At 37.2% G+C, this 72,089-nt stretch overlaps 1 protein-coding gene across 1 annotated transcript; it reads left to right on the forward strand.

Moving 5' to 3' along the window:
• The first annotated feature begins 17,689 nt into the window (after positions 1-17,689).
• On the forward strand, positions 17,690-30,044 carry LOC127429366 (protein YIPF5-like). The gene is made up of 6 exons (XM_051678358.1): positions 17,690-17,779; positions 18,082-18,201; positions 19,614-19,789; positions 26,881-27,026; positions 27,265-27,446; positions 28,780-30,044. The coding sequence occupies exons 2-6, from the start codon at positions 18,092-18,094 to the stop codon at positions 28,940-28,942; spliced, it is 777 nt and encodes a 258-aa protein (XP_051534318.1). The 5' UTR covers positions 17,690-17,779; positions 18,082-18,091; the 3' UTR covers positions 28,943-30,044.
• The last annotated feature ends 42,045 nt before the right edge of the window (positions 30,045-72,089 follow it).

Raw genomic sequence — 72,089 nt, forward strand, 5'->3', positions numbered from 1 at the left:
ATTTTATTTTGGGGCGAAATATGATTTGGACATGTTTTCATGAAATTCACCCATCTAATTATGCACCAAGCAACTTTCCTTCTTTCACTTTGTCTTCAAGAGTATCTAAAAGAGAAAGTGTGAGTGTGTGACTTGAAGAAACATTAAGTTATGTAATAAAACTATGATGAAAGTTTTATGATCTCACACTGAAGAAGATGGCACAGAGGAAAATGAATGTAGGAAATCTTCAGTTTAGTGCTGAAATGACACAGTATGGACTCATTTCATTTACCCCAACACATTGCTTTTGTATAGCAGCAGCACTGGTTTCAGGTTTTCTTAACCCCGCCCCACAACTGTTGCAAACACACATACAGCTAAACTAGGTCTGTAAGATCTTCAGGAGACCAACTGCCTCACTGAACATTAAGGGCAGAAGCTAAAGTTTGTCCCAAGTAAGAGCCACTGGGTGATGAGAGGGTAAAACATTTTGTTTGGGTGTTGATCCCAAACATTTGGCCATGTAGTGTACTGTACACTGTAAAAAGCGGTAACCTGTAATTACCTTGAGCTTCTCACTTGATCTGACCTTTAAAATTGATTTTTGTTTGTGTAACCCTAATGTAGTTGAAGCTGACTGAGACATAGTAGATAATATTTCTGACTTGCATCAAACCATTTAATTTAAATCTTACCACATGCAGCACATTTTTAGGTTGACATTATTTTTCAGTGTAGCATCACTGGGCAGAAATGCAAAACAGCAAAGATTCCTCAAGGCAATGAAGCACATTCACACGAGATCAAAGGGGATGTGGTTAATGAAGTACAAGACCACAAATGCCCTTTGTTTGTTTAATCTTTAATTTATCACAATTAATTTTTAAAAGGACCGCACAAACTGAGGTTTCCTTACATGGGATCAGACAGAAGCATAAGCACAGGAGGGACATCACTGCAATAACAACAAAGAGAGTATGTTGAGTACAAAAAAGGGAAAATAACTGATTTTGATTAAGGACATTTGCAGGTGTCAGTTGTGTTTCGCACAAATTAAGTTGAGCTCACTTTGTGGGCAGTTCACTAAGATGAGGTGTTGCTAAGCAGCGGCTTGGCTCGGGAGAGGGGGCGCCACTTTCCTTCCAAGCACCAGAGGGATTTTCAGTAATCAGCATGAGGCTTGTTTTTATTTTCCTCCATGTGTGATTTTTTTCTTTACCAGTCAAGGTTAAAGTAACCTTCTGAAGTTCTGTTTTCTGCTTTTATCAACAACAGAGGAAAATAAGTTTTGCTCAGATGTTGCTCTTTCAAAACTCTGGGTACTTAATGGGGTTCTTAGTTATGTTTAATTTAAGTATCATCTTAAATCCAGCATGATCACATGGGAAATCAATATGTTCATGTACCCTGTAATTAACCACATACTGCCAAATTACTGCACTCTATATTATGCTGGGTTATTTTTGCATCAGTTCAAGTGTGAACACCTTTCCCTGTGGTGCAACTGATCAAACTGATCTCACTGTGAAGGAGGTTGAAAGTTTTGCTGCTGAAATCGGTCTGTGCCTATAGATATTCAAACTAATGCCCCCAGTGGCCAAAGCAGGAAGTGTTGTTGAGGTGAAATGTCCACATGGTGGTGCCAAAACTAGTTGTATTTTTAGTTGTAAACAATGCAATATAGTCAACAGGAATGCATATTTTATTAACTGTACCCCCAAACCCCAACCCTAAACCTAACCGTCAGTGGAGTAAACATTTTAGAGCAAAACTTCAACCTCTAAATCACAATCATCATTATTTATGTGAACACATTTACTTCCTGGTTTGGGTTGTGGTCAGAGACCCTCCCCCAGGGGAAGCCGTCAAGGTTAGTGAAACAAATCATAACGTGACGGTTAACTGATGAGGAGACCAGAGGCCTTTCTTTTTAAATAGATGTCAATGGAGGAGATGCTTCAGTGTGCTGAATAAACTACTTTTTGTGAATAAACAGTTCATCATTTAATGAACTGACCACTTCATGACCACTGCTAATCTTCAACATGTTTTAAAGTTGTGCTCAAAAGTTTGCATACCTTGGCAGACATTGTGAAATTTTGGCATTGATTTTGAAAATATGACTGATCATGCAAAAAACCTGTCTTTTATTTAAGGATGGTGATCATATGAAGCCATTTTTTATTACATAGTTGTTTGGCTCCTTTTTAAATCATAATGATAACAGAAATCACCCAAATAGCCCTGATCAAAAGTTTACATACCCTTGAATGTTTGGCCTTGTTACAGACACACAAGGTGACACACACAGGTTTAAATGGCAATTAAAAATAAATTTTTAAATTGCAATTATTGTCTGTGTATAAAGAGTCAATGAGTTTGTTAGCTCTCACGTGGATGCACTGAGCAGGCTAGATACTGAGCCATGGGGAGCAGAAAAGAACTGTCAGAAGACCTGCGTAACAAGGTAATGGAACTTTATAAAGATGGAAAAGGATATAAAAAGATATCCAAAGCCTTGAAAATGCCAGTCAGTACTGTTCAATCACTTATTAAGAAGTGGAAAATTCGGGGATCTCTTGATACCAATCCAAGGTCAGGTAGACCAAGAAAGATTTCAGCCACAACTGCCAGAAGAATTGTTCGGGATACAAAGAAAAACCCACAGGTAACCTCAGGAGAAATAAAGGTTGCTCTGGAAAAAGATGGTGTGGTTGTTTCAAGGAGCACAATACGACGATACTTGAACAAAAATTAGCTGCATGGTAGAGTTGCCAGAAAGAAGCCTTTACTGCCCTAATGCCACAAAAAAGCCCGGTTACAATATGCCCGACAACACCTTGACATGCCTCACGGATTCTGGCACATTGTAATTTGGAGTGACGAGACCAAAATAGAGCTTTATGGTCACAACCATAAGCGCTATGTTTGGAGAGGGGCCAACAAGGCCTATAGTGAAAAGAATACCATCCCCACTGTGAAGCATGGTGGTGGCTCACTGATGTTTTGGGGGTGTGTGAGCTCTAAAGGCACGGAGAATCTTGTGAAAATTGATGGCAGATGAATGCAGCATGTTATCAGAAAATACTGGCAGACAATTTGCATTCTTTTGCATGAAAGCTGCACATGGGACGCTCTTGGACTTTTCAGCATGACAATGACCCTAAGCACAAGGCCAAGTTGACTCTCCAGTGGTTACAGCAGAAAAAGGTGAAGGTTCTGGAGTGTCCATCACAGTCTCCTGACCTTAATATCATCGAGCCACTCTAATGTGCGGTTCATGCAAGACGACCAAAGACTTTGCATGACCTGGAGGCATTTTGCCAAGACGAATGGGCAGCTATACCACCTGCAAGAATTTGGGGCCTCATAGAAAACTATTACAAAAGACTGCATGCTGTCATTGATGCTAAAGGGGGCAATACACAGTATTAAGAACTAAGGGTATACAGACTTTTGGGACTTTTTTCAGGGGTCATTTCATTTTTTTCATTGTTGCCATGATTGTGCCATTCTGTTATAACCTACAGCTGAATATGAATCCCATAAGAAATAAAAGAAATGTATTTTGCCTGCTCACTCATGTTTTCTTTAAAAATGGTACATATATTTCCAATTCTCCAAGGGTATGCAAACATTTGAGCACAACTGTACATTAAACCGGCAGACCAGTTTATGCAGCGCTGCAAGTAATCTATTCCAGTACAGATTACAAAATACACGCTGTAAAATGTCATTTGTAACATATTCCGTTAGATTACTCAAGGTCAGTAACGTAATCTAAATACTTTGGATTACTTCTTCAGCACTGGCAGATTTTTTTTTTTTTCACTTGTTTTGACTATAAACAAGTTAATAACAAGTTTTAATAATTTTTACAATATTAATTGTGGAACTACATGTTGTTCTGCAAAATTCTCACAAGATTCACATTTGCTACTGAGGTTGATATATGGTAGGTTGAGAAGTAGATGTAAGTTTGCATTTAGGGTTAGAGTTTAGGGTTGGCTGAAGGCAATTTTTATTAAAAATTTTTTTGGAATATCAAATTTCCTTTATCAGATTCTGGCTACATGATCGTTCAAAAGTAATCTCCTTAAATTAAACTATATGTGTCCACCCTGGGAATCAAACCCTGGTCTCACTTATAATGAGTGACTTTCTCATCCCTTTAGGCCACCATGGTCATGGGTATGGGACAGGTTCAGAAGGCCAGTCAGATGGAAAGAGTTGTGGGTGGGCCTTGTAAATAATAGTTAAAGACACCTAATATAAAGTGGGTCACCATTGACTGTATTATGTAATTTACAACTAAAAATACAATGTACTTTTGGAACCACTGTGTGGACATTTCACCTCAACAGTACTTCCAAATTCGGCCACTGGTTGCAGTGGTTAAAATTTTGATAAGCACAGACTGATTTCAGCAGTAGAGCTTTTGACCTGCTGTCACCGAATTCACAGTCTGGTCAGTCTGATTTTTGACTTTTGAATGCAAACTTTAGAATCCTGGCAAATCTGGGCACAGTGTGAGACATTGGTGAGATCTCTTCTAAACTCTAAAAAAGATACTTGTGAGATTACTGGGGTGTCTTTCTCAGGAAACAATCTGAAGCAGATGTCACAATTTGCTCTCCATTTAATCTCATTGTGGTCTAGGGGAAACAATTGAGATATTAAAGCAATAACATTTGTGACAGTGCTCTAAATTTGTTAAAAATGACAAAAACAGGGGGCCTGGGTAGCTCAGCGAGTATTGACGCTGACTACCACTCCTGGAGTCGCAAGTTTGAATCCAGGGTATGCTGAGTGACTCCAGCCAGGTCTCCCAGTTACTACGGAGGGTAGAGTCACATGGGGTAACCTCCTCGTGGTCGCAATTAGTGGTTATCGCTCTCAATGGGCCGTGTGGTAAGTTGTACATGGATCATGGAGGGTAGCATGAGCCTCCACGTGCTGTGAGTGTCCGCAGTGTCATGCACAACAAGCCACGTGATAAGATGCGTGGACTGATGGTCTCAGATGCAGAGGCAACTGAGACTTGTCCTCCACCACCCAGATTGTGGTGAGTAACCACGCCACCACAAGGACCTAGTAAGTAGTGGGAATTGGGCATTCCAAATTGGGGAGAAAAATAGAAATAAAAAATAAATAAAAATTACAAAAACAAAGAATATGAAGAGCACACACACACATATATATATATATATATATATATATATATTTGACTGCTCTTATATATCTATATCTGCTCTTATATATACACTACCAGTCAAAAGTTTTGAAACACTTGACTGAAATGTTTCTCATGTTCTTAAAAATCTTTTGATCTGAAGGTGTATGCTTAAATGTTTGAAATTAGTTTTGTAGACAAAAATATAATTGTGCCACTTTATTATTTTATTTCATTATAAAACTAAAATGTAATAAAAAAAAAATATAAAAAAGTTTTTGAAATTGATGACTTGAAAAGCAGCCAATAAGTGCCCAACATAGATGGGAACTCCTTCAATACTGTTTAAAAAGCATCCCAGGGTGATACCTCAAGAAGTTGGTTGAGAAAATGTCAAGAGTACATTTCTGTAAATTCTAGGCAAAGGGTGACTACTCTGAAGATGCTAAAATATAACATAATCACAACATAATTCCTATAGTTCCATTTATGTTATTCCATAGTTTTGATGACTTTACTATTATTCTAAATATGAAAAAAAATAAAATGATAATAATTATAATAAAGAATGAGTAAGTGTTTCAAAACCTTTGACCGGAAGTGTATATCATGCAAATGTTATCTAGGCTCATATCTCCATAGGTCGGACATACATTAAAGATTTATGACCATAAATTAATTAATATAAAATTATGCAGTGGAGCTGCACGCTCACAATTTTTCTATAATAAATGTGTAGCAGTTATTTCAATGCAGAGTTGTTCGAATCATTAAAATTGAAATTAGACTTTGCCTGCTGATTTTGCTTATTGTGGTTTCAAATCCTCAGTAGCAATCTCATTAAACCCGGGCATAGTTTGCCTTTCCTCGCTTTCGCTATTTTTAGAGCCTTGGAGGGAATTGCATGCTTCATCCTCTTGATCCGAAACTAACTTTTGACAGCCTGCAGGTCTCAAGAAAGAAGCATTTGATGATGAATTATTTGTTCAAGGAGGTTTAAAGGAGGCCTGCTTGCTGCATGGGGTGAGTCTATAACTGAGACAGAGTTGCAGTCGCTGAGAGACTCTGCCACTGCCAGCTGTGATTCCATAAGGTGTTGCCATACCCTCACAATTTGCAGCGTAACATCAGATTGCGTACCACAGATTTATCTTGAAGAACATGATGGGGTGCTGACATACTATATGCCCTTGGCTAATGGATTTTTGCATCTGGCTTTATGTGGGAGATAATTATTTAGGGTAGTGAGGGAGTGTGCGTGGATGTACGTTAATGAACACACATACCCTACTATCTTAAGCCCGTTCAACAATTATTCACGTGCAGGATATGAAATATAGATATCAACAATTCAGTATTCAGTAGTTAAATTTATCATTCTTGATATCAAAAATGGAATTTTAACTAGTATAAAATGCCATTTTTTGATACCTATAACTACATTTTCACTAGTAGAATCACAGTGATCTGTGATCTTGATTCCGATTTTACATATCAGCATAAGTGATAATTTTTTATATAAATTATTACATTGTTACTAGAGCAAATGCCATTCCTGACATCAACAATTGAATTACAACCAGTAAAAACACTCATTTTTTTATATCTGTAATTTGGTTTACACTAGTGGCAATGTTAATTTCAGATATCTATAATGTTATTGTAAAAGCCTTTCAAGACATCTTTAAACCAGGGCAGTCTTATGATCAAAACGTCACCGTACTGACTTTTTGCCTGCATCATCAAAATTTCTTTGTCATGCTGTTTTCACCTCAGTTCGGGCTCGGCAATCTTCGGATTTATCGCATGTTTAATATAAGTTTAGTTACATTATATAAAGATATTAATATTTAAGATCCCCTAATCAAACCCAACCCCATCCATAAACCTAACCACTAATATAACAAGAACATAACCAACCAACAATACAAAGGACATAACAAACAGATACAAGTATACAATAACTTACCAAATGACTCATTTGCTGCATTTAAAGTCTTTGATGGTTTAATTGCTGAAAATGTTCCTCTCCAAGAAAATTCATCCAAACATTACATTGTCGCAATTGGTCACATGACACGCATGAGCCAATGGCATTTGAGTGATGACTTGAATATACGATATCAGAGTGACATTTCAGTAGTGCAGGCAAAAAGTCCCCACAGTGACATTCGGTCATGAGAGTGTGTAGCAGCTTTAATTACTCTTCCATTTATTGATATCTAAAAAATCTATGAAAAATACATTTACAGGTATCAAAAAATTTCATTTTCACTAGTTGTAATCCAGTTGAATATCAGAAATGGAGTACAATTCATGTTCAGTAAAAATGCAATTATTTTTATAAAACAAATACAATTTTTACTAGTAAGAAGTACATAACAAATATATGAAATTGGAATTTTAACTACTATATGTAATTAGGCTAATTATAGATATCTGCAATCTGTAATTGCATTTTAAAAAGGAGTGACTGATGGATAAATGTGAAAATCAACTATTGAAAATGCAGTTACAGATATCAGAAATTATGTTTTTTACTAGTTGAAATTCCATTTTTTATACCAGGAATTAATGTTTTTACTAGTGCAATTGTTATTAGGCTACTGATATCAAAAATGTGCATTTTCACTAGTAAAAATTCCATTGCTGACATCAAGAATTAGCATTTTAACTACTCAAAATTTAATTGTGGATGTGCAATTCATATCCTGTACCTGATTAAATGTCAAAAGGGCTTTCGATACAGCACTCAAAAGGCTCGAAAAGGCTTCCACACAGAGTCTAATGACTAATTTAAAGCTATGCATGTGTTATTTTGCTATTCATTTATCAGACTGCATGTGTACTGTAAGTTCTCTGTGCGTAATTTGCAAATTCTGCTCTCACAAACAGACCTGAAAGTAAACGATGTCTTTGGAAACATGCCCTATTTCCACAGGTCTCTGATGCATTCAGTCAGAGCGTGGAATCAGAGTGAAAGTGATGAGATGGGGTGGGGGTGTGTGTGTGTGTGTGTGTGTGTGTGTTGGTTTATGTGAGCTGAAAAAAGCATGTTGTAATCTGTGCATACATCCAGGCAATAGCGCAGGATTACAGAAAACACATTAGCAGAAGGTAATTACGCCAGAATGGCGATTCGTTGACCTAGATTTGCGTGCGCACCCACAGATGCTTTTCAATTGTCTTTTATTAAAGCCAATAAAGGTGTATAGTCATGTTGTGGAACTTTTAAAATCTTAAATTTACATCTAATTTTAATCACAGGGAGGATTAGTTATGGGTCTTTGAAAAGGTTTCATGACAGTGTGTCAAATGTACTAGTACTACTACTAGCATATTGTTACTTATTTACAGTTATGTAATACAGTTCTACTTCTAGATTTTGCCACTTACCACTAAGTGCCTCAAACAAAAAGATTTGATACCACTACAGGCTGGATTAGACTACACAACTTGAACATCGATTTTAGTCCCGACTGGGTCAAGTTGGTGCTAGTCGGCTACAGTTTGCAGATTTTTGGCCAGTCGGAGTTGACAGATTACATAGAAAAATTTGTATAGTATATGATGGGTCATGAATCTGATTTTTTATCCTCCAACTATGATTCCATTTAGTCAGAGGATTTCAGAAAGTTATTTTTTAGAGCCAACTAACCATGACTATAGCAGAAATTTCGTAGTGTATGATGCTCCTTAACTCCATTCTAAAGTCATACGGTGAGCAGCCAATGGAAATCGAGCACGCGAGGTGATGAAACTCAAGAAATGGAGATGGAAACAAGCACTCAAGTGGAGTTAAACATTTGAAGCCACTTATCTCCTACTCGCATTGCAGTCTGTAGAGGCCTTACTGGCTGCGACTTTCCACCAAAGACCACACACAAATGCGCTCGGCCCGTTTCTTTGGCATCTCGGAAGACAGAGTAGCAACAACAACAACAACAGCAGTTCATATATGCATGTTTGTTTACATCAGTCATGCTTCTCATAGAATGGGAGGGTGTGTGTTTCCACTTCAGTTTGTGATTGGATTAGGTCGAATTTACAGTCGAGTAGTGTGTGATGCCCAGTTTTTGTCTGTAACGATTTTCAAAGTCAGTAAGTGTGTGATGCCTACTATTTTAAAATCTGTTCAGATTTAAAAATGTATAAAGTGAAATTCAGCCTTAACCTGACAAACTTTAAACTTCCTTTCCATTTGGACTGGTAAAGAATCCTGTGTGCCCTTTCTCCAGGAAGTGAAGTCAGCCAATCAGATTAGAATTTGCTACAAAGAAAGTTCTCTAAAGTTTTGTATGCTATATGTATCAGATGTACAACAAACAAACCATCAAAATTCTCTCAAACTTGTAAGCCTCAAAGAGAAAATTGACTGTAGAGGAAAACCATACCAGAGACTATTTAGCAGAGACGGGTCAGTTCTATTAAAATGAATGGGAGAAATTGGAACGCCCAACGGTCAGCGGATGTAGAAAGGAAATCCCGCCATACAGGAAAAGTGCCAATCACATTTTAGATACATACATCGCCTGTCAATCAATCTGAGAACGCACATGCGCATTAGCTATTCAAGCCGGGGAAATTGCATTTTTTTTTTTTTTTTTTGCATAATCTGAGGTAAAGAAGCATAATTTATGATTCTTGTGTTTTTTTTTTGCTGATTTGAAATATGTCCTTTGATCGTAATCTTGGAGATTTCAGTCTTTCCCCATTCAAGTAGATTGGAGCTGCACTGTAATGACTGGAAATAGCCTCCCAAGAGCATTCCAAAAATGGCAGACAGTGGACTAACTTGGTAGAAAGACTTAGACCATACTCGCGTTTTGACACATTTGCGACCATACTTGTGTTCTGACACAACACATACTGTCACATGGAGACAAAGAGACCCAAGAGCAGAGGAACAGTTCAAAGGATTTATTTACAATAAATTATAACTTCAACTGGGCTGGTGAAACGTGGAGAAACCGACACCGGCTGCAGTATGAAGGTGATGGGAGTTCGTCGATCTATGCACGCTGTGTCCGCACAGTGAGCAGATCCGTGAGGAATCCTCCGTTGAAGCCTAGTGGGTGTAGAGAACAAGCGCACAGCAAGCTGGAAGGTAACCACACTCCCGACACGTGGACAGAGACGGGCAACCAACTAGAAACACGAGACAGGACCAATTAGGCAGAGAAAGGGAGGTGAGTTACTTTAACACCAAACAACAATCTAGCAAAGCTACCAACACAACGAAGGAATTAATTAGGCAGTGAATTAATGGAGAAACAGGTGCTGACAGCATGCTACTTAGTGTCATGATCAGCGTTCCCATAGGAACAATCAGTGTTCCCATGGAAACACTGATCATACGTGCCGGCAGCGCCTGAGACACATGAGGGAGAGAAATAACAAAACAAACAGAACAAACCGACGAACTCACCGGGACCGGGACACATACTTAATTTATGACACGTTTCAGCATGAATCAACATTTGAAATCTAGCTAGTGTTACTAGAAGTGATTGCATTCAGGTACCTGATAAGAGTAGCTATGTTTTCGGCATAAATATACTTTGGTCAGACGCGAACAGGACGTGTGACGCAAATCTTGTCATCAGCAGAGTGCGCGAGCACTGAACGCATGCAGCCCATTTTTCCAAAAAGAAGATCAAATCAAATCAAATCACTTTAACTCCAGATGCATGCGCCTAGAGTTATTTGCACTCATTTTTGGGTCCACAAGGTGACAACACTTACATTTTGAGCCGCCGCTGTCATGAAGAAGTGCTATAAGAAGATGTAATCGCTACTAAATAACAGGAGACGAATGTGGAAACAACAACAGTGGATGAGCACGTGTGTGAGGAGGTCTGGAGATACCTGCATTTGTATAACTCGAGTCTGAAGGAATATAAAGACATCTTTATGAGTCTAAACTCCTGAAGAGAAAGTCCGGTGTCTCATAGCAGTCGTAGCGCGCATGCGCCAATCGCCTGTGTATATGCGCGCACAGTTATATGGAGTATACTTTGACAGGTTTGCGTTCGACTGTACGCAGACGCTAAGCGTTCGCATTAAAATGGAAGTATAACTAGGGCATAAGACCCCAGGAGAGATCAGGACCACTTCAATTCAGATAAAACCCATATAACATAAATATGATTAAAATAGTCAAAACAGATGCTATAGCCTAATTTGAGTCATGCTGGTGTTAACATGCACAAATCATCTCCTTGCAACCAACTTAACAAAGTCATTACACGGACAATGTTGGAAACTCTGTTACCTTAAAGAGATAGTTCAACCAAAAATATAAATCATCTACATTATTTACTCACCTTCATGTTATTCCAAACCCACATTATGGTTAACTAAAAATACTCACTTTTGGCGCCACCATGTGGGCATTTTACCCAGAAACTGGAGCTCACAAGTGATCATAAGTTCAACAACACTTCCAGCTTTGCCCACTGGGGAAGTGGGGGAATTTTGGTAAACACAGACGGATTTTAACAGCAGAAATTTCAATCTATTGTTGCCAAATTTGCTGCAAGATCAGTCTGCAAGATTGGGTGGGACCAAAGAAAAATCTGCCTTTTTAATAAAATTAATAAACTGATAAACCAATAATCTGAACATTTGGGGGAACATGCCCTCTCACTCTCAACGGTTTTTCTCTTTGAATCTCAAAATGAACATTTCTGCAGTGCTGTCACTGCATTTGGTTTCTCTGTCTCAACCCGCTGAATATTTCTTCTGCATCCTACACTTAAATATACTAACATGCACATGCAGCCCCAGTCACACACTCTTTAAAGAATTAAATGAAAGAATCATGAAAATGACGTTTGTTTTCCTTTCCCAGAAAGGACTCGCACAGTACTGCATGTTCTGGACTTGGGTATTTATACACCTACTGACATGTTTAAAAGCATTTTATTACTAATTATAGAAATAGAAAGAAAGTTATATGGGTTTGAAACAGCATGTAAGTAAATAACAATGGCATTTTAATTTTTGGGTGAACTATCCCTTTAAACAATTACTTTTCCCATTAAACATTAGTTAAATGCATAACAATGGATCATATGACATGTAAAGCCTTCAGGTATCAAAAAGCTCTATTTGGACCTTTCTTAAGGTTCTAGAATAATACCTCTGAATCTTCGTTGTGTCAGACTGCAGACTGCTCATCTTGTGGTGAAGGCAAAATGTCACACAGCTCACCTCACACAGAGCCTACAATCTCTCTCTCCCCCACCCTGATTCATTTAGATTTGTCCAGTACAATCGACACAGCGAACCACTGGCAAAGTGTCTGCGCTCTCTTTGCAACACATCTAATGGACTGCTTTCTCTCTCTCTTACTGGCCATGATGCGTTTAAGGCTTGACCTGTGCTCTCAGCTCCGTCTCAATGACTTAAACTGAGCATGGAGAAAACAAAAGAAAATGGATACTATATATTAGGTGTCTTTAATGTACTTATCTTAAAATGCATTACAATGTACATATTGTGTACATGCGTGCTGTTACACTGTACTTACATTTAAATCAATTGAATGCAATCACATAAGTATTCACATATCTTTGTCTTGCAGTTGAATCAGATGTTATTTTGGTACACTGATGTTATGGTTAGAAAGTCTAAATTTAAAAGTGCTGATTCTTCTGCTGATCATCTGTTTTGTGCTTATTTTTCTTTTTAGCAGATGTTTTTTATACGAAGGGACTTATAAACTACAGGGACAGTCTCCCTGGAGTAACTTGGTACGAGTGTTGGGTGTAATCTGATTACAAAGTAATTAATTAGTAATTAAAAAGTCCTTTTTTAGTCAGATTTATTTTAAATTTACATATTAAATTCTTGTAATCAGATTGCAGTTACTTTCAATTAAGGTAAATATTTTTAAGAACATTACTTGTGTTACGCATATTTCTTAAATCATATTTATGTATAATGTATTTAAAATATTAATTCAAATGTTCATGTGTAACTCTGTTTGTAAACAAGGAGGAAATTCAAGTCCTATCTCTCAGGTAGGTCTTTCAAGTTAGTGGGGTACCTCAGGGCTCAGTGTTTGGACCACTTCTCTTCTCTATACATACGACATCACTGGGACCCATCATTCAGCACACAGGTTTTCTTACCACTGCTATGCCGATGACACACAGCTCTACCTGTCTTTCTAGCCTGACAACCCCACAGTGACTGCTCGGATCTCTGCCTGCCTGGCAGACATCTCGGCCTGGATGAAGGAACACTACCTTCAACTCAACCTGGTGAAGATCGAGCTCCTCATTTTCCCAGCCAACCCTGCTGCTGAGCACAACATCACCGTTCAGCTGGGTTTATCTATAATAACACCTTACAAAACGGTCAGAAATCTAGGGGTAACCATCATCAACCAACTCAATTTCACCGACCCGATCTCAAAAACAGCCAGATCATGTAAATTTGCACCCTACAACATTAGGAAGATAAGACCCTTCCTGTCTGATCACGGGACACATCTCCTTGTTCAATCTCTTGTCATATCTAGACTGGACTACTATAATGCTCATTTAGCCAGCCTTCCTTCATCCACAATTAGGCCTCTGCAAATTGTACAGAATGGAGCAGTACGGGTGGTTTTCAATGAACCCAAGGGAGCGTATGTTACACCCCTCTTGGTCTTTCTACACTGGCTGCCAATTGCTGCACTTATTAAGTTCAAGGCTCTGATGATGGCATACAGAGCAGTCACTGGGTCTGCGGCAGCTTATCTAAAATCATTCATGCAAAGCTACGTTCCCACCAGAAGGCTGCAGTCTACAAATGAGCAGTGCCTTGTGGTACTAATACAAAGAGGCACCAAATCACTTTTCCTGACCTTCCGCTTCACTGTACCCCTGTGCTGGAACAACCTTCCCAACTAAACCTTGAAGCAGACTCCCTCTCTGTCTTCAAAAAACAGTTAAAGACACAACTTTTTCGTGAGCACTCGACAATGCAAAAATAATACTAATAAAAAATTGCACTGATGCAGTTGAAACTTTGTAATGCAGCACTTTTCGTACTGACTACTACCTCCTTAAGATAAATTGCTTATGTTGTATCCTTCCTCATTTTGTAAGTCGCTTTCGATAAAAGCATCTACTAAATGAATAAATGGAAATTAATAATTATGAAATATTTTGAATTAGTTGAGCAGAAAAAAAAATCTTTCTGTGAAAAGTGTTTTAGACAGTTAGCTTAACTTAAAGTATATTAAAAGTAATTAGTTATGTGATTTCTTTTTTAATGGGGTAATCAATAAAGTAATGGGATTACAATTTTAGAGAAGTAATTAGTCCTTTGTAGTGGATAACTTTTTTTATATATAACTTACCCAACACTGCTTAGTGCGTAAAATAATTAAGTGATGAGTGCCCCATAACTATGATAAATGTGAGCTATCCTTTTAAGAACCTTAAAGGGAGAGTTCACCCAAAGAATAAAAATGTGATCATAATTTATTCACCCTCAAGTCGACTTTTTTTTCCATTTAGAACACAAAAGGCAGCTGAACATTCCACTGGAATGATATTTTGTCAAATAAAACAAGCACCCCTAACATATAACCCTAATAAAATAACTTGACAAAATAATAAGAATGATTTCCCAGCAGAGATATATTTTTAGTGCCTCTTGACACCAAAACATCCGCGTCTTCTTTGTGTAACTGCCGTCACATTGTATGCAGCAGCAGATGATTAATGATTCATAAACACAACACTTTTTACATCATGCTCATATGAATATTTGACAGACAAACAAGAAATCAGGCCAGAAAAGAGGCTAACAGTAAAAATCAAACATAATATAAAGGATCAAGTAGAAAAGAGATGTGAGACCTTACTTTTTATGATGGATTTATTTTTGGATGAGGGAATTAGCTTCAGGAGCCCACCAGGACAAAATTATAAACTTAGCTCGTCCCCTTATTACAGGGATAGGTCACCCAGGAAAAGACAATTCTGTCATCATTTACTCACCCTCATGTTGTTCCAAATCTCTATGACTTTTTCCCTACTCAGGTACCCAGGCTTCACTCCAAAAATTTTAAGACAACGTTTAGCTGCTATGCCACCCGCATCTGAAACCAACTTACAGAAAATCGCTTATGTGTCCCAACATTAAGTACAAACTGAAAACACATCTGTTTATCTGCATTCTCTGACCAAGCACTGTGCTTCACTTTATTGCAATGCATTAGACCTATCTAATTTTTTGGTCATTTTATTCATTCCATTTCTTTCCTTTTAGCTAATTAATTTTAACTCTTAAATACATTTTTCTTTCTGACATTACTTATTTTAAAAAATTGTCATTTGTCTGATATAAACTCGCAAATCCGAGGAATAAATGTAAAAAAAATCTGACTTTTCACAATTGCAACTTTATATCATGCAATTACAACTTTATATCTCAAAATTGTGAATTATAAAGCCCAAATGCAAGAAAAAAGTCGCAGTTGCGAAATATAAAATCGTAATTGTAAAATTCAAACTCACAACTGTGACTTTATTTCTTGCAATTGTAACTATTTTTCGGAACTGCGAGTTTATATCTCACAAATGTGGACTATATAATAAGACGCAGATGCTGGAATAACCGGAGAAGAACCTCAATATTAAATTGTTCTTGGTCCAGCCTTTTTGCACGTTGCGAAGGTAATTTTGCCAAACCCACTTGCTCCTAGACTTAGCGCATGCTTGCACGAAAATAGCAAATATTCATGGTCATGCCCACTGACTTTGCGCTTATGAATTAAAGCGTAGCACTGCGCTTAATGCTTGTGCCCTTAAAATAATGCCCTGTGACTGTTTTTTGGAATGGTAACTTTATATCTTGCTATTGCAACTTTATAGCTTGAAAGTGTGATTTTATATCTCACAATTGCCATTTTTTCTCTGAATTGTGATTATATCTTGCAGTTGTGACTTTATATCTCAGAATTACGAATTTATATCACACAATTGTGAGTTTTCTCAGTGGTAAGATATAAATATATTTATATCTAGGGCTTTCAATCAATTAAAAATTTTAATCGAATTACAAGATGTACTGATTGATTAATCAAATTAATCGCAATAAATCTCATATATCAATGAAAGTCGCAATTGCAAGATATACAGTCACAATTGCAAGATTTAAACTCACAATTGTGACTTTATATCTTGGAATTGAGAGTTTATGTCTCGCAATTTTGATTCTGTACCAAGTAATGGTGTATATCTCGCAATTGCGACTTTTATCATGCAGTTGCAACTTTATGACTCAGAATTACACGTTACAAAGCCGCAGTTGCAAGAAATAGTCACAACTGCAAGATTTGAAATTACAATTGTGACTTTATTTCTCACAGTTGAGACTATTTCTCGGAATTGCCATTTTTTTATCTTAAACTTGCAATTCCGAGAAATAAATAAAAAATTAATTAGATTTTATATGTTACAATTATGACTTTATTTCATGCTATTATGACTTTGTATCTCGAAATTGCTAAATATAAAGTCACAATTGCAAAAACTCATAATAGTGACTTTATTTCTCGCAATTGTAACTATGTCTCGGAATTGCGAGTTTATATCTTGCAATTGTGACTTTGTTTCTGGGAACTGTAACTTTATATTTTGCAGTTGTGTGATATAAACTCGCAATTCCAAGAAATAAATAAAAGAGGCAATTCTGACTTTATATCTTGTAAGTGTGACTTTCTATCATGCAGCTGCAACTTAAAAGCTTTAAAGTGCGAGTTTATGTCTCTTAATTGCCATTTTATTTTTCTGAATTGTAACTTTAAAACTCACAATTGCGACTTCATATCATGTAATTGCGAATTCATAAAGTTATAAAGTTGCAATTGTGAGATATAAAGTCAGAATTACCTCTTTTTATTTTATTTTTATCTAGCTTCCATAGAAATCTGTCTAGATGGAATTAAATATAAATAATATAATTTATAAAGTCATGTTATAAAGTCACAATTGCTCGAAAATAATCAAAACATTTTTTTTTATTATTCCATGGCAACATCAAGGCACCACATAATTCCATTTTTTAATTATAAAACAGAGTTCAGACTATATATTCCTATTGGATGAGTCAAAGGTTTAAACCATTTGTAAAATATGTGATAAACACACATCTGTGATCGCACATTCTACATTAATGCGCCAAGATGTTACCTTGCCTGGCTACTGTAAATAGCCTACAGTTAGGCCAATGAAATATATTGCTTGCTGGAAGATTTGTTTATTTTGATTATTAAAATGTACATTTGTCCATTGTCTCATAATGTTGTGTCCCCTGTTTTATAAAAGCAATATTATGATTAACTTACTAAACTTAAATTTTTGGTATTTTTACATTTGTATGTATATTTCTTTTTTTCTTTATCATAATGTCTAAACCTCTTGAACATCATAGCTAGTATTCTTGACTCGTCTAAATAAATAATGTGTAGTAATGATAGAGTACATCCTCTAGAGGACGCACGTCAGTATTCTGCAGTCTGGACTAATGACGTCATTGTCCCCGTGATCCGGAAGCTCTGCTGTTATTTCTTGTACACGTAGCTAGCAGTGTTGGCGGAGTCTCTGGTGTTTAACGGTGAGAGTAAAACTGCAACATTTACTGCACTACAGCTTCATATTTCAGCCTTATTACATGCTTACAGAGGTGTTTATAAAGTGTATGAATGGTGCTGACAGTGAGTGCGTCTGTCGCTGAGGTGTGACAGTGCTCGAGCTGTGCTAACTGAAATCTAACACAACAAACATTATTCATTCAGCACTGTTGAATCTTCATATTTAGGTAAACTTTCCCCAAGGTGCACGTAGAAGACTATAGAAATATCTAGTTTTATAAGATTGTCATTTGCCACCGACTTATTTTATGCTCTGTCTTTCCAGGCTGCTCGCAATGGCAGGGTTTGACAACTTCAACACAGACTTTTACCAGTCTAGTTACAGCGTAGATGACCAAAACCAAGGAGGATATGGCTACAGCAACACAGAAGACCCGTACAGCAAGTGCGTATCCACATTTATTTCTCTTTGCTAATTTAAAGGCCTGTTTCATTGTCAGATTAACCCTACCAACCACATTTGATTTAGAATAGCTATAGACAGTGATCAGAATAGGATAATGCATGCAAATCTGCATTATTTTCAGTGATGATGCATGGAAATCTCTCTATTTAAAGATGCGCTTAAAGTTGTTTTACTTATGTGAAACACAAAAGATGTTAGAAAGAATGTTAGCCTCGGTCACCATTCACTTTCACTGTATGAAAAAAAGATGCTATGAAAGTGAATGGTGACTGAGGCTAACATTCTGCCTAACAACTGTCTTTGTGTTCCACGGAAGAAAGAAAGTCATAGGGATTCTGATGGCATGATGGGGGTGAACTAATCCCTTTTAAAGTATGCATTATTCATATTTTCAGTATATACAGCAATCAGCCACAGCATTAAAACCACCTGCCTAATATTGTGTAGGTCCCCCTCGTGCCGCCAAAACAGCACCAACCCGCATCTCAGAATAGAATTCTGAGATGATATTCTTCTCAACACAATTGTACAGAGCGGTTATTTGAGTTACCGTAGACTTTGTCAGTTTGAACCAGTCTGGCCATTCTCTGTTGACCTCTCATCAACGAGGCATTTCCGTCCACAGAACTGCCGCTCACTGGATGTTTTTTATTTTTGGCACCATTCAGAGTAAATTCTAGAGACTGTTGTGCGTGAAAATCCCAGGAGATCAGCAGTTACAGAAATACACAAACCAGCCCATTTGGCATCAACAATCATCCATGCAATCAGCCAATCGTGTGGCAGCAGTGTAGTGCATAAAATCATGCAGATACAGGTCAGGAGCTTCAGTTAATGTTCACATCAACCATTAGAATGGGGAAAAAATGTGACCGTGGTATGATTGATGGTGCCAGATGGGCTGGTTTGAGTATTTCTGTAACTGCTGATCTCCTGGGATTTTCACGTACAACAGTCTCTAGAAGTTACTCTGAATGGTGCCAAAAATATTCCAGTGAGGGGCAGTTCTGTGAGCGGAAAAGCCTTGTTGATGAGAGAGGTCAACAGAGAATAGCCAGACTGGTTCAAACTGACAAAGTCTACGGTGACTCAGATAAGCGCTCTGTACAATTGTGGTGAGAAGAATAGCATTTCAGAATGCTATTCTGAGATGCAGGTTGGCACTGTTTTGGTGGCACGAGGGGGACCTACACAATATTAGACAGGTGGTTTTAATGTTGTGGTTGATTGGTTTATATATACTATATATAATTTATTTTTATTTTTTTTATGGTTTATCATGCCTTTGCTTAACCTAGTTTCTATAGGCCATAAATGTTGACTGTGAAACTACTTTAAACCTTTCCAACACCTCATCATGAGTATAAAGCTGTTTTCTTTCGGTCCCACAGGCCATATGGTCAAAATGATTACTCGCAGTCAATGGGCTACTCGGCGCCTCCAGGAATGATACCGCCTCAGCAGCCATACATGGGGCAGATCTACCAGCCCACACCAGCGTTTACACCCACCTCCTCACAGTCCATATACAGCAGCAGCTTTGAGGATGAGCCTCCGTTACTGGAGGGTAAGAGAGAAATTCTGTTCAATGGAGAATATGTGGCTGCTTGCATTATGGCTGGGTAATGCATTAAGGCCTTTCCTGTTGTCCTGTTGTAGTAATTTAATATACAGTATCTCACTTTAAAGGCCAAAACATACTCTACGCAAGTATGCCAATGCAGATGCTTCTAGCTACGCAAGCTCCATTTAGTGTATAGTTGCATTGCAAAACGTGTCAGACTGCAATTCATAACACAAGTATGCATTGCATTCTCAATGTTGCCACAGGGATGCTATAGCAAGAATAGTGTGAACTCTCTGCTTCTACGTTAAGTTTTCTCTTTCAAGTCAACTACTGTCATGGTGGAGCAAGCACAGCAAGTAATTAAAGTCAATAAGTTTATCACAACTTATCTGAATAATAATGCATCCAGTTTAATGGCAGACTTTTGAAGTAACTCTATCGCCCCCTTGAGTACTTGGTTTGTTACCGTCACACAGACACAAGAATGCATATTATGTACAACAGGATTGCACACTTGTAATGTGTTGGCAAATTAAATTTTTTATTTGCAAATGAAGCATCATAACTACTTGGTAGGCAGTCTAGACACTTAAAGGGATAGTTCACCCAAAAATGAAAATTCAGTCATTGTTTACTTGTTGTTATAACCCCATATGACTTTCTTTTTCTTAACACAGAGGGAGAATTTGTGAAAAACATTTTGTGCTCAGTGATGTCATACAATGGCAGTTTATGGTGACCACCTCTTCAAGCCTCAAAAGGACACAAAAGTATGATTCAGAAGTCTAATAAATTATTTTATGTGACTCGTGTCTTGTTCTGAAGAAATACGATAAGGTTTGGTGAGAAACAAACAGAAATCGAATGTATTATTTAGTAAAAATCTTCAACAACCGTTATTCCCCTGTGCGCGTTCATGAGACAGAGTGCACGCGAGCTTTAGAGCTCCCAGCACGAGAGCAACAGTAGTTACGCAGCACGTGCGAGACGGGGTGTTCAAGCGAAAACTTGTTTCATTACGCTTCAACAGGACCACCAGCGATATTAACAACAGAAAACACAACATACCTGCACACAAACCAGAGAACAGAATTTACAAAACATGTCTAAAGAGTTTGTACGCCAAACGACACACTGTCGATCGCTTGGTTTTCTGTATTTGGGGTCACGCCGGTAACCCTGTCCTATGAACTGGCACCTGTCCAAAATCATGCTGATAATATTATTTTTACTTGCTGGTTTATACTACTTGATTTTGGCTGAGAATAGTACACGTACTGACTGTTTTCGCGGAGGTCTGTTCAGGCAGAAGTCTGTTACACACACACACACACACACACACACACACACACACACACACACACACCTGGTTCAGTATAGAAAAGAGGTGACAGACATTCCTGGTCCCTCCGCCTTTCTCTCCGGTTCTGGGCATAGAAATGCATCTATTTTTCGACTACAAACTCTTCAGACATGTTTTGTAAATTCTGTTCTCTGGTTTGTGTGCAGCTGTGTTGTGTTTTTTGTTGTTAATATCACTGGTGATCCTGTTGAAGCATAACGAAACGGTTTTTCGCTTGAACGGCCCATCTACTACTGCTGTTGCTCACGTGCAGGGAGCTCTAAAGCTCGCGTGCAGTCTGTCTCATGAACGCACACAGGGGAACAACGGTTGTTGAAGATTTTTACTAAATAATACATTCGATTTCTGTTTGATTCTCACCAAACCTTATCGTATTTCTTCAGAACAAGACACGAGTCACATAAAATAATTTATTAGACTTCTGAATTATACTTTTGTGTCCTTTTGAAGCTTGAAGAGGTGGTCACCATAAACTGCCATTGTATGACATCAGTGAGCACAATTTTTTTCACAATTTCTCCCTTTGTGTTAAAAAAAAAAAAGAAAGTCATATGGGGTTGTAACAACACAGGGGTGAGTAAACAATGATTGAATTTTCATTTTTGGGTGAACTAATCCTTCAAGTGTACATGACGTGTCCTGCGGTGTGAAATTCAGTACTGTGTTTAAAACGATTATAAACAGCATTCTTTTTTTATTACTTATATACAGTGGCAAGAAAAAGTAAATGAACCCTTTGGAATTACCTGCATTTGTGTATACATCTGTCTTAAAATTCAGTTTGAGCTTCATCTAAGTTACAATAATTAACAAACCCAATCTGTTTTAACTAATAACACACAATGATTGTATTGTTCTTGTACAAATTGAATACATCATTCAAACATTCACAGTATAGGTTGGAAGAAGTATGTGAACCCCTAGGTTAATGACGTTAACAAAAGCTAATTAGAGTCAGGAGTTGGCAAACCTGGCATCCAATTAATGAAACGAGATTGGAGGTGTGGGTTTGAGGTAAAAAAATAAAACCTAGAGAGACAGCTAAAGACTTGAAGGAATCATTGGAACTTGTTTAACATCTCTGTTCATATGTCTGCTATAAGGAAAACATTAAACAGGCATGGTGTCCATGGCAGGGCGAACACGGGAAGCCGCTGCTTTCCAACAGAAACATTGCTGCGCGCCTGAAGTTTGCCAAAGACAAACTTGACACTCCACAACACTACTGGGCAAATGTTTTGTGGCCTGATGAAACTAAGGTTGAATTGTTTGGGAAGAACATGCAGCACTATGTATGGTGTAAAAAGGGCACCGCATACCAACATGAAAACATTATCCCAACTGTAAAGTACGGTGGAGGGAGTATCATGATTTAAGGGCTGTTTTGCTGCTTCAGAGCCTGGACCACTTGCCATCATCGAGGGGGAAAAATGAATTCAGAAGTTTATCAAGATATCCTACAGGATAATGTCAGGGTGGCTGTGCACCAGATAAAGCTCAGTAGAGGTTAAGTGATGCAGCAGGACAATGACCCTATACACTGAAGTAAATTCACTACAGAATGGTTTAAAAAAAAAAAAGATCCACCTTTTGGAGTGGCCCAGTCAGAGCCCAGACCTTAACCCAATAGAGATGCTGTGGAATGACCTCAAGAGATGCGTTGACACCAGATATCCTAAGAATATGGCTGAGCTGAAGCAGTTCTGTAAGGAAGAATGGTCCAAAATTTCTTGTGAACGTTGTGCAGGTCTAATCCGCAGCTACCGGAAACGCTTGGTTGAGGTTATTGCTGCCAAAGGAGGATCGACCAGTTATTAAATTCAAGGGTTCATTTACATTTTCCACAGCACTGTAAATGTTTACTGTTCAATGTTCAATAAAGACATGAACGATTATAATTGTTTGTGTGTTGCTAGCTTAAGCAAATTGTTTGTCTATACTTGTGACTTTGAAGATGTGATCACAATTAATTGCAATATCTTTATAAACATGAGTGGACAAAATATGCTTCATCCAGATGTATTTTTCAGTCACCCACACAAAACCTACCCTACCAACAGAGTTGAACAACAGAAAATTAACACAGCACAACTCAATTCAGATTATGTACAAAATATAGTAGTTGTAAGTGTTTTATGACAGGATTTATTCGCTGCTTTTTATGAAGTTTTGACAGACATGCAAAAAAGTCTGCACTGTCATTTACAATTGACAACTCAAAAATACATCAAAATACATCAAAAACTCCTTTTAGACCCTGTTCACAATTGTAACAGGTGGGATTAAATGGGTTAATGAAAGTGTAGATTACCAGCAGGGTTCCAGCAATGTCTCCAAGTTGTGCATTGTCTAGTGCACTATCAAACAGAGACACTGTGACAGAACCTTGGATACAGCAGCAGGGTTTCCGTTAGCCGGTAATCAGTACCGCCACTCCCTATACGCATATTACGCAGTCTGCGTAGGGCACCAGCTCCCTAGGGGGGCATGAGAAACTCCACTGGCTGCCCTTACTCGCACTTTATATGTTATTCAAGGACCCGGTAGCACTCGCGGAACACAGACGATCGCATCGCGCTCACACTTCCACTTCGCGCATCACAACTTTTGCCTCGCGCTCGCACCACGCCTCGCAGTGCAAGGCTGGTGTACAAATGGCAGCTGTCTTGCCAATGCAATGATGTTACAGAGTTCCAAGCTCTATCTGTGCTTTGTGGGCATGTTCTACTGCTGTGCTACATTGATAAAATTCTTGGCGCTGGTATCAGCACAATGTCTCCAACCATCTGTTTTCCTGACGGGAATGCATGTGATATTTAACGTGCAAACACCGCTATAATGCGTTAACTTCGACAGCACTAGTTCACATACTTTTTCTTGCCACTGTAAATTTAGAGACTACATGAAATAGAACTCAGCAGTTCACACAAAAAATAAAATACTCTCGTAATTTACCCTCATGTCTTTCCAAAACCGATGACTATTCTTTCTGCCTTGAAACATATGACGAAAAGTGTGGCAAATTGTCCACGCTGCTCTTTTTCATAAAATAATAAATAATTCATATAACAATAATAAAAGTAATCCATATACTTTATGCGCTAGATATTCTAAGTATTCTGGTAATGTAAGACACATTAACTAATATTGTTTTTCGTTATGATTTTGTCAATGTCTAGGGTGGAAGGGAAGATTTTAAGTGAACAATGATTGAAAGCTCGGTCTGTTCTCACACAGAGTAGTATGGACTTGATAGCCAAGTTTTAACTTGATAGCCCATAGTCAGCATCTACCTTCAGTCTATGGAAAAGAGCATCGTGAACATTCTGCAAAACATCTCCTTTTGTGTTCCTCCAAAGAAGAAAATGGGTGAACCATTTCTTTAACTGGTTAAAGTATGTTTAAAATGATAAATGATGAATGCTTGAATATATTTAGAGAACACTGTTTTTATTTTTTATTTTTATTTATTTTTTCAGAAATATGATGATCTTAGTCACACGTCTGTGATGTTTCAAGGGAGACTTTATGCAGATTTAGAGAGAAGTCAGTAATGCATGTTATTTTATGTCCTAAAGCCTAAACTTTACAAATGACTTTAAATCTAATAAGCTTTGCCTGAGACTGTTTTTACTACAAACCATGTCCTCGCATACTGATGTTAAGTAGTTCTTGTAAAGCCTACTTGCCCCAGTTCTTCAGAGCTGTGCTTAAAATGGAGCGGGAGTCATCAGACAGACGGCAGATAGATGGAGAAAGCCACTTAACTGATTGCTGGAGCTAGCTGTTGACATCCAGTGTAGACAGTGTTGGCATTTATCATCCAGCGCAATAAAGTTTGTGATTATTGTGAGCAGTTTGCACAGTCTCTTGTAGCATTTTGGATGTAAATGTCATAGTGTAAATGTTGAAATGGCAGCCTGGTTTAAGTCACTATTTAAACTTGTTTTAAAGACATTCCTAATCATGTAAAAGGTGATTTGTGTAATTTCTGCACTTAAACCCTTAACCAAGTATTACATTTCGGTGTGTCTTTTGCCATTTGTGCTACGGACATCAATGATACCACAAATCAAATTCACCACATTTCAGAAACTGCCCTGGCTGGATTGTTTTAATTTTGTTAATACTTTTTCTGAGGAAAGGCAAACATAAATGATGATGAAAGACAAAATATGAAATGCCATGGATCAATATTTACAGAGTAATCCATTATTTTTAAAATGGAAGTCAACTGAGTGACTCCAGCCATGTCTCCTAAGCAACCAAATTGGCCCGGTTGCTAGGGAGGGTAGAGTCACATGGGGTTAACTCCTCATGGTCGCTATAATGTGGTTCGTTCTCGGTGGGGCGCGTGGTGAGTTGAGCGTGGTTGCCGCGGTGGATGGTGTGAAGCCTCCACACGCGCTGTGTCTACGTGGCAATGCGCTCAACAAGCCACGTGATAAGATGCACGGGTTGACGGTCTCAGACGCGGAGGCAACTGGGATTCATCCTCCGCCACCCGGATTGAGGCGAATCACTACGCGACCACGAGGACTTAAAAGCACATTGGGAATTGGGCATTCCAAACTGGGAGAAAAAGGGTAAAAAAAAATAAATAAATAAAAATAAAATAAAATGGAAGTCAAAATGACATAAAATTAAAAATTAAAATCATTTGGAGCAACACTACAGGTAAAAAAAATAAAATAAATAAATAACCATTAAAAGGTGGCAGCATCATTATTTTTACTATTGGTAGTTATATTAATAAAATCAATTGACTTAAGCACCCCTTGTTGCATTGTATGCTATCATATTGTTTTTTTTTTTTTTTTTTTTTTTTTTTATATATAAAGGTACATTTTGTCTAGTTTCAACATTATTTGTTCTATAGACATTGGTTTTGTTGGACAAGAAAAACTAGTTTCATTCCATGTGACCCACATTTAGTTTTCGACCATTAAATATGGGTAGCTAAAATGTAAACATTTTTAGATGGAGCCACATTGAGACCCCCCATATCTCTGGGATTTAACCACATAGGGACTTAAAAAGGAAAATTAGTTCTGAACTAGAACCTATAAGGATATTAAGATATCTTTAATACTTCTGGAGTTATAGGCTCTCCAACTTTGGAAAAACAACACAAAAAAAGCATTTTTTTCCCTTGCAGTCCAAAAATGTGTGTTTTGTGTGTGTGTTGTAAAATGCAACAATGGGTGTTGAAGTCAACTGATTTTAGTTATAGACCTACCCATCTCTATGTAAAAATAAAATCAGGATGCTGCCACCTTTCTAAGGTTATTTATTTTATCTGTAGTTTTCTCCATAGGCGAAAATTGTCATTTTGACCCCCCTCTATAAGATAATAGATTACTCCGTAAATATTGATCCATGGTTTTAATCATCATTTATGCATTTCTTTCACCAGTATGAAAATTATCAAAACAAAATTTTTAGCCACAGACTTCTGGTTGAGTTATATCCCATAGACTTGCATTGAAGAAGGGGCCCGAGCCATATCTAGGCACCAGAATATCATAGAGACTTGTTAGTGGGCTTTTTTGAGTCGGGGCAATAAGCAACTACATAGCAACATGCTGAAGATCACTTAGGATACATTAGGAAACATAGTAAGACTCTGGCAACCACCCAGAACACCCAAGCTTTGTTTCAGTGAATTTTGCCCTATCAAGCATCACTTACGTTTTTGTAAAAATCTAGTTTCTCTTTGTCTTTGCAGAGCTGGGGATAAACTTTGATCACATCTGGCAGAAGACGTTGACCGTGCTGCATCCATTGAAGGCAGCAGATGGCAGTATAATGAACGAAACAGACCTGGCTGGTCCCATGGTGTTCTGTTTAGCCTTCGGGGCCACGCTACTCTTGGTAAGAGGCATGGCTGTTTTAAATATCTGATATTGTTAAACTTGAGCATTTTTTTTTCTTTTCTTACATTTTATTCATTTGATGGTTGTTTTTGTTTAAATTCTAGTTGTCTTAACAGAATTTTCATTTTTGGGTAACTCATTTCTTATCACCCTTACTTTTTTGGGTGAACTGTCCCTTTAAATCTGTGAAGATGATAAAGTGCAAACTGTCGATGTGTATCTCTTTCTCACTCTAGACGGGTAAGATCCAGTTTGGTTATGTGTATGGTATCAGTGCCATCGGGTGCCTTGGCATGTACTGCCTGCTCAACCTCATGAGTATGACGGGTGTGTCGTTTGGCTGTGTGGCCAGTGTTCTGGGTTACTGTCTGTTACCTATGATCATCCTGTCCAGTTTCGGTGTCCTCTTTTCCTTACAGTAAGTCGAGCCTTAATGGGATTGCCAGACTTTTGTCTGTTTTACACCTATGATCTTAATTGTTGAAGTACACCCCTGAGATTTTACAGAATGTTCTAACCTATCAATGAATAAAATGAATAATTAAAAGTAAAACTTTATATTTTTATGGTTTTAATTTTACACATTTTATTTCAGAAATTAATTTAATTAAGTTTTTATTATTAATAAAATGTTTTTTAAATAAAATGTATACAATTCTTTTTGTCTATAATTTTTTTTTAATTAATAAAAAGTACAAAAAATAAAAAGTAAATAAATGTATTTAGAAAAATTATAATTTAATTATAAAAAGAAATAAACTTATATGAATACAAATAATTTTATCAGCCTACAATTAATTATATGAATAAAATTTTTTTTATCAACTTAAAATTTCAGTAAAATCAGTATGGTTTTTTTTTTAACACGAATTTTTTTTATTTTTATTTATATATAAAAATAATTCTATTAAAAATAACATTATTTACTTACCAATAATGTAATAAACTTATATGAATAAAAATTATTAACTTTCATTTTATTTATAATTATTATTTATAAAAAATTAAATGTATATAAAAGTATTTAGAAGAATGTATAATAATAAAAAAAGATTAAATTAATTCACATTAAAAAGTAAATTTAAAAAATTACATTGGCTAAATTTACTAAATAATTCAGGGGAAACTTTTAAAAATGTATATATTCAAATTAGAGCTGTCATTTTAATGCGTTTATTCGGTGCGATTAATTATATAAAAAATAACTTGTTAAAAAAATTAACTCAATCAATAAAAGTAACATTTTAATTATCTGAATTATTATATTTACTATACATATGTATAATTATTTAAACATTATATATTGAATCATTTTTATTTGAGGATCTTTTTGGCAAATATTGATATGCAATTAATTATTTGTCATATATAATTAATTTGATGTATATAAAAATATAATGGATTGACAGGCCTAATTAAAATGTTCTATTAGGTCCATCACAACTTTTTTTTAATTGCATGAATAGCTTGTTTAAATTTTATTTTAATGCTTTTTTTATTTAAGATAGTTCATAATAAACTTTGCTATTACATATTACAATTTCACACAGTTTCCATCATGGACTAGTCATACTAAAAGGACAAAAAAAAAAAAAATCACCCTTTCATTTTTGTATCTTTTGGAAGCCACAATTCAAGGATTTTTTGCAGACTGTTTTCAGTTCTTTAAATTCATTAATTAATTGTTTAAATGTTATTTTAAAACTTTTAAAATTCACCTTGCTAATCTAGTAGCTTCCTGTGATTTTCAGGGGCATGATGGGTATCATTTTAACAGCTGCCATCATTGGCTGGTGCAGTCTTTCAGCCTCTAAGATCTTCATCTCAGCTTTGGCCATGGACGGGCAGCAGCTGCTAGTGGCATACCCCTGCGCCCTGCTCTATGGAGTCTTCGCCCTCATCTCTGTTTTCTGAACTCTGAATCTCTACATATACACACACACACACAACCCTTTATTTGAGGACTCCATCATTGAGCGTGTTTTTCATCTTCTGAGAGAATGTGGCATTAATTTTTCATGCTTTATTTTTGCTGGCCCTCCTACTCTTAGAAAGGTTTGTGCTTGTTATATAATGCAGGTTAATACTCATCACAGTATCCACTTATTCCCTTCAAAATAGTCTTTAATCAAGTCAGAAAAAAGTGTTTGCGTCAAAGAGAAGAATGTGTTATCAATGCGAAGAGCACGTTTCTCCTCCTACACAACGTTTTTAATGCTTTTGTTTTTTCATAGAGACATCTCACTCTAGAATGTCCTTTGCCAAGAAAACTCGTTTTTTCTTCACATTCCTGAATTACTGTTGATTGTTCAGCCTGTGTTCATTCGTACGCTTGGGTTAGTTAAGAGTGCCTACATCGTGAATACACACATTTTCAGCCATGTACTAGTTAAATTAAAAGGAAAGAAGAAAAAGCATGCTTTTTTTTTCTTTGAAACTGATAGCAGTCTGCAATAAATCCTTAAACTGTGGCTTACAAAAGATACAGACATTTTAACCGCTTTGTTAAACATGTCCGCAGGCTAGACTTTTGTATTTCTTGATTTATTCACATTAACACATTGATACAGGTTGCAGAGCCAATTTGAAATACTTCTTAAAGGGATAGTTCACCCAAAAATAAATTCTGTCATCATTTACTCAATCTCATGTTGTTCCAGACATCTCCTTTTTTGTGTTCCATTAAAGAAAGAACATCATATGGGGTTGGAACAACATAAAGGTGAGTAAATGATGACAGAATCTTACTTTTTGGGTGAACTATCCCTCCTAAAGCTTAAAGACTTATGTATACAAATCTAAACAAAGTCTCTCTTTCAAGTCACTGATCTGTGGATTGGCTTTTTTTGTTCATGTTAAGGAGCCACGACGAGTATATTTATATGCCATGTAACTTGTTTTGTATATTCAGAAGAGTACAAATGTTTCTATCAATTCTGTGTTGTGGAAAATCTGTGACCAACTGATGGGGTGTTTCACAGGTTTTAATCAAATAAAAATGCAAGTTTTGTTGGAATTTTCTTGTTGTGTTGGAAGAACCCACGCCCTTATCCTTGTAGCGTCAGTTAGTTTGGGTTATAACTTGCTCAGCCTCCAAAACAGCATTTGTAGTAAAGTTTTTCCTTGTTTTATTTTGAAAATTATTACAATATGACAAAAGTATTACATTTTTCATTAAAATAGTTTTGGTAAGTTTTAATTACATTATGAACATTTATCTCATAACTTATTACCTTTTGCTACAAAACATGACACTGACCACCCAGAAAATAATGTTAACCAATATACAAATTGTTATTTAGGCATTGTTTTATGCTACTGTATTGCAGCTTTTCTAAAATCTTGCCAATAGTCATTTATAAGGCTGGCAAATTAAAATTGCAATATATGTCGAATTAAAAAAAATAAATAAAAACAAATGAGCATTCAAATGCAAATCACGTGCATGCATGTTTTAGATGTGTGCCAAGTATTCACAATGACTTGGTGGTTTTTGGTCATTCCGTCTTGCTCTCTTATCAGCGTCTCATACCACAAGGGGCAGTTCACACAGAACCAGTTTTCTTCCCATCTGCGCTCTTTTGTTTTTATTAGGGCCGATTTACCATGTTAATTCAGTGTGATGAATTGTATTTAAAAATTATGCGTAAAAATAAAATAAAAAATGTCCCCGGAAAGGGGTCGTTGCATAATTTTAAAACCACTGGGGAACAGGCCCCACAAGAATTCATAAAGTGACCTCTTTTTTTCAAGGTGTGTCTGGGGGCATGAACTGGCTAAAATGTTTTATTATTATTATTATTTTTTAGGCAATATATTTTAAAATGTAAAGCCGTTTTTGTTAGTTATGTTCTTTGCAACAATACAACAGCAATACAGTAACAGTAATCTTTAAAATTCAGTTTTGGTCATTTGTATGTGAAAATTCAAATTTAGGTTCGCAGTCCTTTTGGCAGCCCTAGTATTTTAATGCAACCTAATTTAAATAGGACTTAAATATTGATCTGTTTCTGACAAACACCTATCATATCGCTTCTGAAGATCTTCTGGATCCATATGGATTACGTTTATGCTGCCTTTATGGAGACCTGAGTAGCTCAGCAAGTAATGGTGCTGTCTACCACACCTGGAGTCACAAGTTCAAATCTCAGGGTGTGCTGAGTGACACCAGTCAGGCTTCCTAAGCAACCAATTGGCTTGGTTGCTAGGGTGGGTAGTCACATTGGGTTAACCTCCTCATGGTCACTATAATGTGGCTCTCAGTGGGGTGTGTGGTTATGCGTGGATGCCACAGAGCCTCCACATGTACTAGGTCTCTGTGGTAACACACTCAGCAAGCCACATGATAAGATGCGCAGATTGATGGTCTCAGATGTAGAGGCAACTGAGATTCATCCTCCACTACCCAGATTGAGGTGGGTCACTACACCACCACGAGGACCAAACTGGGGAGAAAATCCCAAAAAAATAAAACAATGCTGCCTTTATGTGCTTTTTGGAGCTTCAAAGTTCTGCCCACTATTCACTTGCATTGTATGGACCTTCAGAGCTGAAATATTCTTCTAAAAATCTTCATTTGTGTTCAGCAGAAGAAAGAAATTCATACACATCTGGGATGGCATGAGGGTGAGTAAATTATGAGAGAATTTTCATTTTTGGGTGAACTATCCCTTTAAAGGTTAAAGCAATAATATAAAATATCATTACCACTGTGATATTGCAGCAAAGCTTGACTCCACGTACATAAATACTAATTCTGTCATCATTTACTCATCCTCATGCCACACTGTGGTCTGTGCTTTACAAGTAAGACCACATGTCTGATCACGTGGGATAAATCTTTTCCTTGCACAACAAAATGACAAGTCATATTTTGTCCTTTGAAGAGAGCCACAATCTACAGTCATACATGATACACAGGTAACGTTTAGTCTCCAAATACCACCGGTTCAGAGTATCTGGTCTAAATCTACATGAACACATGCTAATCATGAGTCTTTATTTCAGAGCTGTAACAGAAGAAAAAAATAATAATAATTCTATTCCGGGGATGCAAAATGTCCCAGAATTTGAATATATTCCCGATGCTTTCACACATACACATAAGTGCACTTGTTTATATGCATACTATGCAAAGAGAAGAAGAAACTGTTACACTCTCCTAAACCACTTTCTCATATGAATTATTAAGTCCGATTCATTTTAGTCAATCGGGTCGTTTAGACATGTCTATAAAGTTCTCATAAACCATCATCTCCCTCTCATATAATGCAATACGATTCTGGACCGTATTAAATGACGATTCATTTAAATTTCACACAGAATTCCCTCCGCATCATTTCACGTGTTCTTATTTGTTGCTGAATATTTAATTAAATGCTGCTGTTCACTACTATGGTTCAGATTAATTTATTAACATAATGGTGTTTATCTAAAAAAGATAATGCTTTAATGTAGCTGGCCCTACTGTTAATGGCCTGTAATGTACATAGCTTGTAATGTATGTTAGATGATTACATCTAATGTATCTAGATGTTATCTGTCCTCATCCTCCTTGACTTGTCTGCTGCTTTTGACACACTGAACCACAATATCCTCTTGTCCACCCTCTCTGACCTAGGCATTACAGGAACTGCGCTTGGATGTTTGAGTCTTACCTCACACGTAGATCTTTCAAGCTCTCCTGGAGAGGAGAGGTGTCCAAGTCACACCAGCTGACCACTGATGTTCCGCAGGGATCAGTGCTTGGACCCCTCCTCTACTCGATCTACACAACATCACTACATCATTAAGGAACATGGTTTTTTTCTACCACTGCTACGCAGATGATTCGCGTAGCAGTGTTGTTCCAGCTTGAGGACCCCACCATTTCTGCTCATATCTCTGCCTGCCTTTCAGAGATTTCGGCCTGGATGAAGGAATGTCACCTTCAGCTCAACCTGTCCTTGTGATCCTAGCCAACCTGTCAGTTGACCACAACCTCACTATTCATCTTGGTTCAACATCACTAATGCCAACCAGGACAGCTCTGAACCTGGGAGGTGTGGTAGATGACCAGCTTAACTTCAATGCCCACATCTCATTGACCGGCCAGTCTTGAAGGTTCACTCTTTAAAACATCAGGAAAATCAAACATTCCTGTCTGAATATGCTACACAGCTCCTGGTCCAAGCTCTGGTCATTTCAAGACTGGACTACTGTAATACTCTGTTGGCCGGCCTCCCAGCTAGCATGATTAAGCCACTGCAGATGGTCCAGAACTCAGCATCTGCCAAAGAGGGTTAACGTCCCCTCACTCCTGATTTCACTGGAATGAGCTTCCAACCTCCACACATCTGCTGAAACCATCTCAACATTCAAAAACCAGCTGAAAAAAATCTATTCCGCAAGCACTTAACCAATCCACACTAAAAGCACTTACTATTTAACAATATAAACAGATATTTAAATAAAAATAAATAAATAAATTAATTAATTAAAAAATTTATCTCTTGTCTCTTCTGCGCTAACGTCATTACTATTTCCACCACTTTTATCTTTTTTAAAGATTCACCCACGTTTCACTTCACAAATAAAATATTTTTTATGACTTTGACTTTGTTTGCCCGGAAGTTCAACTGTCCGTGATTAAAAGCAGTGGGCGCTGACTGTGGTATATTACCGCTAGCGCGTTTATTTAATTCACCGCAGAAACCATTGATTGACAAAGGCGTCGGCTGGGTTTTAAAGCCTTCGCATTTTTAGCCAGCTGTTGAACACTACTTATTCCTACCAGTAGGTGGTACTACTGTCACTCGGCAGGTTTCATCAAACCATCATTGTTTCAAAGAACTGATGAGGTAATATGCGTAACAAGATAATATCCACTGTTCAGCGAAATTGAGAATTATGCCTAACTTCTATGCTTAATAATAGTTCACAGTTCACAACGTGACCTGGTTGGTTTATAGTTTGAACTTTGACATTATTCTGGGGAAATTAATAAACATTATTCATTGAAATATGGTATACATGTGTCTATTAATACATGTACGCTATAACGGAACAATGAAATATGGTATAAAGGTTCCTATAAATACACGCACATTGTAACGGAACAATGAAATATGGTATAAATGTTTCTATAAATACATGTACATTATAACGGAACAATGAAATATGCTATAAATGTTTTTATAAATACGTACATTATAACGGAACAATGAAATATGCTATAAATGGGGGGCCTGGGTAGCTCAGCGAGTATTGACGTTGACTACCACCCCTGGAGTCGTGAGTTCGAATCCAGGGCGTGCTGAGTGACTCCAGCCAGGTCTCCTAAGCAACCATATTGGCCAGGTTGCTAGGGAGGGTAGAGTCACATGGGGTAACCTCCTCCTGGTTGCGATTAGTGGTTCTCGCTCTCAATGGGGCGCGTGGTAAGTTGCGCGTAGATCGCAGAGAGTAGCATGAGCCTCCACATGCTGTGAGTCTCCATGGTGTCATGCACAGCAAGCCACATGATAAGATGTGTGGATTGACTGTCTCAGAAGCAGAGACAACTGAGACTTGTCCTCTGCCACTTGGATTGAGATGAGTAACTGTGCCACCACGAGGACCAATTAAGTAGTGGGAATTGGGCATTCCAAATTGGGGAGAAAAAGGGTATAAAAAATGCTAGAAATGTTTCTATAAATACATACATTATACAGGAACAATGAAATATGCTATAAATATTTCTATAAATACATTTATATTGTAAAAGAACAATGAATTATGCTAGAAATGTTTCTATAAATACATGTACGCTATAACAGAACAATGAAAAATGCTAGAAATGTTTCTATAAATATATGTACACTGAAACGGAACAATGAAATATGCTATAAATGTTACTATAAATACATGTACACTATAACGGAACAATTAAATATGCTATAAATGTTTTTATAAATACATGTACGCTATAAAGGAACATTGAAATATGCTATAAATGCTTCTATAAATAGACGTACAATGTAACGGTACAATGAAATATGCTATACATATTTCTATATAAATACACATACATTATAACGGAACAATGAAATATGTTATAAATGTTTCTATAAATACACGTACATTATAATGGAACAATGAAATATGCTAAAACTGTTTCTATAAATACAGGTACGCTATAACGGAACAATGAAATATGCTATAAATGTTTCTATAAATACACGTACATTGTAACGGAACAATGAAATATGCAGAAAAAATTATATGCAGAGACTGAATAAGTAAATGTTTGATAACTTATACACAATAAAATTACTGATTTATTATTTTATTCAATTATATGCTGTTTTGCTGTAATTTCCAAATAAGGACAGACAGACAGACAGATAGATAGATAGATAGATAGATAGTACTATATACTGTATAGTTATGGATTATGTGCTAATCCCCTTCACTCCTTAAACTGCACACCACATGAGTCAGCGGGTTTGCATTCACATCTGCTCTCTCTCTGAAGACAGCTGGGAGGAAATTCCAGCTGATGTCACAACCGTGGTCTTCCTGCCAAGGGCCTGAGCCATTTCCTCTTGTAAAACCATCTCAGTTATTTTATGACACAGCAGATGGCAGTGTTGAGTCAGGCATCAGTCTCTTGGCAAGCTCTCGCTGGCGTGAGTGGGTTGTGCCTCCAGCAGAGGCTGCATAAGGTACCAGCTGGTGCCAGGAACTGTCCAAGAGCAGAACAGTCTTGCAGTAGAAGGGGGTATATTTTCAGTTTCATTTTTTGCATTTATCCAAAGCATTTACTCACCCTAATATTGTTTCCATATGACTATTTCTTCCGTGGAACACAAAAGGAGATGTTAGACATAATGTTGGGAATGACAGTTTCAGTCACCATTAACTTTTATGGGATATTTGACTTTTAAAAATGAATTGTTTATCATTCGTTCATCTTTCTGAGTAAGTGAATAAAGTGACATGCTAAAACAAGTGTCACAGGCCTTAGTCACTCACCAAATTGACGTCAACAGACATGTTCCAGTCGTTTAAATGAAAATGAAATTCAAAAAGTAGTAGTATACAGTATAAAGGCTACTGTGCAGTATTCAGTAAGTACTAAATTAATATTATACTAAGAGTATAGCCAAAGTGTTTGTGCCAATGTTGGACAGATTCTATTTATCAGAATCTCCAGTGACTTGGGTTTTCCAGATTTTAGATCTTAGACTGGTCTCAAGAACCTATTTACCTGCTAGATTATGTTTGAAGCTTCATAAAATTATTTTTCTAGCAATACTATCTAGGTCTGTCTATCGATTCAAATTTTTCATCAAATAAATAACATCATGTGCCAACTGGAGATATTATGTCTGTTTGTCCACACAATGCAAGTGAATGGTGTCCAAACTTTTAAACTCAAAATAGGACATAAAGGGCAGCATAGAAATAACACATATGACTCTAGTGGTTTAATCCATGTCTTCTGAAGTTATCCAGTCGATTTTGTGTGAGAACAGCCCAAAATGTAACTATATTTTCACTATAAAGCTTGACATCTGCAGTCTCCTTGGCGATCATGATTTCAAGCTAGATTGCACTGCATTGCGCCATCTAGCGCTCTGCATGTGTCAAGCACTAGGAAGTGTAATCGAGCTTGAAATTATGATCATGCCTAGAGACTGCAATGGCAAGATGTACAGTGAAAAAGGAGTTACAGTTTGGTCTGTTCTCACCCAAAACCACATAAATCGCTTCAGAAGACTTGGATTAAACCACTAGAGTTTTATGGATTACTTTTATGCTGCCATTATGTGTTTTTTGGAGCTTGAAAGTTCAGTCACCATTACTTTGCATTGTGTGGACAAACAGACATCATATCTCCATTAAAATATCTTCATTGTGTTCTGCGGAAGAAAGAAAGTCATATGAGTTTTAGACAGCATAAGAGTAAATTATGAGAGAATCATCATTTTTGGTTGAACTATCCCTTTAAGTAACTAGATATCAAATTGTAAATGTTTCTGTACACAAGTTAGTGGTTAGAAATGTGGGGAAATAATAAATATGAATTGCTTTGTGTCTGTGAGAAGTACGGGCCCAATAGCAATGAACGATTAGCTTCTGTGCGTGCACAGGGAGAGCTAGCGTTTGGCGGGAAATGCAGCCATTGGTATTCAGTGACGCAGGGCATTATGAATCTGTTAGCTGCCAGAACATGAATATTAAAGGCACCACTGTTACTTGAGCACTAAGTGTGACTTCTAACCGCGTCTGCTCTTCATTAAGCTAATTGTCGCACTTGTTGCATGGACTCTAAGTCGACATGGAACTCAATGAGTATCCGCTTTAGGACAATTGCCAGCCAGTGTGTGCGTGTGTCGGCCAGCTAAGGTGTTGTGATTGCCTATGTGAGAAAAATGTGATATATTTTATTCAAACAATAGCACCTAATTTCATTTGCTAAAACACAAGGGCTTCATATATAGTGTTTTTTTAATTTACCATGACGATGGTTGAAGGGATAGTTCACCCAAAAATGAAAAGTCTGTCATTATTTACTTACTCACTTGTTCTAAACATGTACGGAGTAAATTTTTTCTGTGAGTCTTCAGGCAGCTCTTTTCCAAAAAACGAAATAGACATTTCAATCTGTTGTAGGGCTGGGCGATAGGATGATGTAATCGAATACCGACCATATCTGACAAATATCCAGATGACGATTGCAACTCATTGACAGACGATGATCGACAATATCGTGAAATGACAAACCATGGAGCTGGGAGGTTGCCAAATACATAAAATCATAACCCTGACATCAGTGTTTGGTAAGTTACTCAGAAAAGTAATCCATTACAAATGACTAATTACTTCTTTAAAATGATACTCAACCTCATATTTAAAAAATAAAAAAATGACACTAGTAAACTGAAAATGGAGTTTTCAAACAATAACTGAATAGTTTGGATGTGGTCTAAGTCTGATGAACTTCACCTCTGTCAAATCCCTGAAGTTCATGTTTGTGGTCAGATAAAAAAGAAAAAAAAAAGAAAAAGAAAAAAATGCCATGTCACACCAGATTTGGTGTCACTAATGCAAAACACTATTGGTTCTTGCGTGTCGTAACTGAACACAAAACGTCAGTTCGAATATTTGGAACAAAGGGATATTTGATATTACTAAATAAAGACTTAAATTTTAGTCTGTTCCTCCTTGCTTTTATGGTGTTTTTGGTCCATTTAGAGTTTGACAGACAAGAACATTCATGTTTCATGGAAAAAAAATAGCAGCAAATGGGTTTGGAATAACATTAAGGTGAGTAAATGATGATATACTTTTCAGTTTTGGGTGAAATATTCCTTTAACAATCTGTGCTGATAACTGAAAGGTTGTAGGTTCAAACCCTGTTAGTATGGTGCCTACAAGTACATGCAAGGCACTTAACAAACCCAGGTTGCTTCAGATGGACTGTCTATGCAGAAAATCTACTTAAGCCTTGTGGAATAACAGCCATAGCAAATAATTGGAAATTAACACTGACAACAATAGCTATACACTGCTATAGCCTATTAGCAGTTTGTTTTTTGCATAACCAAATCAAAGGACCGTATTTGTTTGGCTTAATGAAAGCTAATTTAATTCAACAATATGATAAGCCTTAAATGTTTTAAGTTGTTCTGTCCTGCCAGTTTATTTATTCATTGTTGGATGTGTACTACCAGAGCTACCATGGGTTGGAGATGTGGGTTCGGTGTTTAACTACTATGTACTAACATTAATATATACATACAATACAATGTACTTGTTGCGTAACTACATGTTTTTTCTGCAAAATTCTCACAAGATTCACATTTGCTGCTACTGAGGTTGACGTATGGGAAGGTTTAGGGTTTAGGGTTAAGTGAAGGCATAAATGTTGACTAAAAATTGACTTATATCCTTTTAATGGATACAGGCAACATGTCCTCTCAAGAATTGGTAAGTAAAGCCTGTCCACTTCGCATGATGCCCTAGGTGGTACTTTGGGATTAACCGGATTTAGGGTTAGGGTTGGTGTTTAGGGTTAAGGGTAAGTGTTGGAGTAGGGTTAAGTTGTTATTCAAGGAAAATTTCCCCCTCCGTTGCAGCTCTCAAATCTCAACTCCATTCCACATATTAAAAGTAGTGCAACCCTGAGTTACTTTCTCAGGAACGATATGATCTAATCAGACGTAAGAGTAAATCCGACATTACAGGGACATGTGACAGCGTGTTAGCGGGCACTTTTAACCCTGTAACTGAACAGGCTAGATAGATAATTATCTATTTTCTCCTTATAATGAGTAAGAATAATATGTGCTCTCTGTAAGTTGCAGAGCAACCCAACCAGCCCCACATTAATCAAGGCATTATTATCATTAAATGCTCAGTGAGATAATTAAGGTTCCATTATTATGACAAAATGAATGAGGCATTTCAAAAGAAACCTGTCATCTTGTCTCATTTTTCTTTTCTTGGAAACATGACTCATAATAAACCAATCAATAGGTGCCTCTGCTATAGGTTTTACAGACACATTTGATGATGAATATTGAAACATTAAAAAGTAATATCTCTAAAAGTGTGCAGATGTTATCTCTTTCTTGAAAGGGTCAAATGGAATCTTTTAAATGTGGTTGTTTGGCTTTTTGGTTGTTCTGTAGCAGCAAAATGCCAAAAACCGTTCACTGTAGAAAATTACATAGAAACAGATGACAAAATCATGAATTACTGCCTTCCTGGTGTTTGGCATTTCAGCAGCATTGAAAGGTTTTGCAGTAACACTTCTTTTCAATGTGCTCCTAATTATGAATCTGCCCGTTCAAAGGAAAATTTATAGATTTTTTAATTGATGATAAAAATCCTGAATTCTTTAAGAAATGCTGGCATACCCAGTCTTTCTGAAAGCATGATTAAATCATGTGTGCTGTGTATATCTGAAGGAAATACAAAGCATAAACCTGATATGATACGTGTTGTGAAATGTGCCTTATGATTGCATTTTGAGTTGTTGCTTTATTATCAGAATTTAATCAAACATATATTAAATTTAAACAGTAGATTAAAATCAAACCTTCTCTCATTTTGACAAAACAAGATACCAAACCAAAAATACCCTTCAATGTGGCTGTGAATGCTGAAAGTGTAGCAAATGGTTATTTGTGATTATTTTTAAAAGATGGTGGTATACTGTAGCTTTATCAATCCCTTACTGAAATGAACCATGATTTTTCTGCTTTAATCATAGTTCAACTGTGGTATTTGTAGTAAGACTATAGTAACCACAAGCTTTACCATGTTTTTACTACAGTAGCTATAAATTTAACCATGATATTTGCTGTAAAACCATTGTAATAGTACAGGAAAACCAAAACTATGCTAATAAAAATCACAATTGTACTGCTAAAAAACATGATTACTATGGTTTTACTATAGTAACATTATGGTTACTTTGTGGTACATGTACCATGGGTTTTAAAACCATAATTCCTACCAAAAAACATGGTTACTACAATCATTGTTACTGCAGTTTTACTAGTGAAACCATGGTGAATTTTCAATAGGGCATGTTTTTTTTTGTTTTGTTTTGTTTTTTTTTTGTTTTTTAGAAACCATGGTGTTATTTATTAATTATTATTTTTGTCGCAGAATTATTATATTTCCATAGTTTTGGTTTCCTGTATTATTACTATGGTTTTATTGCAAATATCATGGTTCAAATATGGTAAACCATGGTAATTTGTTTGGTTATGGTCTTAACACAAATACCAAGTAAAACGTCATGGTTACTTGTGTAACCTCCATTCCCCGATGGAAGGAACGAGACGTTGTGTCGATGTAGTGACACTAGGGGTCACTCTTGGGAGCCCGAGACACCTCTGGTCTTTGATAAAAGGCCAATGAAAATTGGTGAGTGGTATTTGCATGCCACTCCCCCAGACATACGGGTATAAAAGGAGCTGGTATGCAACCACTCATTCAGGTTTTATGCTGAGGAGCCGATATAAGGTCCGGCCATTTCAGCGGATAGTTCAGCGTTGTGGCAGGAGGGACACAACGTCTCGTTCCCTCCATCAGGGAACGGAGGTTACACAAGTAACCATGACGTTCCCTATCTGTCACTCACTTGACGTTGTGTCGATGTAGTGACACTAGGGGTCCCTATACGAAATGCCACAACTGGCTGAACTGTGTTACGTGAACTGGCGGTTTGTGGTGGGCAGACTACTGTGTGCCTCATAGCCAGCACACCAGGTTGACACGTAACCTCCCCCAACATAGTTATGAGTGTCGAACGGCCCTTTCTGGGGACAAGTCGACTACCCAAAAGATAGAGACAGGCTTAACCCAGTCGTGGCCTCTTTTCCCCTTCTTTTTTTCCACTCCCTAAAAAATAAGGGGGATTATCCGACTGGGCCACCAGGTCTAGTCGGGGAGTGTCCCTCCCAAGGGGAAGACACCGCGGAAACCACACCTCGCCCAAAGAGAGGGGGGGATATTTAAGTGGAAGAATACGTCACATGGTCTTTCCAACCATGTGGAGAGTCTTCAAGGTTGATCCTGCCCAATGGGGGAGGAGTTACTACAAACATGGAGACTGGGGTAGAGGGGCTCAGCCCAAGGAAGACGCAGTTTGCCAACAGGGAAATGAACTAGCGGAAGATATATATCACATGGGGTTAGCCTTACAGGGAACTGCCACATGCGGAGCACCTACCCCAGAACAGGACTCTTAATTAGCACGTGTACTGGGCCGGCAGCGAGTCTCTCCGAACACTTGACTGCCACAGGGCTTGGAGGAAGTCAACCAGGGAACAAAGTTTGTGAACACTACTGGGAATTAATGGCGCACATCTTCAGCTCCAAGGGAGGTGGAAGGCGCTATGTGCAAGCGATACACCCGGCCAGCTATCCCGGGCTTATCCGCTTGTGTTGCGTGCCACTACCTGGGACGAAACCGGTTCCACCCGGAGGTTGTAGAACCTTGCAAAGGTGTTGGGTGTTGCCCAGCCCGCTGCTCTGCAAATGTCTGTTAGAGAGGCACCTCTGGCCAGGGCCCAGGAAGCTGCTACACCTCTGGTAGAATGGGCTCGTAGCCCTACCGGGGGAGGCATGTTCTGGGCGAGATATGCCATAGTTATGGCATCAATGAGCCAGTGGGTGATCCTCTGCTTGGAGACAGCGCTTCCTTTCCGCTGTGCACCAAAGCAGACAAAGAGCTGCTCAGAGATTCTAAAGCTCTGCGTGCAATCCAAATAGATGCATAAAGCGCGCACTGGACACAGCAATGACAGGGCTGGGTCTGCCTCCTCCTGGTCCCTAAAAGAGGTGGTGGGAACCTTGGGCACATAGCCCGGTTGGGGTCTCAGGATCACGTGAGAGTAACCCGGACCAAACTCCAGGCACGTTTCGCTGACAGAGAACGCTTGCAGGTTACCTACCCTCTTGATGGAAGTGAGCGCAGTCAGGAGGGCAGTCTTCAAGGAGAGTACCTTAAGCTCGGCTGACTGCAAAGGCTCAAAGGGGGCTCTCTGTAGACCCTGAAGAACTACGGAGAGGTCCCATGAGGGAACGAGGCACGGTCTGGAGGGATTCAGCCTCTGGCGCCTCTTAGGTACCTGATGATCAGGTCGTGCTTCCCTAAGGACTTACCGTCGACTGCATCGTGGTGTGCTGCTATGGTGGCAACGTACACCTTCAAGGTAGAAGGGGACAGCCTCCCTTCCAGCCTCTCCTGCAGGAAAGAAAGCACTAATCCGACTGCACATCTCTGGGGGTCTTCGCGTCGGGAAGAACACCACTTAGCGAACAGATGCCACTTAAAGGCATACAGGCGCCTCGTAGAGGGGGCCCTAGCCTGAGTGATCATGTCTACCACCACGGGTGGTAGACCGCTTAGGTCTTCCGTGTCCCGTCCAGGGGCCAGACATGGAGATTCCAGAGGTCTGGGCGCAGGTGCCAGAGGGTGCCCCGTCCCTGAGAAAGAAGGTGCTTCCTCAGGGGAATTAGCCAGGTGGGAGCTGTCACGAGGAGCGTGAGGTCCGAGAACCACGTCTGGTTGGGCCAGTAGGGTGCTACCAGGATGACCTGCTCCTCATCCTCCTTGACCTTGCACAGGGTCTGTGCAAGCAGGCTCACTGGGGGAAATGCATATTTGCGTAGGCCAAGGGGCCAACTGTGTGCCAGTGCGTCTATGTCAAGGGGAGCCTCGGTGATTGAACGGGAGTCTGTGTAAAGCCCGGTTCAGTACTCGCAGGTCCAAGATTGGCCGCAACCCACCGCCTTTTTTCAGTACGATGAAGTAGGGGCTGTAAAACCCTTTCTTCATCTCGGCCAGAGGGACAGGTTCTATCGCGTCCTTCCGTAGGAGGGTAGCGATCTCCGCATGCAGGGTGGCAGCGTTTTCGCCCTTGACCAAGGTGAAGTGAATACCGCTGAACCTGGGCGGGTGCCTGGCGAACTGAATCACGTAGCCGAGTCAGACGGTCCGGATCAGCCATCGTGATGGATTGGAAAGCGTGAGCCAAGCTTCCAAGTTCCGCGCAAGGTGGACCAAGGGGACAACGTCGTTGGACATACCGGCAGGTGGGGCCTCACGGCGGGGCAGAGCGCGAGGTGCCACAGCACGTCGTGGCCATGCTGAGTCTAGGGACATCGAAGCACTTACCTGGCTCCTTGTGACCACCCCGGAACAGCCTGGGACGGGGGAGGAAGAGGCCTGTCCTCGTAACCCGTGGAGACTGCCACATCAGGGGCGGCTGTGTGCCACAGCTGGGTGCTCAGGGGCGGAAAGGCCACCGCTGGAGCGCCAATCCTGCAAGAAAAAGCCCATAGACAGCAGTCGTGGTGACGACCGTACACACCAGGTATGTGACCCAGGGAGGAAGGAAGCCGCTCTTTTGCTGAATTGTTGGGTACCGCAGCCACTTGGGCATGCGGCGAAATCAAACAAAAAGGCAACAAAAGATTTTTCACCCGGCCCTCCACCGGGGGATGGAGTGGTCTTCTTACCAGCTCCATGTGAGTGGGTTCCCTCATCCCTGGGTCGCCTGTCTCAGGGGCGCTTCGAGGACCTCCGTGGGTTCTTCGGCACCGGCTTTGAGACGGGTGGCGACGCCGGGGCCGGGCCGAAGGGGCGGGCTGCGGCGGAGCCGGTGCAGTCACCGCAGGGGGGCGCCCTTGGCGATGAGCAGACGTGGTGTGGGATCTTGAGCCGCGCTGGGGCAGGATGTGCCGGATTGCCTCCGTCTGCTGCTTCAGCGTTGAGAACTGCTGGGCAAAGTCCTCGACGGTGTCGCCGAATAGGCCCGCCTGGGAAATGGGGGCAGCAAGGAACCGTGTCTTGTCGGCCTCGCCCATCTTGACCAGGTTGAGCCAAAGGTGGGATTTTCGTAAGGGATGGACAAAGCTATTGTTAAGGAATGCAAAACTATTTCAGAAAATAAATTCCTCTGTTGTCTAAGGGGCTCCATTCATTAGATTAATGTATTCCAGGCAAAAAATAGTGAATCATAAATAAAGGCAGTACAACAAATAGCCTGCTACCATGATGTATAAACACTTCACCACAATATACTGTATATACTGTTGCAATCAAAATTATTCAACCCCCCAAAGACAGTAAGGATTTACAAAGGAAAGCTTTTCTGATGACCCAGAATTTTTCAACTTTACATCTATATCAGTTGAGTGACACATTCAAAGTCATAGTGTGAATGTATAACCTAATATTTCTAAATAGCAGGATTTTTAAAATAAACAGCCATGTCATATTTATTCAATCCCTATTGCATGTAGCTGTTTCTTAAATATGTAAGGCTACACAAGTAATTGTTTTAAAACAAAATTAAGTCATCAATCTGCAATGGCACTTATTTAAGTTTTAAAATGTAAGTTTAGCATTGTAAGCAAAACTGTATTTCTATGCAAAAAATGCAATTAAAAATAAGCTGTCTCAAAAGCTAATATAGGAGATTATTTCATTACACAAGAAAGGTCATGGCTAAAAGTACATTTCCATGGCACTTCAATTTTCAATAGACAAAGTTGGCAGCACCATTCATACATTTTTTAAATATGGTACAACAGCAACCTTCTTGGGGTGTGGAAGAAAGCAAAACTTCACCAAGGGAAATGTTGACTCCAGTTGACTTGAATATTCAAGAAGTAATAGGAAAGAAGTAGGAAAGACCTGTGGAGTCCTGGAAGAAGGTTTTATAGACGTATGACACTAAACTGAAAATGAGTTTTAGACCCATGGGTCAGCAGTACGTCTGGAAAAGATGACAAGGTGATGACAAGAACGACACCATCCCCACAGTCAAGCATGGAGGTGGGTCAGTCCTGTTATGGGTGTGTTTTGTGGCTGCAGGAAATGGCTATCCTGACTATGTGACTGACACCATGGATTCTTTCAGGTATCAGGCCATTTTGGCATGAAAAATTTGATGCCTTAAGTGTGTAATTTGAAGCTCGGTGATCACTGGACTTTCCAGAAAGACAATAACACCAAGGATACATCCAAGTTGTGTCCAAAATCTGGTTCAGGGATAGCTCGTGGAATGTATTTAAATGGCCCATCATTAAAATCCCATTGCAAACCTTTGCTGGGATTTCAAGGAAGCAGTGGCAGCACAGAAACCATAGAATGTCAATGAGCTGGAAGCTTTTGCTCATGAGAAAAGTGTAAAAATTCTGATAGAGAGGTGTCCGAAGCCTGAGAACACTTACCTGAAACATTTATTTGCTGTTATTAAGAATAAAGGATGCTCCACAAATGATTGACTTTGGGGGTTGAATATTTTTGATATGACATTTCTTTTAAAATTTGGGTAAACTGAACTGTTTGTTCTCAGAATCACTCAAATGTGTATTAAAAACTTACTTTGACTGTTTACTGAGGTTTTAGTTGATGTGTTTTAATTCACATCACCAGAATGTATTGCTGGTCAGGGGGTTGAATAATTTTGATTGCAACTATATATATATATATATATATATATATATATATATATATATATATATATATATATATATATATATATATATATACAGTACTGTGCAATAGTTTTAGGCACTTGTGAAAAATGTTGCATAGTGAGGATGTCTTCAAAAATAATGAAATAAATAGTTTTTATTTATCACTTAATGTCATACAAAGTCCAGTAAACAAAACAAAAGAAGCTAAATCAATATTTGGTGTGACTACCTTTGCCTTTAAAACAGCCCCAATTTTCCTAGTTACACCTGGACCCAGTTTTTCGTGGTTGTTGGCAGATAGGATGTTCCAAGCTTCTTGGAGAATTCACAACAGTTCTTCTATCTATTTAGGCTGTCTCAATTGCTTCTGTCTCTTTATGTAATCCCAGACTGACACGATGTTCAGTGGGGGGCTTTGTGGGGGCCATGACATCTGTTGCAGGGCTCCCTGTTCTTCTATTCTAATCTTTTCTATTTGCAAAAGTAATGTTTGGGAGTCTAACATTTATATTTCCTATTGACACACTAAAGCTGAAGATATAAATAACCATTTTAAGACAAATGATTTGTGAAACATCTTATGTGCCTAAGACTTTTGCACAGTACTGTATATATATATATATATATATATATATATATATATATATATATATACATACAGGGTGCCCCCCCAAAAAAACAAAACAGGGCCACTATGTTTGAATGCTCATATCTTACAAATGCATTTACGCATTTGGCAGATGCTTTATCCAAAGCGACTTACAGTGTACTTATTACAGGGACAATACCCACAGAGCAACCTGGAGTGAAGTGCCTTTCTCAAGGACACAATAGTGGTGGCTGTGGGGATCGAACTACCAGTTATGTGCTTTAGCCCACTAGGCATACTTCTATCTTTTTGTAAACAACAAAATGACGTCACTGTGATGTCATTGTGAGCAACAACTTGCTACAAATAAATACATAAGTAAATCGTTTAGCTAAGTTTTAAATGGCAGCAAACTTAGGTGCTTCTCTTTTGCCATGTTGCCACGATTTGTTGCAAGTTTTTGCTCACAATGACATCACAGTGACGTAATTTTGTTGTTTACAAAAAGTCGTAGAAGTACGCCAAATGTTGTGCAACTGCCTTTATGCATTTTTAAGATTAGAGCAATCAAAAATAGTGGCCCCGTTTTTATTTTATTTTATTGTTTTTGGGCCACCCTGTATATTATTGATAATAATAAATTATGTGCATTTTAGGGGGAGTAATGTGCTTAATTGTCATGAAAATATGCAAAAATGCATAAAGGTCTTAGTGGTCCTAAAACAGACTACCTATTCTTTAATCAAAACATAATTTCTTATTTCTTTCTTTGGACTGTAGGGTGAAATGTGACCCAAATATGTTCTTGAAAGGTTTTGTAACATTCATCCTCACATAGCTGTTAAAATTTGCAAGCTTTTCTGTCTTTTCTGAACAAAACTGGAAGTAATTGGTTTTGTGTTGGCATGGGGGAATGTGTATGGAAGCAGTATAGTACACGGAGCGCTCAGCTGTGTAACGCACCATGACAGCGCCTTACATGAACTCTCCACTCTACATTATTTAATGAGTGGCCCTCTGTCATACATGGTTGCCCTGCCCAACCAGGCGAGAATGCTAACCTGTGCAAGAATTAATGCAGGGCCAGCTCGCTCCCTGGTGAGAAAGCTTAGAGAAAGGTAGAGGAATGCAAGGGGACCCCTCTAAACTTGCACGAAGGCACATTTTTGCCAAAACTTTAATGTAGAAACTGACTTTCAAAAATAAACCTACCCTGAGAAATATTCACTGGAGTAAAAATTGTGACAACTAGCCCCGGTCTCCCCTATATAGTGTACATGCATTTGGACCACACCTGCTTGCAAAAGTATAATTACATTTAATTGGCCTCACATTGCAAACATACCTTATCAAAACGCATTCATACATTCTGTGAATTCTTTTGTGCACAAACACATGTAGCTGAGTTCATGTGTAGTATTTACACATTGAGCATGTTCATGTTCAGTGTATGTTATGAGCAGAAAGGATGAAAATATTGCAACATTATTCCATGTTTCATTCATTTCTGTCCTTACCGCCACTTTATGGAGCGTTTTTTTTTTTTTTTTCGATTCATTTAATCCGGGTCACATTCTTCTGTTCCCTGTCTGTCACTCACTTGACATTGTGTCGATGTAGTGACACTAGGAGTTCGATCTTGAGAGCCCCAATCACCTTTGCTTAAAGTAGAAAAGGCCAATGAAAATTGGTGAGTGGAATTTGCATGCCACTCTCCGCCCCGGACATACGGGTATAAAAGGCATGCAAAATTTTCATTGGCCTTTTCTATTTTAAGCAAAGGTGATTGGGGCTCTCAAGATGGAACCCCTAGTGTCACTACATCGACAACGTCTCGTTCCCTCCATCAGGGAACAGAGGTTACATCAGTAACCAAGACATTTCAGCTGATAATGTTGATGTGAAAGACTTGAACTGAATCATTTTAACTGAATGTTTTTGCACTGAACTGAACTGAAAACATCAAAGAATTATAATGAGGAAAAAAAACTTTTGAAAGTGCTGGATCAGAATGGTGTGAATTTGACAATCTGGTCTCATAGAATCACATTACCATACCAAGATTTTTGCAAAATCTTTTTTTTATATGACTCGTTGTAAGTATCGCAGCAGTTTCCTTGTGAAATGAACACTAGAGGCACTACAACAACGACTTTTATTCACACAAATCACAAGTAAAATGGCAGATTATCAGTCCATAAACACTTTTTGCTCTGTTCCTCACACAATGCATTCTTATGACATTTAAACACTTTTACTCGAGAGCATGACTTGTAGGTGATACATTTTAACATTTGCATTATATAACCATCTACATACAAGCTTGTTCATACATGGGTGGTAGCTCAACTGATAGAACGTTGCAGTTGCGATTCAAAATACCGGCAACATGTCCTGAAGAACACGCAAATCAACACATGAGCCGAAAGTGTCACAGAAGCACCACTAAATTACGTGGTTGCTTTAGAAATGTTGTTTTTCATCTAATTTTGCTTTAATGACACTATCAGTTAGGTTTTGGTTTAAGGTTTAGGGTAGGGAGGTCTGTTTTGTGGATTTAAAACTCAATAGAGCATTATCCTTAAAAACCTCATCTGTTTGGGAGACAACTGAAAGGGATAGTTCACCCAAGAATTTAAAGTCAGTCATTGTTTACTCACCCCTGTGTTGTTGTAACCCTATATGATTGACTTTCTTTTTTTTAACACAAAGGGAAAAATTGTGAAAAAAATTTGTGCTCAGTGATGTCTTACAATGGCAGTTTATATTGACTACCTCTTCAAGCTTCAAAAGAATGCAAAAGTATAATTCAGAAGTCGAATTAATTATTCCATGAGACTCATGATTGTTATGAAAGCATACAATATGGTTTGGTGAGATACAAACTGAAATCCAATGTATTATTTAGTGAAACTGTTGACCGACCATTGCTCTCCTGTGCGCATTCATGATAGTGCATGAGAGCAACAGTTCACGCAGCCCCCTCACGACATTGGGGTGTTCAAGCGAAAACCCGTTTTGTTTATCTAAAAATAGGTCCGCCACTACGATCGCGACAACAGAACACAACACAGCTGCACACAAACCAGAGAACAGAACTAAACCTGTCTGAAGAGTTTGTAGTGGAAGAATTGATGCATTTCTATGCCCATATATATTTTCCTTTTTCATGATTTCCTTATGTAAGATGTACACAAGATATGCCAGAAGGTATGATGTGTCGCTCTCTTGATCTAATAAATGTTAAGCTACATGATATTTGTTACGTGACTTTTTATTCAAGAAGTGCCTATCAAATAATTTTTCATTCATGTCAGAGTACATTTTGTACACATCAAAAACAGGAGTCATAGAAGATTTAAGATTAAAAAAGTATGTCCTACATGTTTGTGATTTGCCAACATATGCAATCAAGTAAATTGTTTAGCTGAAGATTAGCATCTAGCATGTTGAGCCAAATGCTCTGAGCTAAGTAGGGCCAGTGGTTCAATTGACCTCCAACATTATTTTATGTCTTTTTTCATAACCAAATCTCATTTTTAAAGGGTGGACATTCTGTCATTATTTACTCACCGTCATGTTGTTCCAAACCATATGACTTTCTTTCTTCCATGGCACACAAAAGGAGATGTTAGGCAGAATGTAAGCCCTGTCGTTCACTTTCATTGCATCTTGTTTCCATAAAATGAATGTGAATGGTGAGTGAGGCTGTCAGTCCCTAACATCTCTTTTTAGGTTCCTCTGATGCTTCCACCAATTGTTATTATACGAATACCATATATACGATCTAATATGTAACAAAACCATACATTTATAAGATCATAAAAGAGTCTTCAGCATATATGAGAGATGTAATCCAGACCTGTTAGCTGGTGACTTGATCATAGTAAACTTTGCAAACAAATGCAGGAAATGTCCAAGTAACTATACTTACATATACATGGTACTGAATAAGTTTTGACAGAGAACAGACCAAAATATAACTCCTTTTTCAATATAAATATTGACAACAGCAGCAAGGCCATTTCTGAGCATATGGGGACCCTAAGTGAAATCCTTCTTGGAGGCCCACCCATGAATTGCACTTACATTCTCCCTTTCCTCTCGGGCCACAAGGGGGCCCCCTATAACTGTCTAATTCAGACATAACAGCTAACTGAGTCTTACTTGTAATATATACAGTATATATATATTTTTTTAAATTAAACGACCTTGCTTTGCGGGGCGCCCGGTGGCTCAGGGGGCCCTTAGTGGCCGCTTATACAGCTTATAGATAGAAACGGCCCTGATCAGCAGTCTCTAGGCACGATCATGATTTCAAGCTTGATAACACTTTCTAGCACATGAAGCGCGAGGAAGTGTATTTGAACTTGATGGAATTTGGAGTTATATTTTGGTCTGTTCTTACCCAAAACATTTTGGATAACTTCAGAGATACTGATCAACCACTGGAGTCATATGGATTACTTTTTTGCTGCCTTTATATGCTTTTTGGAGCTTCAAAGTTTTGTTCACCAATGCAGAAGTAAGTAAGTCATAAACATCTGAAATTGGATGAGGGTGAGTAAATGATGAGAGAATTTTCATTTTTGGGTGAACTAACCCTTTAAATAAAAAGTGGCACATCTTACCCCACACTAACCTACAGCTGAAAGCACATAAGCAATCCTAAAAATTTTCACTCAAATGAGCAATATGCACATGAGTAGACATATAACAGCCATAAAGTCAGCCTGATCTCATGAAAATTATGTGACCGGGTGACATTTCTGCAAAATGACATTACGTGGTTCAGTACATGTCTCGTGGCAGTTCCAAGTTCTGAGAAATGTCCACTATGTAGCTTTAAAATTGAGTTACATTTTCTCCCTAACAGATGAGGTTTTTAATGTTAATTCTTTATCAAGTTTATAATCAGCAAAACCGACCACCCTACCCTAAACCTTAACCCTAACCAATAGTGCTGTATATGCAGACGTGAGATGAAAAACTGCTGAAGCTACCACATCATTTGTTGGTGCTTGTATGACACCTTCGGCTCACGTGTCCTTTCATCACAAGTGCAACGCTCTATCAGTTGAGCTGCCTCAGAATTTTATTGCGCCTGAACAACCTTGTAAATCTAGTTGATTATGTAATGTAAATGTTCAAATGTATCGCCTTAGATGCCATGCACTATAGTAAAAGTGTTTAAATGTCATAAGATAGCATTGTGTGAGGAACAGGGTGAAAAATTCAAGTGTTTATGAACTGATAATATGCCATCTTAATTATGATTTGTGTGATTGTTACAACGCCTTATCAACAACTTTATTTGCAGGCCAAATTCTTGCAGAACGTTCACCCCCACATATTGGTTGCTGTTTCTAATTAAAGTATAATGCAGCTCCTTAACCCTGTTTTCAAATCTGTTATGATTCAACATAATCACACAGGAAGTCGGCATGTTGTTTCTGATAGTTCCAGTACCCGAAGATCAGCTGCATTATAGCAACTCACTGACAAGCACCATCTCCTATTAGACATTTTTGCATCGACTCCAGTGTGTTTACCTTCTGTCAGTAGTGTTGGAGACCCGGTTCGGATCCTGTGTTGAACCAGGAAGTAGTTGCGTTTGCATAATCAGTGACGAGTGCGATTCGGAGGTTGCATTTTTCCCTCTAACACTACATTTTTACTCTACTGATGATTAGGTTTAGGTTTGGTATTTGGGTTGAGGGGGTACAGTTTATAAAATATGCATTCCTCTTCACTGTATTACAGCCTGTACATCTGAAAACAACTCGCTTTTGGTGCCCCTCTGTGGACATTTCACCCTGAAATAAATGGAGCTCACACCTGTCCATACACCCAACAACACTTATCACTTTGGCCACTGGGGGCAGTATTTCAAATTTCAGTAAACAGACCGATTTCAGCTAAAGAAAAGTCAACCTACTGTTTCCGATTTCACTGTGAGATCAGTCTGTAATATTTGGTTGTGTCCAAAGTCGCGCTCTGTCTGTGACCAACCATGTGTGTTGCAGTGTTGCTTAAATGAGAGAAAATTGTTGATCTGAACGTGTTTTTGTAAACAGCTGTGTCCACTGGCGAGTGGGTAAGGGAACATCGGCCACAGTGCATTCTAATAGCTAATTAACATGGCCTGTTCTTAATAGTCCATAATAACAGCATCAAATTGCCTCAACAAATAAACAAGAATTCTATTAGGAGACCAAGAACAAAGGTAATGCAGTGCCTGTATATTATACAGGTACATGAAAAAAGACACAGTGTTTTATGATGATATAACGCAATAGTGCTGCATAACACTTCGTAGTTTCTATAAATAAATGTAAAAAAATTGTCATGTTAGCTCTTTTAAGGCATTCATTTTATCAAATTCTAAACAAATGGTCTTTTAACCCTGATGTATGGTGTCCACTTCAGTCAATATATATATATATATATATATTTTGTAAAAGCCGTTTTTAATAAAGTGTGATGTTACAGTCAAACCACGATGGGTTTGACCTTTGACCCTGTCCCATAATTTTTACCTTTCTCTTTTGTGACAATGAATGTCATTGTGATTTTTATATATGACAACATAAATTTAACATGGCTACTTTTTTCATGAACCTTTATCCCTTCTATACACAGATGTGTAAAACTCTCAAAATACAACATGATGGGGAAAAAAGATGATTACATTAAACATTAGAATAACATTTATTTAAACACTCGAAAAATATTACTCAGTAAATATTATGAAAAATAATTACTTTTTTTATGAAATTGAAATGCATAAATCTTAAAATTATTTATTTGAGTGTGGATTTTTATATACAGTATATATAAGATTTATGCATTTCAATTTCTTAACAAAATTCCATCAAATTTAATTGAGTAATCTTTAATAAAATAAAATCTAGATATTTTATGCTTTATCAATTTAATTTTAAACATATTAATAAACATTACCCAATTCAAGTTTATGGAGTTTTGTTATGAAAACGAAATGCATACATTTTAAAATTATTATTTTGTCTGGATTTGCATATATATATATATATATATATATATATATATATATATATATATATATATATATATATATATATATATATATATATATATATATATACAGGTGCATCTCAATAAATTAGAATGTCGTGGAAAAGTTCATTTATTTCAGTAATTCAACTCAAATTGTGAAACTCGTGTATTAAATAAATTCAATGCACACAGACTGAAGTAGTTTAAGTCTTTGGTTCTTTTAATTATGATGATTTTGTCTCACATTTAACAAAAACCCACCAATTCACTATCTCAAAAAATTAGAATATGGTGACATGCCAATCAGCTAATCAACTCAAAACACCTGCAAAGGTTTCCTGAGCCTTCAAAATGGTCTCTCAGTTTGATTCACTAGGCTACACAATCATGGGGAAGACTGCTGATCTGACAGTTGTCCAGAAGACAATCATTGACACCCTTCACAAGGAGGGTAAGCCACAAACATTCATTGCCAAAGAAGCTGGCTGTTCACAGAGTGCTGTATCCAAGCATGTTAACAGAAAGTTGAGTGGAAGGAAAAATGTGGAAGAAAAAGATGCACAACCAACAGAGAGAACCGCAGCCTTATGAGGATTGTCAAGCAAAATTGATTCAAGAATTTGGGTGAACTTCACAAGGAATGGACTGAGGCTGGGGTCAAGGCATCAAGAGCCACCACACACAGACGTGTCAAGGAATTTGGCTACAGTTGTCGTATTCCTCTTGTTAAGCCACTCTTGAACCACAGACAACGTCAGAGGCGTCTTACCTGGGCTAAGGAGAAGAAGAACTGGACTGTTGCCCAGTGGTCCAAAGTCCTCTTTTCAGATGAGAGCAAGTTTTGTATTTCATTTGGAAACCAAGGTCCTAGAGCCTGGAGGAAGGGTGGAGAAGCTCATAGCCCAAATTGCTTGAAGTCCAGTGTTAAGTTTCCACAGTCTGTGATGATTTGGGGTGCAATGTCATCTGCTGGTGTTGGTCCATTATGTTTTTTGAAAACCAAAGTCACTGCACCCATTTACCAAGAACTTTTGGAGCACTTCATGCTTCCTTCTGCTGACCAGCTTTTTAAAGATGCTGATTTCATTTTCCAGCAGGATTTGGCACCTGCCCACACTGCCAAAAGCACCAAAAGTTGGTTAAATGACCATGGTGTTGGTGTGCTTGACTGGCCAGCAAACTCACCAGACCTGAACCCCATAGAGAATCTATGGGGTATTGTCAAGAGGAAAATGAGAAATGAGAGACCAAAAAATGTGGATGAGCTGAAGGCCACTGTCAAGGCCACTTCCATACCACCTCAGCAGTGCCACAAACTGATCACCTCCATGCCACGCTGAATTGAGGCAGTAATTAAAGCAAAAGGAGCCCCTACCAAGTATTGAGTACATATACAGTAAATGAACATACTTTCCAGAAGGCCAACAATTCACTAAAAATGTTTTTTTTATTGGTCTTATGATGTATTCTAATTTTTTGAGATAGTGAATTGGTGGGTTTTTGTTAAATGTGAGCCAAAATCATCACAATTAAAAGAACCAAAGACTTAAACTACTTCAGTCTGTGTGCATTGAATTTATTTAATACACGAGTTTCACAATTTGAGTTGAATTACTGAAATAAATGAACTTTTCCATGACATTCTAATTTATTGAGATGCACCTGTATATATATTAGGGCTGTCAAACGATATTTTTTTTTAATCGCGATTAATCGCATGTTTTCTTGTAGTTAATCGCAATCAATCGCAATATCTCATGAGTGGACAAAATATGCTTCAATCAGATGTATTCATTGTTTTTCAGTCATTTACACACAACCTACCCTACCAACAGTGTTTATTTTGCTGCTGGTACAACAGAAAATGAACACAGCACAATTCAAAATATTATATATGTATGTGTATCATGACAGGACATATTTGCTTCCTTTTATGGTGTTTTAACAGTCATAATGTTTAGAAGAGCACAGTGGAATTAAATAGCACTGGTCATGTAACTTTTTGCATCACTCATGTGAAAAAATAGTCTGCACTGTCATTTACATTTGACAACTCTGTGTAAAATGCATCAACAACTCCTTTTAAACCCTTTTCATCCCGTTCGGTGGGATTAAATGGGCTAATGACAGTGTAGATTACCTGCAGGGTTCCAGCATCTTCTGCTGTTCTACAGTGGCTAGTGCACTATCAAACGCACTATTATGCAGAGACACTGTGACAGAACCTTGGAGACTGTGCGCAGCAGGGTTTCTGTTAGCTGGAAATGTCCGACAAATTAAAAAATTATTTGCGCTTCACATCCGTTTGGAGTGATTCAATCAGAAGTGGACAAGCGAGACACATCACCATTATAACTGGTCATATTATTGTGTTTGGATTTCTCAGAAGAGACTCTAGCATAATGACACATTAATAATTAGGCCTATATCAGTGTATTATTGCATGATATAGCTCAAAAAAGAAGTAAAAGAGGAAAAAGAAAGTGCTCTGTTTCTCTTAATTATACTTGCATTTAATCTAAGCACAAACATGATATTACGAGCAGAATTCGAAGTAATTTAGTGTAATACCTGAATTAACAGAGCTTCAAATGTGCGTGCTTAGAGATGAGATGAGATGAGAGGAGCAGATTTTTTTCCAATTTATCCGGCAAACTTTATCATTCCTGGATACGTTGGCCAGCACTAAAATTGGTGCGCAGTGCAATGCAGGTGTTCAAATGGCCGCTGCAAGTGTTTTTTGTGTGCTTACTTCATTCTAAATGTTCCCCTGCTTTACTGCATTGATAAAATGCTGGCACAGGTCTCAGCATAATGTCTCCCACCATCTGCTTTCACGATGGTCAATGCATGGTTTATTAAAAGGGTCATATAAGGACGTGCGTTATCGGTGTTAAAAAAATTGTGGCATTAAAGGAATATTGCGTTAAAGCGTTATTAATGCGTTAACTTTGACAGCTCTAATATATACAAACACACACACATATATATAATAAAGATATGTGCATTTAGATTTCAAAACAAAATTCCATCAAATTTAATTGAGTAATATTTTTAAGTGTTTATATACATTTTATTCTAATGTCTAATCTGCTTCTATGAGACGTAACAGCGATTGAAATGTATTACTGAATTTATTGAATTGTGACATATCACGATACAGATTGTATCATGAGCCCTAGTAATCTCCCATGTTTCTCCACTAGGATTTCAGAAGAAATCTCAAACTCAAACAATGTCTCAGACTGTGCTCAGATTTGCAGATCCTAAAATCTGTGATCAAACCTGACAGATTTCCAAATGCTTCAACCTATAACAACATTCACCAACTGTTTGTCTGATCGTGACAGCATCTTTCCTAATTGCTACTTGCCAGTTTCTGACTCTGTTTACTAGAACTGACTATGGCTGTCAGCCATTATGGTTCTGATCACAGGAGTCTTGGCGTACTTAAAACCATAGTTGTGACTCATGCTCACTGTCAGCCAGTCTGCGCATTTTACAACTACAAAGCTTTTCCTGTTCTGACATATTACATTCTTGCAAATGGATACTGAAGGATTCATGCTTTATCAAAGATAATAATACAAGTTTTGAATCATTGTTGGTGTTTTCTAAGGATAAGGCAATCACTATTACTATTGCTCATGCTTGGGTTAGGGATTTGAACAAACCCCTACCCCTAAGTATTGTGCATTCCACATTGTTTGTGCTACAGACATTAATGATACCTTAAATCATGTGGCTTGTTGAGGAGAGGTGTGATATTAGTGTTCTAAGCAAATGGACGTTCAATTTCAACTTGGTCTATGAAAGAAATTGGCATAAAAAGAAAAAAAAAGAAGAAAAAAGAAAACCACCCATATTGCAAAAATAATGACATTTGTCATTGGCCTTTCAAACAGGTAGCCCCGCCCAAAACTCATGCCACTGGTTGAGCCAGTGTTGCTGTTTCGTTGCTGTTTCCGTGATGCTCAAACAAACAGAGCCACAGTGTTTTCACATTTCATCAACCTATGAATGGTTTATTTATACAGTACTGTAGTTTCTGCATATTAAGCTAGGATACTAGAACATATTTAAAGGGGTCATGACATGAGGAAACAAATTTTCCTTGATCTTTTGACATTTAAGAGGTCATTGTACTATAAAAACATACTGTAAATTTCAGAACTCACTGAAATGTTTTCTCATTGCAAAATGAGTATTTGTTGAAACCAAGCTGGCAAAATGACTCATTCTCTACTTCCTCCACACTGTAATGTCACACTGTGGTAGACATTTGCATCTGACTGCCTCCACAACAGCACATCAACTCCTACTTTACCTAATCACTTCCATTGCTCCACCCAGTGGTAGTGTGCAGTGAGATGGCAAGCACAGAGAGAGCAGGTCAGTCAAGAGCAGAGAGCCAATCATAACAGTGGGCGTGTACTGTCAAGTCTTAAAGGAGAGGAAGCACCAAAACCGAGTGTTTCTGACAGAGGCTCAGAATGAGGGTGGAAAATGATCATATTTTACAAATATATTACTGTTTTTTGTGCACAAATGCTTACTTATATTATAAGTGAACCTCAATTGGAACATTTTGAAAAAAAAAAAAAAAAGTCATGTCATGACCCATTTAAACATAAAAAGCCAATTTGCTTGTTTGCATCGACTGAATATTGCTAAGCTGCAATTATATGATGAATTGCCATGAGTGAGCTCTCATAAAGTGCTTGCTTTGGTTCTGTTCAACTTTATGTTTCTGTACATTTCAGTTTGTCTAAAAGGCTGTGTTGACTGGACCAAAACTCACATGGCACATTTGGGTCATGATGGGGTTTCAGAGAAGCAACCTCAGCATATTTTGTCATATTGGGTAAAAATCCAAGAACTTATGCATTGAGGCTGACAGCTGTATTCATGAGTTTGTTTCAAAAGAAAATCATGCATCATGGTTTAAATACACTGTAAAATGGGGTAACCTGCAGTTGTTACCCTTAGAAACTATTTCTATCTGATGGTTTCTTTTCATGGTGTAATCTAATGTATTCAGGTTAATTCAGTGATGTTAAACAATAACTCGAATAAAACCAGTTTATTTAGATGTTACCACATTAAGCTCATTTTTAGGTAAACATTTTTTTTAAGTGTAAACAGCTTGTGTTTCTCAATATTAAATGAAATGTCTAACAAATATAAACAAAAGGCATCTATAAGGAAGGCACAATTGTTACATAATTTTCTATCCTCTGCCTGTAAACTTGAAGCTCCTCTTAGCTTTAAAAAAATAACTGAATGAAGATTATCCATAAATAGTCCTGTGGGTTAGTAACATAACAATCTGTTTACAACCACTGATTAATGTTGGTTAATGTTCATTTCTACATATACTAATAGATATTTGACATTAAAGGTTGTATACATTAACATAAGTTAATGCACTGTGAACAAATATGAACAAAAGTATATTTATAAATTAAAATGAACATAAACCAAGATTAATGCTGTTAAAAATATGTATTGCATTGTAGGTTAACATTTACAAACTTACTGTAAGTGTCACCACAATGAGACTTGCAGAATTTGTGTTTAAGCCTTTATTTTTATTTGAAATGAGATATTAGGGGAAAAAAGGAATAAAAAAAATAAAATAAAAAAAAAGCATGTTACTATGTTACACAGCTAACGTCACCATTGGAACTAGTTTAAATCAGCACATGTACAAGATCAAAAAAATTTAAGATGTTGTGACGCAGCACTGGCCATCCTCATTATTAAACCCCTGTTTCTGTCATGTGCAACAATCTATTGCACAGCTTCTGGGTCACCCTTGTCACTTTCTGTTTGTCAGCTTGATGGCATGTAGCGTGAAAAGTGCTCTGACTCTGCAGTCAGTCTCAGCGAGGACTGTCATTTACAGAAAGGTCTACTAATCAAGTGTGTTCGAGGCACCTCTTGATCTACAATACAGTTGCCCAAAGTATAAAAGTGTATCTCGCTGTTTAAGTGTTTTGGGTGATCAGCCGATATGTCTGAATTTTTATCCAGAATGCCAAACATTTACAAGTGGCCCCATAAAGTATTTAAACACTTAAGCAGCACTTAAAAATGTAAGACTGTTGGTAACACTTAGTAAACCCTTAACAAAGGAAACATTCATGTAAATAGTTCATTAATGACTAATAAGTCATTTACAAATGCATTATAAATAACTGATATGCAGTTATAACAACATGAATAGAAAGGGTGACTGTGCAGTACTTGTGAGCAAATGTGAGCATTCAACTTACATGTTATAAAAGACATTATAATTACACTTATTTATACTTATATTAATTAAAAACATCAATTCATGATTATTGTCACAATGCTGCATAAATAGAGTGGTGTGCTAACTTAATAATAATTAAGCCAGATGATCATTAAACCATACTGAAGTTTTTGTATATAAGTTTCTAATGTTGAAATCTCCTTAATAAATGCTTCATATGTGTCCCCTTTACATTAAAGTTCATTTTCATGGGTTACTAATGTTGAATAAGTGTTAAGCATTTATAAAATGTGAGGTAAACTGGATCACTATTTGGCAGGTACTGCATGAATGTTACCCTTTTTATGCATGTTGTTATAAACACATGTCAATGATTTATAATGCATTTGTAAAGTAATTATTAGTCATTAATTAACCCCTTTATAAATCCTTAACAAAGGGAACATTAATGTGTAGTGTTGTGTTACCTGAATGCCATTTCATTAGACAACAAATTATCAAAGCAAATTTAAACTCTTAAGCAGCACTTAAGAATGTATGAATGTCGGTAACACTCTACATGAATGTTCCCTTTGTTAAGGGTTTAGAAAGGAGTTCCTTAATGACTAAGTAATTTAAAATGCATTATAAATAACTGATAAGCAGTTATAACAACATGAATAGAAAGAGTGACAATGCAGTACTTGCCAAAGCATTTCAACTTGCATGTTATAAAGACATTATAATTACACTTATTTATATTTATATTAATTAAAAACATCAAATGTCCAAATTCATGATTATTGTCATGATGCTGCATAAATAGAGTGGTGTGCTAACTAAGCCAGATGATCATTAAACCATACTGAAGTTTATGTATATAAGTTTCTAATGTTGGAAACTCAATACAAGTTTAATATGTGTCCTCTTTACATTAAAGTCCATTTTCATGGTTTACTAATGTTGAATAAGTGTTATTAAGCATTTATTACATGTGAGGTAAAATGGCTCACTATTTGGCACGCATTGCATGAAAGTCACCCTTTTTATGCATGTTGTTATAAATGCATGTCAATGATTTGTAAAGTAATTATTAGTCATTAATGAACCCCTTTATAAACCCTTAACAAAGGGAACATTAATGTAAAGTGTTGTAATACCTGAATGTCATTTCATTAGACAAAATTAAAAAAAATAAATTAAAGCAAATTAAATTTATTTTAAAGACAGAAAGCACTAGTAGTTCTTTTTATGCAAACATTACACAAACAGAAGTGAGTGAGGTTCTAATTATTAAACAATAGATATATAATTTAAAAATGAGACAAAAAGTATTGTGAAAATTTCTGTTTGGTAAACCTAGTTAATTTGATTATACAGTACATGTGGTTACTCTGCTATGACATCTGTGTAGGACATTTGGCACCAGTTAAGTGACTTAAGAGTCCAAATACTTTTTAGGGTCACTGTATAATAATTCCTTACATTTATATAGCACTTTTCTGGGCACTCAAAGCGCTTTACATAGAATAGGGGGAATCTCCTCAACCACCACCAGTGTGCAGCATCCACCTGGATGATGCAATGGCAGCCATAGTGCGCCAGAATGCCCATTACACACTAGCTATTGGTGTATACATACTAATGACATCAATTCATTATTTGTGATTGTCTGACTTCCTCAGTTGAGGATCCTGACTCATTGTCGGTTTGTCCCTGACATGAGTATATGAGGTGTGGTCTCTGTTTTCGGTGATAAACAGGTGGAGCTATGGTTCTGTAGGATAGTTTCTATGCCAGCCTGATATGGAAGATTCTAATGTTTTCACTGGTACTATTTACTGTATCTGTGATTTGTGGTTGAACTGGTTTGCCAGCACCACAACTCATGGCATTTGCCATCTAGGTCAAGCGAAATCATTTTCACTGACTTATTCCTTACATTTGGGACATTTAAAATGTTGACATCCATGCATTTCCATAAATGAGTTATGACTATGAATTATTCACCATTTGGTCATCTGTTGCCTCGCTTGATATTAACTGTGTTTAAGTTCTTGTTAAAGGAATAGTTCACCCTAAAATGAAAATGTTGCCATTATTTACTCACCCACATGTCAAACCTTTATGCTGTTTTATTTTTATTTTTATGTGGAATCCACAATAAGACATTTTGAAGACTCTTCATATAACAGTTCATAGCGACCATGTCAAGCTCCAAAAATGACAAAAAACACAATAAAAGCACCATAAAAGTAGTCCATATGACTTATGCTCTATTTTCTTATTAAGTATTCTAAAGCCATTCAATTGCAAATCATCCTCTCCGCTACAGCTCTAAAATATCCTTCTCCATTCACATATTCAAAATGATGCATAAAATTTGGCTACAACATACACGAGAACCAATAGTGTTTGCCATCACTGACGTCAAACCTGGTGCATTGACATGCCATTTTTTTAATCTGCACCAATCACCAAATTATATTTCAGAGCTTTGGCAGAGGGTAAAATTATCAGTGAAAAACGAATTAAATTTTGCCAAATCCTCACACAAAATCTCATATAGCTTCAGAACATGAGTCATATTGACTGCTCTTATGGTGCTTTATTTAATCCTTTTTGATGCTTGATTTTGGAGCTATGAGCTGTTGTTGTTTGGAAAAGAGCTGAGTAAAGATTCTTCAAATATTTTACTTTTGTGTTCAGTGGAAGAAAGAAAGTCATACGAGTTTGGAATGACATATATATACACTACCGTTCAAAAGTTTTGAAACACTTAATCTTTATTATAATTTTTTTTTCATTTTTTTTTTTTTCACATTTTAGAATAATAGTAAAGTCATCAAAACTATGGAATAACATAAATGGAACTATGGGAATTATGTTGTGACTAAACAAAATCCAAAATAAATCAAAACTGTGTTATATTTTAGCATCTTCAAAGTACTCACCCTTTGCCTAGAATTTACAGACATGTACTCTTGACATTTTCTCAAACAACTTCTTGAGGTATCACCCTGGGATGATTTTTAAACAGTATTGAAGGAGTTCCCATCTATGTTGGGCACTTATTGGCTGCTTTTCTTTATTATTTGGTCCAAGTCATCAATTTCAAAAAAAATAATTTTTGTATAATTTTTTTTTATTATTTATTTTTTTTTATTTTTTTAATTAAATAAATTAATATGGTGATACATTATATTTTTGTCTACAAAACTAATTTCAAACATTTAAGCATATGCCTTCAGTCAAACTTTTTACCGGTAGTGTGTATATATATATATATATTTTAGAGTTGGGGTACTCGAGTTCAGAGTCACGAGTCCAATTTTAATGGACTCGGATGCATTTTTACTTGGACTCGACACGCATTTGATTTGTGATGCAATGAACAAAATAAATAAATAAAAATAACGAAACAGAAATAAATGGACACTCTGTCTGCAAGCAGTTGTAGCACCCCCTGATGTCGTAGACGTAACCAGAGTTTGTTTCAACGTGTTGAGCAAACACACCTGCAGAGCGGCACACTCAGTCAAAGAAAAATGCTTGAATGTTACTACGGAGACTGCTGTATAACATCGATTACCGAGGTGGCTGGAACGACGAACACATAAAGACAGGTATGTAGCCAATGTACTAGAAATTACAAGGCAGTTTTGCACGACATGGGACCTGACAACTGGTAAAATCGCACCCGCCGTTTGTGTAGCCAAGATGGTGCTCGCATCACGGTTTCGTCGTTGTCAAGAACTTCATTAAGGGGGGCCTGGGTAGCTCAACGAGTAAAGATGCTGACTACCACCCCTGGAGTTCGCGAGTTCGAATTCCAGGGCGTGCTGAGTGACTCCAGCCAGGTCTCCTAAGCAACCAAATTGGCCCGGTTGCTAGGGAGGGTAGAGTCACATGGGGTAACCTCCTCGTGGTCGCTCTAATGTAGTTCGTTCTTGGTGGGGCGTGTGGTGAGTTGTGCATGGATGCCGTGGTGGATGGCATGAAGCCTCCACATGCGCTATGTCTCAGCGGTAACACGCTAAACAAGCCACGTGATAAGATGCACGGATTGACGGTCTCAGATGCGGAGGCAACTGAGGTTCGTCCTCCGTCACCCGGATTGAGGAGAGCAACATATCAAAATAAAAATGCATAAAAATATTATTAATGTTGGGCTATTAAGTCTTTTTAGGCATAATGTATCCACACATGTGGGCATCTGTAGTCTCTTGTGGTCCACGCAGTGTTGTCATCTTAAACTGGTCCTTGATGAATTAACTGTAACTTTTTAAATAATTTTTTTTTATTGCTAAAGCATACTGCAACTCATATAAACAGATAAACAGCACCTATTTATTGTTTTAAAAGCACTGACAAGCTGCATAAAATATGTTCTTTTACAGTTTTTTCCACAATAAAATGCACCATGAAATATGAAGTTATTTTGGGCAGCAAAATATTTTGTTTATAATTTAATTATAGATTGGATGACCAGATGTCCCGGTTTATGGTAGGGTCACTAATTTTTTCTTCTTAAATTAAATCTCCTCATTGTCCTTCTCGCTATTGTCTCTGGTATCGTTTGCAGAGATGAAAATCAATTTTGTTGTGTCACGCGTTGATTTGATGATACTTTAATTCTAGTCTTCAGCAAATCAGCTGAAATGTGTCTGGTTACCATGGCAATGACGTCATGCGCTTTATGTTGTCCTGTCAGTCAGCACAAATGCCCAAAATGATGCAAAAATGCGTTTTCAACAACGAGCTGAAAGAAGCCAATCCATGTATTCGCGCAACACGTAAAAATGTAAGCGGGGTGTTTTCTGAATGTTCATTTTCCCCACGAGCATGGAGGTAAATCAATATTATGCCACGAATGCTGTTGATTGAGCTTAACTTGTATTGAACCCGGAACATTCCTTTAAATATTGAGATGTGGGGATTGTATTTTGAATTTTAGGTTTCAATATTGTGAATTTTGTGTTAAAATGTACTGTAATTTACACAGATCATCCTTTTCAAAAGTTTGCATTCCCTTGGTTCTTGTGTTGCCTTCTTGAGCATCAATGAATGTTTGCACCTCTTGTAATAGTTGTGTATGTGTCCATCAGTTGTCCTAAGTGTCAAAATCTGGATGTCTATATCATTTAGCCACTGTTGGGAAGAACTCAAATGTGCAGAAGATGCTGGGAAACCATAAAGAATGTACAGTATTTTTCTTAAGAAAAGTGGGCAGCTTCACAGCTCACATCAGATTTCGGATTGTTTCTCAACAAACCTTAACGTATTTCTTCAGAACAAGACATGAGTCGCATACAATAATTTGTTAGACTTCTGAATTATACTTTTGCATTCTTTTGAAGCTTGAAGAAGTGGTCACCATAAACTGCCATTGTGTGACATCACTGAGCGCAATTTTTTTTCACAATTTTTCCCTTTGTGTTAAGAAAAAGAAAGAAAATCATATGGGGTTACAACAAGACATGGATGAGTAAACAATGACTGAATTTTCATTTTTGGGTGAACTAATCCTTTTAGAACCATGGGAATGTAAACCTTAGAACCGGATCATTTGTTTAAATTCAGTTACCATTGTGTCTTGTTGAATATATGAGAGTATCTGTTGTCACATGGCTTCTTCAAGGTTGTACTAAACACATTTTTATGATACCTCTTATTTTTTATAACGATAACACACAGACACATCAGTGTTTTAGATGCACAAGCAGTGCGTAGAACTGCCCCACGTTTTCCGCAAATTAACAATCATGTATGTGTTAAATGGCCCTAATATTAGCAGTGGGCTTTAACAGTGTTTTCGTATGTAGCATTTGCAGTCAAGTCGTGAGATGTAACTTCTCTACTATTACTACTGTGTTGACTCATTATTTTCCCAAACCAGTCGGTAGATAGAGACAAAAAATAAATCTCAGTATATATTATTTCTTTAGATAAGGATCATTTTAGATGAAACCAAAGTAAATTTGACTCTGGCTGTAATGAATAATGCAGCTTTCACTTTCTTTAGTCTATGTTTGAGTGGAGAGGAAAAAGCAAAAAATAATTGAAATGTCAACAGAACACAATAAGAATTGTGTTGAAGGACAGTTTTGTCTTCATACACCAAAAGCATATGCTTTCATTCTGAAACCACTTTGAAGTCTGTTCAGCAGGAAACTAATCATAAAATATAGAGGTGTTTTTGTTACATTTATATTGACAATTGTGTTTTCTTAGTTGTGAAAGAAAAAAAATAAGCTTAGAATATTGATGTTGAGTTTACGGTTACAATTTTAATTTAGATTCATGAACAGATTCATTCAGACTCAACTTGGACTCTGCCTGTTATGGACTCGGTCTTGAGTCTGACTTGGCGCCTTTTGGACTCGGACTTAACTCAGACTTGATTGTTTAGACTCGGGCTTGACTTGGACTCGATTAAGGTGGACTCGAACCCATATAAATATATATATATATATATATATATATATATATATATATATATATATATATATATATATATATATATATATATATATTATGAATTCATCAAACTGTTTCTTTAAATATTAATTGCATAGAAATTAATAATAGTTTTTTAAATAATATTTTTCATGAATTTTAAACCAGCCCTGATTTGGCACATTTACATGGGACTAAAGTCTTTAAATGATGGTTGTAATAATAATAATAATAATAATAATAATAATATCAACAATAATAACACTAATTATTATTATTATTATTATTAAAAATAATAATAATTAAAAATATGATTTCTCCAGCGAGAATGTTTTGGTATATTTTACTGTAATATCAAGCTTATCATTTTGAAATATTCACATACCTAGTTTGTTGTTAGCTGTATCAACTGATAAATTACTGGTTTAATTAAACATAAATAAGGGTAATGGTTTCCTATGTCTGTAAATAATGTCCAATCATTTCCTCTTGTTTGTAATTTGAAAATAATTTTGTGTGCGCTTCAGATGAACTTTTAAAAATGTCAAGTAAACAGAGGGCATGTATTTGAATGGCCTAATTCACAAACTGAATCAGAGCTTGTGACTGTTGCTTCTATTTGTTCATTCAATCAATATGTACAGTGCAGAGCTAATTAATGCCAACCACAAATTAATAAATGTAATCATTAAAAGCATCGCCTGTGATGCAAAATGTCAATAAGGTCTCCAAAACTAAAATATTATAATTAATTCAGTTCTTTCCTATTGGTCAATGACAAATGAATATAATAAAGCCAAGATACAAGCATACTCCATTGTAAATATCACTATCACTACATAGTGTGAAGGATTTGAACAAATTGAACTGACATCTCAAATCATGTGGCTCGTGCGAGAGTAAGCAATTTGAGAAGACTGAAACACTCATGGGGTCTCCTAGAAATCCCTGAAGGTTCAGTTACCATTAGAAACCATCAGGCCATTGTAAATGCAAGCAATTGGAGTGTTCTCCATAATACTTTATGGTCAAGGTTGCCTTATTCATCTTTCTGAAGAAAAGCACAGGCACTAGAGATAGGAAGACAAAGAGTGGCCCTGAGATGCTACTCATGCTGGTTTATGCAGTGGTGTGAACTTAAGAAGCCACACATGGCACATGTTTGTTCTATATGTTTCCATAATGCATTTTAATTTTAACATAGGTTTGCATCTTGTTTGTTTTTGAGCTATGCCTTTAATTCCATGCTGACTTCAGCCCACACATCTTCATCTTCCACCCCTTCCTTCCTGAGTCATAGACTTCATACAGTCATAAAGAAACTTCCTCCCACAGCCATTCAGACAGAGTTCAACTGGCGGGAACACACTGAGCTCCCTGAATACATAATGGAAATGTCAGGACAGGCTGACGGTATCAAATTAACTGTGATGGTTAGTATCTAAGAGAGCTGCAACAAGGTCTGACTCCCAAGAGCAACATGATCTGACCTTGAGATTTGCAATGGTTTTTTTTTCATTAGAGACTTTAAATGATTATGAAGTCTACATTTGACTGCAGATTTATTTGTAATAATTATATTAATGTAGTGAATGAAACCTGTACTGAGTTATTTGCATTAAATTAGTGGTTCTTAACTGGTTTTGCGTCAGGTCCCAGATTTTACACTGAACATCAAGCTGTGACCCAACATAACACCAGAATTGTTTAACGTAAAATAGTTCACCCAAAAATAAAATTTCTGTCATCATTTACTCAACCACACGTAGCTCCAAACCCGAATGACTTTCTTTCTTCAAAAGAGAATCAGCCTGTCTTTTTAAATACAATGACAGTTTATATGAACTCACTTTAAGCTTAAAAAGGACCCAAAAGTATCATAAAAGTAGTCCATGTGACTTGTGCGTTACATTCCAAGTCTTCCGAAGGCATACAATAGGTTTTGGTGAGAAAAAACCCCAGCAATTTAAGTGACAATCTGGAAGTCGGTTGATTTTATTTTTGCCCCAAGTAATTTTTGTGGAAGTGAAGCGGGAGTTTGATTAAGTAAATGTTGGTTATTTTTACTTAGAAAGTTTGACCAGGGAGGGGTGATATGGCTCCAAAAATTCTATCTCAATAATTTTTCAGCCTGTTTACAATTTTCAATATTTATCTCAATAATTGTTTATTTGCTCATAATTACATAAAACTGATTACATAATAACTTTTTACAACTTTAAATTTGTATCCAGGTAATGGCAACATGCTTGTTGTTTTTAAGCTAATTTTGTGAGTGAGAGCAACATGATTGTTGCCTAAAAGGGATAGTTCACCCAAAAATGAAAGTTCATCCATTTTTTACTAACCCTCCTGTTGTTCCAAACTAATATGACTTTCTATTTTGGTACACAAAGTACCAAAATTCTGATCAGTAATGTCATACAGTGGCAGTGGATGTGACCACCTCTTCAAGCTTCAAAAGAATGCAAAAGTGTAATTTAGAAGTCTAAAAAATTGTTCAGTGTTTCTGATGCCTTGTTTTGAAGGCATACACTGAGGTTTGGAGAGAGACAAACCGATATGTAATTGATTATTTAGTAAAAATCTTGACCGAACGTTGCATGTTCACGAGAGTGCATGAGAGCAGTAGTTAAACAACCCCCGCTCACGAGATGGGGCGATTTGAGCACATTTTAGAGGTCAGATTTTAGCATTTTCCCCATATTTTTCCATGAGATCAGTGTGCTTTTTGTGTGGCAATAATGGTAGATATGTTTAAACGTGTTTTATGTTGCCACGACTTTATGGTTTCAAAATTAAATCTAACCTGAGAAATACTCACTGGAGTAAAAGGTGTGACAACTAGCCCTGGTGTTCTCTACCTCCTCTTCAGAAATGGCAGGGTTGCATTTAATTTCCTAATATGCCTCATTCTGTGTAGCCACAAGATCTGCTTGCCTGAGGACATTGGGCTGAGTAAGCTAAAAAGAACATATAAATTAGGATGAGAGGGTCTCGATGTACCCTAAATTGATATTGCCAACAGCAGAGTGCTCAATAAAAAAAGTTTTCCATCTTGAAACAGTGTCTTTGTGGTTTACAGCAACACATTGTTAAAGGGGTTTAAGGCCTAGAAACTATTTTTATGCTTCTGTGTACTCTGTGTGTGCTTCTGTATTTTAACATAACAGAATGAAAATACACTTTTGTGCTTGCTTGTTTATTAAATGACTGGAAATGAGTAACTTGTATATTGTTGTTATAGATTTGTTTGTCTAGTCATCATTTGATATCCTTTTCTTGAGGAATACTTTGATTTTATTGTGCCAAAAGTGGATTTAACTTATTTATGAATTGGAAAGAGCTTGTAAAAATTTTATGTACCTCAATATGTGTCTTGAAGTTTGATGCACTTTTGCATTTTGCTCCATTTTTGCAATCTGTTTTCAGTTTTTTTCAGTATTGCAACATTAGCTGTTACATTGGGTATGTCTGTCCATGGCATTTTACCAGATTCTTGAGCATTCTTGCTCAGCTCAGTTTTGAAATTCCAGTGAACTGTCAACCTCTGTCTCTGTAGGCCTATGCTAAAAATGGGTAATTGCCATACATTTTTTATCAGTGACAGCACTGTTCACTGGTGTAATATGTCATTTTTCATCGGAAACTATTTTAAAGGTGATGTGAGTATGTTTTATCCTAACTACACCCTATCTTAACTATAAGTAGGCCATTCGTAGGTCAATTTTCCCGAAAAGTGTAAACACTGTGGCTCTGTTGTGCTATCAAAACACTGATCTGTTTGACTCAACCAATGGCAGAAGTTTGAGGTGGGATTATCTGTTTGTTTAACCGAACAAACTATTTGTCTGTTTGTTTGTTCAGGAAAACTGTTTGAAAACATTATTTTTGCAATTCCATTTGGTGATGCTAGTTTTACTAAACTACTGTCTCTAATATAATTTTTTTTATAAATACCATTTTATGTCCTCATATTAATTAAAACACTACATCAAATCTTCAACATGATCACGTAGGAAATCTGCGTTAATAAAAAAATTTTTTATCCATCTAAAGCCACACCCTCACTATTAGTTTTTTTTTGTTTTGTTTTTTTGTTTTTTTTGTTGAAAATTTCAATTTCATTTAATCACTTTTCAAAGTATAAAGTAATGTATTGAGTGTTTACGAAATGCTCAATTTTCTATGGAGGAAAATGCCGTTCTAGTGTGGTGTAAACAAGAGGCATAAACATAGCAAAATAAATGCATTTTCAAATGAAAACATGTTAGTGTGGAGTGCCACCAACTGGCGAATGTTCATGCCCTAAAAAATCAAACGAGCTGTGCCTTTGATGTCACATTGCTTTAGATCTACAGCTACTGAGATACTACATTTGAAAGTAAGGTTAGGTTTAAAGGTGCACTCAGTAACTTTTGTCTTTGTGTTATCTTGGACTTATACTGACACCTAGCGGTTTGGATGCAGCATCATTTAAAATCAATAGATTTCAGCTTTAGTTGCCATTGTAGAAATGTAGTATTCACAGTCAGTCATGATTCATTTAATCAGTGAGTGAAAGTGTCAAATAACAGGACGGTTACTGAGATTAAGCGAATAGTATTCAGCTAGTCATGTGATTTCTGACATGGCAGCCCCCATGTGCGGACCCTCTCCATGTAGAATAAAACAGCTTTTATAAGGTTACTTCTTTTTAAGAATCTTTTTTTTTTTTTATGTGAGTGCTCATGATTTCCTACATATATTGCAAAATTACAATTCATGTCTTTAGAAGTTAACCTTTTTTAATGAGAAAAAATGTTTAAGGGTATATTAACATAATTACTACTTACTACTTAAATCACGTCACATCTATTGAAATGTTTAATTTATATAATGTTTGCTCATGTCTCGTGCTTGTGCATTGCGTCATAAGAAGGAGCGCATACTCACGAATGTAGTTCCAGCTTTGCCAACAGGGGGCGGTTTGGAAATTTGGAAAACATGGATGGATTTTAGCAGACAGAAATTTGACCTCCTGTCGCCAATTTTCTTGTGAGATCAGTCACAGGAAGGAGTCACACTACAGGACTCTTTAAGTTAACTTAATAATAATAATAATAATAATAATAATAATATGAAAAAATTTAATTCAATACGTTTTTACATTTATTTAACAATTTATTTAAAAGGGTCATGAAGTGCTATTTTTTATAATTCTATTATCTTACCTGAGGTCCAATGATAATGTTATGAAAGTTTTTCTGCACCAAAACAGTCATAATTTACATTTAGTAATATATGATAAATTCCACCCTGTTTTTGGCCCTCTGTCTGAAACGCTCGGTTTTGGCCTAAGCGCCTCCTTAAAACTTCAACGTAAACGGCCACTGTTATGACTGGCTAATATCATGCAGCCCCCAAATTCAGCCATTTTTGAATCTCAATAAGAAGAGAATGAACAAGCTCCACAACATTATAAAACAAAATTTCAGGGGTTACACATAATGCACATCCAACATATTGCATCTGAAAATATTACACTGTTCATCTCAAGCACAACTGTTAACACTCAGCACCATAAAATATCTAACAGTCATGGCATTTGAAATATTCATGAATGAAACGATTTACTTACGTTTTTGCAGTGTTTTTAACTGTCCCATCCTTCCATAACAGTTCTTTTGCAAAGCTTGAATCGTAATATGATGGTTCACATACAGTCGACACTGACATGAGCCAAAAAATCCAAAAAATTAACACGCATAGTCAAAAAAGGT

Source organism: Myxocyprinus asiaticus, chromosome 38, assembly GCF_019703515.2.
Source record: "Myxocyprinus asiaticus isolate MX2 ecotype Aquarium Trade chromosome 38, UBuf_Myxa_2, whole genome shotgun sequence".
In the NCBI taxonomy this organism is placed as follows: Eukaryota; Metazoa; Chordata; class Actinopteri; order Cypriniformes; family Catostomidae; genus Myxocyprinus; species Myxocyprinus asiaticus.

What these genes read in the sequence shown, in the direction of transcription:
- LOC127429366 (XM_051678358.1), top strand. Translation starts at nt 18,092, where the DNA reads ATGGCAGGGTTTGACAACTTCAACACAGACTTTTACCAGTCTAGTTAC. An exon ending in TGAGCCTCCGTTACTGGAGG is followed by an intron (nt 19,790 to 26,880) that starts GTAAGAGAGAAA and finishes TTGTCTTTGCAG; the next exon opens with AGCTGGGGATAAACTTTGAT. An exon ending in GGTGTCCTCTTTTCCTTACA is followed by an intron (nt 27,447 to 28,779) that starts GTAAGTCGAGCC and finishes TGTGATTTTCAG; the next exon opens with GGGCATGATGGGTATCATTT.